At 35.2% G+C, this 72,089-nt stretch overlaps 5 protein-coding genes and 1 non-coding gene across 10 annotated transcripts; 3 read left to right on the top strand and 3 right to left on the bottom strand.

The window, feature by feature from the left end:
• The first annotated feature begins 21,619 nt into the window (after window positions 1-21,619).
• On the top strand, window positions 21,620-24,775 carry LOC130805508 (uncharacterized mitochondrial protein AtMg00810-like). The gene is made up of 2 exons (XM_057670282.1): window positions 21,620-22,613; window positions 24,660-24,775. The coding sequence occupies exons 1-2, from the start codon at window positions 21,620-21,622 to the stop codon at window positions 24,773-24,775; spliced, it is 1,110 nt and encodes a 369-aa protein (XP_057526265.1).
• A 1,506-nt stretch (window positions 24,776-26,281) lies between these two features.
• Window positions 26,282-26,397, bottom strand: LOC130807067 (U5 spliceosomal RNA). The gene has a single exon (XR_009040441.1). It is a non-coding gene; the product is annotated as a U5 spliceosomal RNA (small nuclear RNA).
• A 4,478-nt stretch (window positions 26,398-30,875) lies between these two features.
• Window positions 30,876-33,244, top strand: LOC130806806 (dormancy-associated protein 2-like). The gene is made up of 2 exons (XM_057672008.1): window positions 30,876-31,062; window positions 32,657-33,244. Exons 1-2 carry the CDS (start codon window positions 30,948-30,950, stop codon window positions 33,121-33,123), a joined length of 582 nt encoding a protein of 193 aa, XP_057527991.1. The 5' UTR covers window positions 30,876-30,947; the 3' UTR covers window positions 33,124-33,244.
• Window positions 33,245-49,715: 16,471 nt separating this feature from the next.
• Window positions 49,716-51,061, bottom strand: LOC130805295 (protein MAIN-LIKE 1-like). The gene is made up of 2 exons (XM_057669993.1): window positions 50,482-51,061; window positions 49,716-50,398 (listed from the first exon to the last, which is right to left on the bottom strand). Exons 1-2 carry the CDS (start codon window positions 50,713-50,715, stop codon window positions 50,255-50,257), a joined length of 378 nt encoding a protein of 125 aa, XP_057525976.1. The 5' UTR covers window positions 50,716-51,061; the 3' UTR covers window positions 49,716-50,254.
• A 4,062-nt stretch (window positions 51,062-55,123) lies between these two features.
• Window positions 55,124-56,102, top strand: LOC130805293 (uncharacterized). The gene has a single exon (XM_057669992.1). The coding sequence runs from the start codon at window positions 55,478-55,480 to the stop codon at window positions 55,889-55,891; it is 414 nt and encodes a 137-aa protein (XP_057525975.1). The 5' UTR covers window positions 55,124-55,477; the 3' UTR covers window positions 55,892-56,102.
• Window positions 56,103-56,733: 631 nt separating this feature from the next.
• Window positions 56,734-70,142, bottom strand: LOC130805292 (transcription initiation factor TFIID subunit 6). 5 transcript variants are annotated; one of them, XM_057669988.1, is made up of 13 exons: window positions 69,906-70,142; window positions 69,428-69,621; window positions 68,954-69,040; window positions 67,237-67,338; window positions 67,050-67,158; window positions 64,174-64,274; window positions 63,959-64,096; window positions 63,759-63,854; window positions 59,976-60,100; window positions 58,440-58,572; window positions 57,837-57,962; window positions 57,613-57,724; window positions 56,734-57,286 (listed from the first exon to the last, which is right to left on the bottom strand). In XM_057669988.1, the coding sequence occupies exons 2-13, from the start codon at window positions 69,551-69,553 to the stop codon at window positions 56,922-56,924; spliced, it is 1,620 nt and encodes a 539-aa protein (XP_057525971.1). In that variant the 5' UTR covers window positions 69,554-69,621; window positions 69,906-70,142; the 3' UTR covers window positions 56,734-56,921. The 5 variants fall into 5 exon arrangements, with proteins under 5 accessions (XP_057525971.1, XP_057525969.1, XP_057525972.1 ...); XM_057669986.1 differs by having other exon boundaries at window positions 69,966-70,142; XM_057669989.1 differs by having other exon boundaries at window positions 69,786-69,949.
• Window positions 70,143-72,089: the final 1,947 nt, after the last annotated feature.

Raw genomic sequence — 72,089 nt, 5'->3', positions numbered from 1 at the left:
ATAGTGATTTGTGGACATCTCCTATTTGTTGTCAATCGGGATACAAATATTATGTTCTTTTTCTTGACAATTAACTAATTATTTTGTGGACTTTTCCCTTAATTCGCAAATCCCAAGTATATGATGTGTTTGCGAATTTCAATACCTTTGTTCTTACCCAGTTTGAACTCAAAATCAAAACTTTTCAATGTGATAACGAGGGTGAATTTGACAATAAAATGTTTCATCAATTTTGTGCTCATCAGGGTCTTACTCTTCGCTTCTTTTGTCCTTACATTTCTTCTCAAAATGGCAAATCCGAACGAAAAATCCGCTCCATCAATAACATCGTCCGTACTCTTTTGTGTCATGCTTCTCTTCCTCCGTCGTTTTGGCCTCACGCCTTAACCACGGCCACTTATCTCCTTAATATTCTCCCTTCTAAACTCCTTAGCAATCTCACTCCCACTCACTTACTTTATCGTAAGTCTCCTTCCTATACTCATCTACGAGTTTTTGGGTGTTTATGTTTCCTTCTCTTTCCCTTTACTACTATCCATAAACTCCAACCTCATTTCGCTTCGTGTGTCTTTTTGGTTTACCCTTCTTCTCATAGGGGTTACAAGCTCCCGATCATGTTTGTCTTCTTCTCAAATCTTTGTATGGTCTCAAACAAGCCCCCCGAGCTTGATACCAGCGGTTTGCCAATTTTATGATTACTATTGGTGTAACACCCCTGAATTTCCAACCCCTTAAATGAAACCAGAATCGTGAAGGAAGGGAGGAAATTCGGGTGTTACATAAAAAAAGAAAAGGAAAAGAAATACTTAACATAAATGCTAAGGATTAATTAAAAGATGAGTGGGCGGAAATTTCGGCAGCATCTCTGCTGAAATTGAGGATGTGACTAAAATATATATAGTTATAATTGATTATCATGATTAAACTAATCTAAGGCCTAAAACGCCTTTCAAAAGAATACGTCACGACGGAATAAATCATCGTCGGCTTCTCAAACGTCAACTCTAACGAGGATCGTGGTTCCAGTGTTAACGCATCGATCTGACGGATACTAAAGGAGTATTCTCCCTACTGTACATCCAAAACTACGCAGCGGATTTATGGATCATACAAGGAGTCACATGGCTCCATACAAAAGAAATTTTACAACCCCAAAAGAAAACTTTACAAGTATCATAGAAGCTACAAGCATTAAGACAATTTATACACAATTGTTACGATCGTACTCCGCTCTTCCCCTAATGCAAGGCACAAGAAGCTCCTATACCTGTCATGCCAAGCTATGATCCTCCTGCTGCTCAACATAATGACCATAGTCATATGCGTCATAGCAGGAACATCATAGAGAGTCATGAGCAAACAACAACATGTACACGTCAGTAATAATGAACTTATAATAATTGAAGTCATTGAGCAAAACAATAGACAACGATATAGTATGGCAATAGCAAGTCTACTCATCTGTCTAAACACCTCTATTTATTCATAATTTCTCTTTTAACTGCTAATCTCTCAAGGTATAATCAAGGTAATGGATCCTTGCTCTATTCATGGCATAGTGACATGGCCAAGGGCGTTATCGGCCTCCCGGCGCCCATTGGAAAAATGATCTTTTCTCTACTTCCTGGCATAGTTACACTCCAAAGGGCGTTATCGGCCTCCCGGCGCCCAATGGCAAAGTATGAGCTCATACCCCCTCCAGCTGACCCTCTCGGATCCTACCTTCGGGAAAAACTAACACACTGGGGTACTAAACCAGTGAAGAGGCCACCATATTGGGGTTTGCAAGGCCCTCATGGTAACACCTCGGTCAAGGGGCGTTATCGGCCTCCCGGCGCCCAATGACCCAAGCATGCTCATACCCCCCTTACGGTGGTCCCGTCGAACCTCACCTAGGGGACTAATAAATCAACCGGGCATAATCCCGCTGAGTCACGCCAACTAATCATAAATCAAGGCTCAATAAGTAGGAAAAACACTTCGATACTACACACAACTATGGTGCGTTCTCTACTATTTCGAAATCTGTTCTCATAGTCTCCTAATGCTTCCACTTTACTTGCCTATATCACTATTTATGACTATCCTCTAGTATGACTTACTTTCTGACGTTCTATAATTCTAATACGATGCATATAATCATGAAATATGAATAGTACTTTGAAACAATGAATATGATAATTAATTACTGCGTGTACGTACCTGTAAGCGTCACTGCACGACAACAAGTTACAAAAATCACCCAACTAAGGGTCTACTTTCCTCTTATAAACTGGGAACCTATGCAAGTTGGGAATAGAACTTATAAGTTCTCTTAACTACTTTGGTATACCAGCAAGAAACCAAGTAACCACTATCATCCATTCACGAAAAGTTTTCAATTACTTCTAGCACGTACGCATCTCATTCAACATCAAGCATAATCGTCAATTCAACAATAACACAAGTTCTTTCCATCGGCAAAGAATAAAGGATCATGTCGACTGTTTCATTATGCCAACTAACTTTGAGTTATAACGATTCACACTTAAGTCTCACAGGGTTACATATAACTCTATTATGACATGAGGACAATTCTTAAAGTGGTCAGATCGCAACATTCTTCGCTACATCCTCCAAAGTTAGAGAGCCTACAATCGAGCATCACTACAAGCAACTTAACAACCTTTTACAATAAGTTGACATCATTCTTACGGCCTTACTAAGACTATGTATTATGACTTCAATAACAACTTAATAAGAATACTTGTAATTCACAACAATCAAACCATAACAACTAGCAGCTATTTATCCCAATTTAACAACTAAGATCACTTCCATAGTCACTACAATCACCATTCACAATATAATCACATATTCAAATCTCATACCAACTTATTAAAGCTATAAAACATCCTTTAACATAAAAGTAGTACAACTTTCATCTACATTCTTACTTTAAACCTTAATTCATAAATATATATTCAATTCATAAATCCAACTCTTACTCATAGCAAGATTCAATAACAATCATATAAAGTTCAACACTTTCCTCATAAACTTTATAATTTTTCAATTGGAACAAGGAGGAATCAAATAGGGGAAGAGGAGATGGCTCACCAAGCTAAGACTAGTAAGGAAAGTGAAGAGGAGAATGAAGCTTGTGGAGATGGTGGAAGAGCTCAGAACCGGCTGGAAGGAGGTCCAGAACCGACTGCTTGCTGGCGGGGAAGATTGCAGCCCCTGCTGCTGGTGGCTGTTGGTCACGTGGGCGGCAGCTGATGGTGGTGAGGGTGCCGGCTGCTCACAGCTGCTGTTTGGGGTGCACAAAGCAGCGGCTGCTGCTGCTAGGTGGTGGAGCAAAGTTGGTTGCTGCTGTTGGGGAAGAAGGGCGCAGCCCTGCTGCTGGTGTTGTTGGCGGCTGGTTGCTGTGCGGGGAGGGGGAGGCGACTGCTGGTGCAAGGAGGGAAGGAAAGGAGGAGAAGGGAGAATGACGGCTTGGTCTTGCGAGCGTTTAGGGTTTCATGGGTATTTATACTTCTTTTTCCTTTTTCTCTTTTTTTTTTTTTATTATTATTATTATTATTATTAGGCTTATTTTATTTATTTTTATCTCGATTTATTATCTTACGAGACCCAACTAAGAGACTCACCTTCGTGGGTTCACACATTTTAATAAAATAATCATTTTTATTTGAATCTCTTTATTTGAGAATCGTAACTATATTTCTAATATATATATAAGTCGACATTTAAATCCGTATGTGAAAGGAATTTATTAAAATTAATTCGGGAATAATTAAATAATAATTGTAAAATCTTTAAAAAGCATTAAATATTAAATAATTACGTCATTAAAATCTCGGGGTGTTACAGACTACCCCCCTTAAAAGGAGTTTCGTCCCCGAAACTAGCGCAACGAAGATACTAATTGTGAAAATTTATATTTCTAATAACTCAAGAAGGCGTCTTAACGATTTTAAGCCTAAAGAATTAACTCGAGAATCGTGACCTTATTGACACTATTATACTCACTCAATCCAAATATTCATACATATTTCGTTCCGAGCATTCATAATCATCTAAATTAACTCAACACCCAAACAAAGCATGTAAATATCACACAATTAACTTAACATAATCAATCAAAAACATGTAAAAATCATACAATTGACTCGACGCGATCAATCAAAAGCATGTAATTTGTAATAGGTCGATATCATAGAGGAGAAAATACGTGCAAAACGTGCGAAATTCTATCACATTCTACCCCCCTTAAAGACTTAGTTACGACCCCGTAACTTACTAACCTCAAGAAAAAAAGGTGCGGGTATTTCTCACGCATGGAATCTTCAGTTTCCCACGTTGCCTCCTGTGTGCGCTGGTTAGCCCATAGAACTTTCACCATCTTTATATCTTTTCTCCTCGTACTACGCACCTTAGAATCTAAGATCTGGATAGGCTTCTCTTCATAAGATAGATTCTCATCCAGATCTAAGGGTTCAGGATCTAGCACATGAGATTTATCGGGAACATATGTCTTCAACTGCGAAATGTGAAACACATCATGGACCTTACCCAACTCATTGGGTAATGCTAGTCTGTAAGCGACCTTTCCTACCTTCTCTGTGATCTCATAAGGTCCTATAAACTTTGGGCTCAACTTCCCCCTCTTGCCAAACCTCATGACTACCTTCATCGGTGAAACTCTCAATAACACAAAATCCCCCACGGCGAACTCATCAGGTCTCCTCTTAAGATCTGCGTAGGACTTTTGTCGATCCTGGGCCGCTTTAAGTCTTTCTCGAATCATTTTTACCTGATCAGTCATCTCCTCTAACATGGCCGGTCCTAGAGTAACAGATTCACTGAAGTCGTCCCAACATACAGGATTACGACAACGACGACCATACAAAGCCTCAAAAGGTGCCATCTGGATGCTTGCCTGGTAACTATTGTTGTATGAAAATTCCACCATGTCTAGGCACTCATCCCAAGATCCTTGCCTATCTAAGGCTACTGCTCGCAACATATCTTCAAGTGTTCTATTCGTGCGTTCAGTTTGTGCATCAGTAGCCGGGTGAAAAGATGTGCTCTTAAGAAGTTCTGTACCCAAAGCTTTCTGGAATGCTTCCCAAAATTTCGACACGTATCTAGTATCGCGATCAGACACTATAGATCTAGGGACACCATGGTATCGTACAACATTCTTAAGGTAAGCTCGAGCCAACTGATCCATATCCCACTGATTATTCATCGGAATGAACTTAGCACTCTTGGTGAGTCTATCCACGATCACCCATAATGTATCATTTCCTGACTTAGTCCTCGGTAAACCCAAAACAAAATCCATTGATATGTCATCCCATTTCCATACTGGAATATCCAAAGGTTGGAGCAAACCTGCAGGCCTTTTATGCTCGCTCTTTACCTTCTGGCAAGTCAAACACTTGGAAACAAACTCAGCAATATCTCTTTTCATTCCCGACCACCAAAATGTCTGCTTCAAGTCTTGGTACATTTTGTCTCCTCCCGGGTGGATAGAGTACCTTGAGCTATGCGCTTCTGTCAAGATCTTTTCCTTAAGCTCTGTGCAGGTAGAAGGTACACACCATCGACCCTTGTACCGAAGGCTACCATCCTCGAATATCATGAATCCTTCAGCTTTCCCTTCTCTAACCTGCTCTCTCGTCTTCTCTAATAAAGGGTCACTCACTTGATTTGTTAAAATTTCCTCAAAAATTGAGGGTCGGATGGATAAGGCTGCTAATCGGGACTCTAGCTCCCCACGCTGTACAATCTCGAGATTCAATCCTTCCAAGTCTCTCTGCAACTCTCTAGGAACAGTTAAGGAAGCTAAGGAATGACAAGTCTTTCTACTCAAAGCATCGGCTACCACATTGGCCTTACCCTCATGGTAATTAAACTCTACATCATAGTCGTTAATCAACTCTAGCCACCTTCGTTGCCTCATGTTCAAATTTTGTTGTGTATATAAGTATCGCAAGCTTTGATGGTCAGTATAAATTTTGCACTTCACTCCATACAAGTAATGTCTCCAAATCTTCAGGGCAAAGACAATAGCTGCTAGTTCTAGGTCATGAGTCGGATAATTGACTTCATGCGGTTTAAGTTGTCGTGATGCATAAGCAATAACCTTTCGATCTTGCATCAACACACACCCTAACCCATTTTTCGAGGCATCACTATACACAAGATATTCGGACGTGCTGTCTGGAAGGGTTAAAACCGGTGCAGTAGTCAATCTCTCCTTTAATGTTTGGAAGGCTCCCTCACACTCTTCAGTCCACTCAAATCTCTTGTCTTTCTTCATCAAATTAGTCATTGGTCGGGCAATCTTCGAGAAATCCTTCACAAATCTTCTATAGTAACCAGCCAAACCCAGAAAACTTCGAATCTCGGTCACATTTTTCGGTGTATGCCAATCCCTCACTGCCTCAATCTTAGCTGGATCCACGGTAACTCCCTCTTTGGATACGAAATGCCCCAGAAATGAAACTTTCTCAAGCCAAAACTCACACTTAGAAAAATTGGCATACAATTGATTCTCCCGAAGTATCTGCAACACTTGCCTCAAATGTCGCTCGTGCTCTTCCTCATCCTTTGAATACACCAAGATATCATCAATGAAGACTACGACGAACTTATCAAGGCATGCACTGAATACCCGATTCATCAAACACATGAATGCTGCTGGTGCATTTGTCAGCCCAAATGGCATTACTGTAAACTCAAAATGCCCATAGCGAGTCCTAAAGGCCGTCTTGGGTACATCTCTCTCTGCTATTCTCAATTGATGATAGCCAGACCTCAAGTCAATCTTCGAAAACATCCCGTCTCCCTTAAGCTGGTCAAACAGGTCATCAATTCTCGGTAGAGGGTATTTGTTCTTCACAGTAACCTTGTTCAACTCACGGTAATCTATGCAAAGTCTCATACTACCGTCCTTCTTGCGAACAAACAACACAGGTACCCCCCAGGGCGAAACACTCGGTCGTATGTACCCTTTCTCCAACAACTCTTCTACTTGTTTTCTCAATTCTTCCATCTCTGCTGGTGCCATCCTATAAGGCGCTTTAGATATGGGTCCTGCCCCAGGTACTAAGTCTATGGTAAATTCAAAGTCCCGAGTAGGTGGCATTCCAGGTATTTCGTCTGGGAAGACATCCATAAACTCGTTTACGACGGGAACGGTCTCAAGAGCCACAACCTTATCCTCTATTCTTCGAACGTAACACAAGTAACAAGTTAATCCCTGCCTCAGCAATCTCTTCATTCTCAAGGAAGATACTATGCTAGCCCGTAACCCCGAAGTGCCCTTGTTATACTTTACCCTTTTTCCTTTAGGTCCCACAAGCCTCACTTCTTGTTTGTCGCACTCAATCTCTGCCTTGAAATGACCTAACCAATCCATCCCAAGAATTATGTCTAAGTCATCCATGTCGAGCTCATAAAAGTTACTAGGGAAAGCAACTCCTCCTATGATTAAAGGAACTCCTCTATATAACCTAGTACACCGGAATAACTCCCCCGATGGAATCGCTACTACATTAGAGGTGGATTCAGGGTTCTTTAATCCTAACTTCTCGATCTTTGATGTGCATAAAAACGAATCAGATGCTCCAGTATCAAACAATACTTTAACAGGTACTGAATTTACAAGGAACGTACCTGTCACCACATCCCTTGCCGACTCTGCCTCCTTACTGCTAATAGCTGTCAACCTCCCAATAGTTGGATGAGTTACCGCCGTGTTGGCTCCTCCATTGCCATTCCGATTGTTGTTCCCATTAAGCCCTCCAGACTTGAAGTTACTTTGAGGCGTGCGATTTCCATTCCAATCCCTTTGGTGGTTCAGCTTCCTACCACTGTGGTCGTTCCCATTGTTGTTATTTCTGAAATTCCCCGGTCTGGAGCTTTGTTGCCCATTATATTGTTGAGCTGGATGTCCATACTTTGCAAAGCACTCATATTCTCGGTGTCCCAGCTTGCCACAATATTTGCATTCTACCAAATTCCCACTACAGTCTTTCCCCGGGTGATTGTTGGGACACTTAGAGCAAAAGAAGACCCTCTCCTTGCCAAGACGATTATTGACCACCTTTCGATCACTAGCACCTCCCGACCGAGGCTTACCATTCCTCCTATTTCCAAGGTGTTGGTCATTGAAGCTTCGATGCCTCTTGCTGTAATGAAAACTGTGTTGTTGATGGAAATTCTCTTTCCTCTTTTCCCCACTTGGGGCGGCCCCACTACTAGTCTCGGGCTCTTTTCCCTTATCCAACTTGAGCAAGCTCCCAACCTGAGCGGCTCTCTGATACATCGCATCCAATGTGGTGTACCTGTCGCTATCAATGAGAACTTGCACCTGGTTCACTAATCCCAATTCAAATCTTTGCATCTTCTTTTCTTCGGTAGGGACGTCGTCAGGGCAATATTTAACATATTCCATGAATTTCTTATAGTATTCATCCACGGACATCCCTCCCATCTCAAGTCTGGCAAATTCATTGGACTTTTGCTTCCTTATATGTGGTGGGTAGAACTTTTCTCGGATCATCGTCTTGAAATCCTTCCAACTGAGCGGATTATCAGGATCACTCATCACACTATCTCTTGCATTCGACCACCAATAATCTGCCTCTTCTTGAAGGTAAAATGCAGCCTGGTCTACCCTCAAGTGCTCTGGGCATTGTACCACGTTGAACAATTTGTCAAATTCCCGTAACCACCCTTCCAAGGCTGCAGGTTCTCCAGTCCCTGAGTACGTAGGAGGTTTATTCTGAGAGATTCTCTTACTCATGGAGGAAGCTGTCTCTGCGATCGGCTTGGAATTTGACCTCCTTTCCTCGGCCAGTTCCATAACCAGCTCACGTAGTGCCTTGTTAGAAGAGCGTTGTCTCCAACGTTTGCTAGATAGAGGAGGCATTTCCTGTCAGCATCATCCAACACGAATATAAGTTTATTTCTCATCTATTCCAAAAAGGTGAGAAAGTGTGGGGTCGAAGATTTAACTCACGATCGAACATATCTGCATGTGTACTCCTACCTCTATGATAATCAAGCTTAGACAATACTACACTTATCTTAAAGAATTTTGTAAATGAACAGTTAAAAGACGTAATTCGCACATAAGAAGTGAATATTGTCATATATAGATTCTCAAGCGTCCAAATCACGTAACGTATTAACCTTCTCATACCAATAAGGTTCAATTAACATCACATCTAAGCATTATTATACAAATTTAGTAGATTGTGCTAAAAGCTTCACTAACACAAAATAATACTCAATATTGCAAAGAATGTAATTAGCATCTGTTAAATAAAATCATGTTCACAAGGGAGTCATAAGTATGAGCAACTTGCACTTATGAGTCTAATATCAAATTAGTTGACTTATTCTACTTATGCACATGGAATAATCACCGCAACGCAAAACATAAGTTGTATATCTATCCTAAATCTACCCCAGCTCTCACACGTAACGTTAACTTCAAACAATTTCTTAAAGACTTTAGAATACGAGCGTCAAAGTAGGAACCACTGGCTCTGATACCACCTGTAACACCCCTGAATTTCCAACCCCTTAAACGAAACCAGAATCGTGAAGGAAGGGAGGAAATTCGGGTGTTACATAAAAAAAGAAAAGGAAAAGAAATACTTAACATAAATGCTAAGGATTAATTAAAAGATGAGTGGGCGGAAATTTCGGCAGCATCTCTGCTGAAATTGAGGATGTGACTAAAATATATATAGTTATAATTGATTATCATGATTAAACTAATCTAAGGCCTAAAACGCCTTTCAAAAGAATACGTCACGACGGAATAAATCATCGTCGGCTTCTCAAACGTCAACTCTAACGAGGATCGTGGTTCCAGTGTTAACGCATCGATCTGACGGATACTAAAGGAGTATTCTCCCTACTGTACATCCAAAACTACGCAGCGGATTTATGGATCATACGAGGAGTCACATGGCTCCATACAAAAGAAATTTTACAACCCCAAAAGAAAACTTTACAAGTATCATAGAAGCTACAAGCATTAAGACAATTTATACACAATTGTTACGATCGTACTCCGCTCTTCCCCCAATGCAAGGCACAAGAAGCTCCTATACCTGTCATGCCAAGCTATGATCCTCCTGCTGCTCAACATAATGACATAGTCATATGCGTCATAGCAGGAACATCATAGAGAGTCATGAGCAAACAACAACATGTACACGTCAGTAATAATGAACTTATAATAATTGAAGTCATTGAGCAAAACAATAGACAACGATATAGTATGGCAATAGCAAGTCTACTCATCTGTCTAAACACCTCTATTTATTCATAATTTCTCTTTTAACTGCTAATCTCTCAAGGTATAATCAAGGTAATGGATCCTTGCTCTATTCATGGCATAGTGACATGGCCAAGGGCGTTATCGGCCTCCCGGCGCCCATTGGAAAAATGATCTTTTCTCTACTTCCTGGCATAGTTACACTCCAAAGGGCGTTATCGGCCTCCCGGCGCCCAATGGCAAAGTATGAGCTCATACCCCCTCCAGCTGACCCTCTCGGATCCTACCTTCGGGAAAAACTAACACACTGGGGTACTAAACCAGTGAAGAGGCCACCATATTGGGGTTTGCAAGGCCCTCATGGTAACACCTCGGTCAAGGGGCGTTATTGGCCTCCCGGCGCCCAATGACCCAAGCATGCTCATACCCCCCTTACGGTGGTCCCGTCGAACCTCACCTAGGGGACTAATAAATCAACCGGGCATAATCCCGCTGAGTCACGCCAACTAATCATAAATCAAGGCTCAATAAGTAGGAAAAACACTTCGATACTACACACAACTATGGTGCGTTCTCTACTATTTCGAAATCTGTTCTCATAGTCTCCTAATGCTTCCACTTTACTTGCCTATATCACTATTTATGACTATCCTCTAGTATGACTTACTTTCTGACGTTCTATAATTCTAATACGATGCATATAATCATGAAATATGAATAGTACTTTGAAACAATGAATATGATAATTAATTACTGCGTGTACGTACCTGTAAGCGTCACTGCACGACAACAAGTTACAAAAATCACCCAACTAAGGGTCTACTTTCCTCTTATAAACTGGGAACCTATGCAAGTTGGGAATAGAACTTATAAGTTCTCTTAACTACTTTGGTATACCAGCAAGAAACCAAGTAACCACTATCATCCATTCACGACAAGTTTTCAATTACTTCTAGCACGTACGCATCTCATTCAACATCAAGCATAATCGTCAATTCAACAATAACACAAGTTCTTTCCATCGGCAAAGAATAAAGGATCATGTCGACTGTTTCATTATGCCAACTAACTTTGAGTTATAACGATTCACACTTAAGTCTCACAGGGTTACATATAACTCTATTATGACATGAGGACAATTCTTAAAGTGGTCAGATCGCAACATTCTTCGCTACATCCTCCAAAGTTAGAGAGCCTACAATCGAGCATCACTACAAGCAACTTAACAACCTTTTACAATAAGTTGACATCATTCTTACGGCCTTACTAAGACTATGTATTATGACTTCAATAACAACTTAATAAGAATACTTGTAATTCACAACAATCAAACCATAACAACTAGCAGCTATTTATCCCAATTTAACAACTAAGATCACTTCCATAGTCACTACAATCACCATTCACAATATAATCACATATTCAAATCTCATACCAACTTATTAAAGCTATAAAACATCCTTTAACACAAAAGTAGTACAACTTTCATCTACATTCTTACTTTAAACCTTAATTCATAAATATATATTCAATTCATAAATCCAACTCTTACTCATAGCAAGATTCAATAACAATCATATAAAGTTCAACACTTTCCTCATAAACTTTATAATTTTTCAATTGGAACAAGGAGGAATCAAATAGGGGAAGAGGAGATGGCTCACCAAGCTAAGACTAGTAAGGAAAGTGAAGAGGAGAATGAAGCTTGTGGAGATGGTGGAAGAGCTCAGAACCGGCTGGAAGGAGGTCCAGAACCGACTGCTTGCTGGCGGGGAAGATTGCAGCCCCTGCTGCTGGTGGCTGTTGGTCACGTGGGCGGCAGCTGATGGTGGTGAGGGTGCCGGCTGCTCACAGCTGCTGTTTGGGGTGCACAAAGCAGCGGCTGCTGCTGCTAGGTGGTGGAGCAAAGTTGGTTGCTGCTGTTGGGGAAGAAGGGCGCAGCCCTGCTGCTGGTGTTGTTGGCGGCTGGTTGCTGTGCGGGGAGGGGGAGGCGGCTGCTGGTGCAAGGAGGGAAGGAAAGGAGGAGAAGGGAGAATGACGGCTTGGTCTTGCGAGCGTTTAGGGTTTCATGGGTATTTATACTTCTTTTTCCTTTTTCTCTTTTTTTTTTTTTTTTATTATTATTATTATTATTATTAGGCTTATTTTATTTATTTTTATCTCGATTTATTATCTTACGAGACCCAACTAAGAGACTCACCTTCGTGGGTTCACACATTTTAATAAAATAATCATTTTTATTTGAATCTCTTTATTTGAGAATCGTAACTATATTTCTAATATATATATAAGTCGACATTTAAATCCGTATGTGAAAGGAATTTATTAAAATTAATTCGGGAATAATTAAATAATAATTGTAAAATCTTTAAAAAGCATTAAATATTAAATAATTACGTCATTAAAATCTCGGGGTGTTACAGACTACCCCCCTTAAAAGGAGTTTCGTCCCCGAAACTAGCGCAACGAAGATACTAATTGTGAAAATTTATATTTCTAATAACTCAAGAAGGCGTCTTAACGATTTTAAGCCTAAAGAATTAACTCGAGAATCGTGACCTTATTGACACTATTATACTCACTCAATCCAAATATTCATACATATTTCGTTCCGAGCATTCATAATCATCTAAATTAACTCAACACCCAAACAAAGCATGTAAATATCACACAATTAACTTAACATAATCAATCAAAAACATGTAAAAATCATACAATTGACTCGACGCGATCAATCAAAAGCATGTAATTTGTAATAGGTCGATATCATAGAGGAGAAAATACGTGCAAAACGTGCGAAATTCTATCACATTCTACCCCCCTTAAAGACTTAGTTACGACCCCGTAACTTACTAACCTCAAGAAAAAAAGGTGCGGGTATTTCTCACGCATGGAATCTTCAGTTTCCCACGTTGCCTCCTGTGTGCGCTGGTTAGCCCATAGAACTTTCACCATCTTTATATCTTTTCTCCTCGTACTACGCACCTTAGAATCTAAGATCTGGATAGGCTTCTCTTCATAAGATAGATTCTCATCCAGATCTAAGGGTTCAGGATCTAGCACATGAGATTTATCGGGAACATATGTCTTCAACTGCGAAATGTGAAACACATCATGGACCTTACCCAACTCATTGGGTAATGCTAGTCTGTAAGCGACCTTTCCTACCTTCTCTGTGATCTCATAAGGTCCTATAAACTTTGGGCTCAACTTCCCCCTCTTGCCAAACCTCATGACTACCTTCATCGGTGAAACTCTCAATAACACAAAATCCCCCACGGCGAACTCATCAGGTCTCCTCTTAAGATCTGCGTAGGACTTTTGTCGATCCTGGGCCGCTTTAAGTCTTTCTCGAATCATTTTTACCTGATCAGTCATCTCCTCTAACATGGCCGGTCCTAGAGTAACAGATTCACTGAAGTCGTCCCAACATACAGGATTACGACAACGACGACCATACAAAGCCTCAAAAGGTGCCATCTGGATGCTTGCCTGGTAACTATTGTTGTATGAAAATTCCACCATGTCTAGGCACTCATCCCAAGATCCTTGCCTATCTAAGGCTACTGCTCGCAACATATCTTCAAGTGTTCTATTCGTGCGTTCAGTTTGTGCATCAGTAGCCGGGTGAAAAGATGTGCTCTTAAGAAGTTCTGTACCCAAAGCTTTCTGGAATGCTTCCCAAAATTTCGACACGTATCTAGTATCGCGATCAGACACTATAGATCTAGGGACACCATGGTATCGTACAACATTCTTAAGGTAAGCTCGAGCCAACTGATCCATATCCCACTGATTATTCATCGGAATGAACTTAGCACTCTTGGTGAGTCTATCCACGATCACCCATAATGTATCATTTCCTGACTTAGTCCTCGGTAAACCCAAAACAAAATCCATTGATATGTCATCCCATTTCCATACTGGAATATCCAAAGGTTGGAGCAAACCTGCAGGCCTTTTATGCTCGCTCTTTACCTTCTGGCAAGTCAAACACTTGGAAACAAACTCAGCAATATCTCTTTTCATTCCCGACCACCAAAATGTCTGCTTCAAGTCTTGGTACATTTTGTCTCCTCCCGGGTGGATAGAGTACCTTGAGCTATGCGCTTCTGTCAAGATCTTTTCCTTAAGCTCTGTGCAGGTAGAAGGTACACACCATCGACCCTTGTACCGAAGGCTACCATCCTCGAATATCATGAATCCTTCAGCTTTCCCTTCTCTAACCTGCTCTCTCGTCTTCTCTAATAAAGGGTCACTCACTTGATTTGTTAAAATTTCCTCAAAAATTGAGGGTCGGATGGATAAGGCTGCTAATCGGGACTCTAGCTCCCCACGCTGTACAATCTCGAGATTCAATCCTTCCAAGTCTCTCTGCAACTCTCTAGGAACAGTTAAGGAAGCTAAGGAATGACAAGTCTTTCTACTCAAAGCATCGGCTACCACATTGGCCTTACCCTCATGGTAATTAAACTCTACATCATAGTCGTTAATCAACTCTAGCCACCTTCGTTGCCTCATGTTCAAATTTTGTTGTGTATATAAGTATCGCAAGCTTTGATGGTCAGTATAAATTTTGCACTTCACTCCATACAAGTAATGTCTCCAAATCTTCAGGGCAAAGACAATAGCTGCTAGTTCTAGGTCATGAGTCGGATAATTGACTTCATGCGGTTTAAGTTGTCGTGATGCATAAGCAATAACCTTTCGATCTTGCATCAACACACACCCTAACCCATTTTTCGAGGCATCACTATACACAAGATATTCGGACGTGCTGTCTGGAAGGGTTAAAACCGGTGCAGTAGTCAATCTCTCCTTTAATGTTTGGAAGGCTCCCTCACACTCTTCAGTCCACTCAAATCTCTTGTCTTTCTTCATCAAATTAGTCATTGGTCGGGCAATCTTCGAGAAATCCTTCACAAATCTTCTATAGTAACCAGCCAAACCCAGAAAACTTCGAATCTCGGTCACATTTTTCGGTGTATGCCAATCCCTCACTGCCTCAATCTTAGCTGGATCCACGGTAACTCCCTCTTTGGATACGAAATGCCCCAGAAATGAAACTTTCTCAAGCCAAAACTCACACTTAGAAAAATTGGCATACAATTGATTCTCCCGAAGTATCTGCAACACTTGCCTCAAATGTCGCTCGTGCTCTTCCTCATCCTTTGAATACACCAAGATATCATCAATGAAGACTACGACGAACTTATCAAGGCATGCACTGAATACCCGATTCATCAAACACATGAATGCTGCTGGTGCATTTGTCAGCCCAAATGGCATTACTGTAAACTCAAAATGCCCATAGCGAGTCCTAAAGGCCGTCTTGGGTACATCTCTCTCTGCTATTCTCAATTGATGATAGCCAGACCTCAAGTCAATCTTCGAAAACATCCCGTCTCCCTTAAGCTGGTCAAACAGGTCATCAATTCTCGGTAGAGGGTATTTGTTCTTCACAGTAACCTTGTTCAACTCACGGTAATCTATGCAAAGTCTCATACTACCGTCCTTCTTGCGAACAAACAACACAGGTACCCCCCAGGGCGAAACACTCGGTCGTATGTACCCTTTCTCCAACAACTCTTCTACTTGTTTTCTCAATTCTTCCATCTCTGCTGGTGCCATCCTATAAGGCGCTTTAGATATGGGTCCTGCCCCAGGTACTAAGTCTATGGTAAATTCAAAGTCCCGAGTAGGTGGCATTCCAGGTATTTCGTCTGGGAAGACATCCATAAACTCGTTTACGACGGGAACGGTCTCAAGAGCCACAACCTTATCCTCTATTCTTCGAACGTAACACAAGTAACAAGGTAATCCCTGCCTCAGCAATCTCTTCATTCTCAAGGAAGATACTATGCTAGCCCGTAACCCCGAAGTGCCCTTGTTATACTTTACCCTTTTTCCTTTAGGTCCCACAAGCCTCACTTCTTGTTTGTCGCACTCAATCTCTGCCTTGAAATGACCTAACCAATCCATCCCAAGAATTATGTCTAAGTCATCCATGTCGAGCTCATAAAAGTTACTAGGGAAAGCAACTCCTCCTATGATTAAAGGAACTCCTCTATATAACCTAGTACACCGGAATAACTCCCCCGATGGAATCGCTACTACATTAGAGGTGGATTCAGGGTTCTTTAATCCTAACTTCTCGATCTTTGATGTGCATAAAAACGAATCAGATGCTCCAGTATCAAACAATACTTTAACAGGTACTGAATTTACAAGGAACGTACCTGTCACCACATCCCTTGCCGACTCTGCCTCCTTACTGCTAATAGCTGTCAACCTCCCAATAGTTGGATGAGTTACCGCCGTGTTGGCTCCTCCATTGCCATTCCGATTGTTGTTCCCATTAAGCCCTCCAGACTTGAAGTTACTTTGAGGCGTGCGATTTCCATTCCAATCCCTTTGGTGGTTCAGCTTCCTACCACTGTGGTCGTTCCCATTGTTGTTATTTCTGAAATTCCCCGGTCTGGAGCTTTGTTGCCCATTATATTGTTGAGCTGGATGTCCATACTTTGCAAAGCACTCATATTCTCGGTGTCCCAGCTTGCCACAATATTTGCATTCTACCAAATTCCCACTACAGTCTTTCCCCGGGTGATTGTTGGGACACTTAGAGCAAAAGAAGACCCTCTCCTTGCCAAGACGATTATTGACCACCTTTCGATCACTAGCACCTCCCGACCGAGGCTTACCATTCCTCCTATTTCCAAGGTGTTGGTCATTGAAGCTTCGATGCCTCTTGCTGTAATGAAAACTGTGTTGTTGATGGAAATTCTCTTTCCTCTTTTCCCCACTTGGGGCGGCCCCACTACTAGTCTCGGGCTCTTTTCCCTTATCCAACTTGAGCAAGCTCCCAACCTGAGCGGCTCTCTGATACATCGCATCCAATGTGGTGTACCTGTCGCTATCAATGAGAACTTGCACCTGGTTCACTAATCCCAATTCAAATCTTTGCATCTTCTTTTCTTCGGTAGGGACGTCGTCAGGGCAATATTTAACATATTCCATGAATTTCTTATAGTATTCATCCACGGACATCCCTCCCATCTCAAGTCTGGCAAATTCATTGGACTTTTGCTTCCTTATATGTGGTGGGTAGAACTTTTCTCGGATCATCGTCTTGAAATCCTTCCAACTGAGCGGATTATCAGGATCACTCATCACACTATCTCTTGCATTCGACCACCAATAATCTGCCTCTTCTTGAAGGTAAAATGCAGCCTGGTCTACCCTCAAGTGCTCTGGGCATTGTACCACGTTGAACAATTTGTCAAATTCCCGTAACCACCCTTCCAAGGCTGCAGGTTCTCCAGTCCCTGAGTACGTAGGAGGTTTATTCTGAGAGATTCTCTTACTCATGGAGGAAGCTGTCTCTGCGATCGGCTTGGAATTTGACCTCCTTTCCTCGGCCAGTTCCATAACCAGCTCACGTAGTGCCTTGTTAGAAGAGCGTTGTCTCCAACGTTTGCTAGATAGAGGAGGCATTTCCTGTCAGCATCATCCAACACGAATATAAGTTTATTTCTCATCTATTCCAAAAAGGTGAGAAAGTGTGGGGTCGAAGATTTAACTCACGATCGAACATATCTGCATGTGTACTCCTACCTCTATGATAATCAAGCTTAGACAATACTACACTTATCTTAAAGAATTTTGTAAATGAACAGTTAAAAGACGTAATTCGCACATAAGAAGTGAATATTGTCATATATAGATTCTCAAGCGTCCAAATCACGTAACGTATTAACCTTCTCATACCAATAAGGTTCAATTAACATCACATCTAAGCATTATTATACAAATTTAGTAGATTGTGCTAAAAGCTTCACTAACACAAAATAATACTCAATATTGCAAAGAATGTAATTAGCATCTGTTAAATAAAATCATGTTCACAAGGGAGTCATAAGTATGAGCAACTTGCACTTATGAGTCTAATATCAAATTAGTTGACTTATTCTACTTATGCACATGGAATAATCACCGCAACGCAAAACATAAGTTGTATATCTATCCTAAATCTACCCCAGCTCTCACACGTAACGTTAACTTCAAACAATTTCTTAAAGACTTTAGAATACGAGCGTCAAAGTAGGAACCACTGGCTCTGATACCACCTGTAACACCCCTGAATTTCCAACCCCTTAAACGAAACCAGAATCGTGAAGGAAGGGAGGAAATTCGGGTGTTACATAAAAAAAGAAAAGGAAAAGAAATACTTAACATAAATGCTAAGGATTAATTAAAAGATGAGTGGGCGGAAATTTCGGCAGCATCTCTGCTGAAATTGAGGATGTGACTAAAATATATATAGTTATAATTGATTATCATGATTAAACTAATCTAAGGCCTAAAACGCCTTTCAAAAGAATACGTCACGACGGAATAAATCATCGTCGGCTTCTCAAACGTCAACTCTAACGAGGATCGTGGTTCCAGTGTTAACGCATCGATCTGACGGATACTAAAGGAGTATTCTCCCTACTGTACATCCAAAACTACGCAGCGGATTTATGGATCATACGAGGAGTCACATGGCTCCATACAAAAGAAATTTTACAACCCCAAAAGAAAACTTTACAAGTATCATAGAAGCTACAAGCATTAAGACAATTTATACACAATTGTTACGATCGTACTCCGCTCTTCCCCCAATGCAAGGCACAAGAAGCTCCTATACCTGTCATGCCAAGCTATGATCCTCCTGCTGCTCAACATAATGACATAGTCATATGCGTCATAGCAGGAACATCATAGAGAGTCATGAGCAAACAACAACATGTACACGTCAGTAATAATGAACTTATAATAATTGAAGTCATTGAGCAAAACAATAGACAACGATATAGTATGGCAATAGCAAGTCTACTCATCTGTCTAAACACCTCTATTTATTCATAATTTCTCTTTTAACTGCTAATCTCTCAAGGTATAATCAAGGTAATGGATCCTTGCTCTATTCATGGCATAGTGACATGGCCAAGGGCGTTATCGGCCTCCCGGCGCCCATTGGAAAAATGATCTTTTCTCTACTTCCTGGCATAGTTACACTCCAAAGGGCGTTATCGGCCTCCCGGCGCCCAATGGCAAAGTATGAGCTCATACCCCCTCCAGCTGACCCTCTCGGATCCTACCTTCGGGAAAAACTAACACACTGGGGTACTAAACCAGTGAAGAGGCCACCATATTGGGGTTTGCAAGGCCCTCATGGTAACACCTCGGTCAAGGGGCGTTATCGGCCTCCCGGCGCCCAATGACCCAAGCATGCTCATACCCCCCTTACGGTGGTCCCGTCGAACCTCACCTAGGGGACTAATAAATCAACCGGGCATAATCCCGCTGAGTCACGCCAACTAATCATAAATCAAGGCTCAATAAGTAGGAAAAACACTTCGATACTACACACAACTATGGTGCGTTCTCTACTATTTCGAAATCTGTTCTCATAGTCTCCTAATGCTTCCACTTTACTTGCCTATATCACTATTTATGACTATCCTCTAGTATGACTTACTTTCTGACGTTCTATAATTCTAATACGATGCATATAATCATGAAATATGAATAGTACTTTGAAACAATGAATATGATAATTAATTACTGCGTGTACGTACCTGTAAGCGTCACTGCACGACAACAAGTTACAAAAATCACCCAACTAAGGGTCTACTTTCCTCTTATAAACTGGGAACCTATGCAAGTTGGGAATAGAACTTATAAGTTCTCTTAACTACTTTGGTATACCAGCAAGAAACCAAGTAACCACTATCATCCATTCACGACAAGTTTTCAATTACTTCTAGCACGTACGCATCTCATTCAACATCAAGCATAATCGTCAATTCAACAATAACACAAGTTCTTTCCATCGGCAAAGAATAAAGGATCATGTCGACTGTTTCATTATGCCAACTAACTTTGAGTTATAACGATTCACACTTAAGTCTCACAGGGTTACATATAACTCTATTATGACATGAGGACAATTCTTAAAGTGGTCAGATCGCAACATTCTTCGCTACATCCTCCAAAGTTAGAGAGCCTACAATCGAGCATCACTACAAGCAACTTAACAACCTTTTACAATAAGTTGACATCATTCTTACGGCCTTACTAAGACTATGTATTATGACTTCAATAACAACTTAATAAGAATACTTGTAATTCACAACAATCAAACCATAACAACTAGCAGCTATTTATCCCAATTTAACAACTAAGATCACTTCCATAGTCACTACAATCACCATTCACAATATAATCACATATTCAAATCTCATACCAACTTATTAAAGCTATAAAACATCCTTTAACACAAAAGTAGTACAACTTTCATCTACATTCTTACTTTAAACCTTAATTCATAAATATATATTCAATTCATAAATCCAACTCTTACTCATAGCAAGATTCAATAACAATCATATAAAGTTCAACACTTTCCTCATAAACTTTATAATTTTTCAATTGGAACAAGGAGGAATCAAATAGGGGAAGAGGAGATGGCTCACCAAGCTAAGACTAGTAAGGAAAGTGAAGAGGAGAATGAAGCTTGTGGAGATGGTGGAAGAGCTCAGAACCGGCTGGAAGGAGGTCCAGAACCGACTGCTTGCTGGCGGGGAAGATTGCAGCCCCTGCTGCTGGTGGCTGTTGGTCACGTGGGCGGCAGCTGATGGTGGTGAGGGTGCCGGCTGCTCACAGCTGCTGTTTGGGGTGCACAAAGCAGCGGCTGCTGCTGCTAGGTGGTGGAGCAAAGTTGGTTGCTGCTGTTGGGGAAGAAGGGCGCAGCCCTGCTGCTGGTGTTGTTGGCGGCTGGTTGCTGTGCGGGGAGGGGGAGGCGGCTGCTGGTGCAAGGAGGGAAGGAAAGGAGGAGAAGGGAGAATGACGGCTTGGTCTTGCGAGCGTTTAGGGTTTCATGGGTATTTATACTTCTTTTTCCTTTTTCTCTTTTTATTATTATTATTATTATTATTATTATTATTAGGCTTATTTTATTTATTTTTATCTCGATTTATTATCTTACGAGACCCAACTAAGAGACTCACCTTCGTGGGTTCACACATTTTAATAAAATAATCATTTTTATTTGAATCTCTTTATTTGAGAATCGTAACTATATTTCTAATATATATATAAGTCGACATTTAAATCCGTATGTGAAAGGAATTTATTAAAATTTATTCGGGAATAATTAAATAATAATTGTAAAATCTTTAAAAACCATTAAATATTAAATAATTACGTCATTAAAATCTCGGGGTGTTACAATTGGTTTTTCTAACAGTATCTTTGATAATTCTCTTTTTGTTTACCGTCATGGTTCTCATATTGCTTATCTCTTGTTGTATGTGGACGATATTATTTCTTACGGCTTCTTCTGATAAGCTTCGTCAGTCTATTATGTCCAAACTTAGCTCTGATTTTGCTATGAAGGAATTGGATCCTCTACATTATTTTTTGGGTATTGTTGTTACTCGTACTTCTGCGGCACTCTTTCTCTCTCAACAGCGGTATGCATCTGAGATTCTTGAAAAAGCATGCATGCCTCACTGTAAGTCTGTTTCTACTGCTGTTGCTACGTCTGGGAAACTTTGTGTTGATACGGTTTCTCCTTGTGATGATCCTACGTTGTATCGTAGTCTGGCTGGTGCTTTACAGTATCTTACTTTTAATCGACCGGATATTTCCTATGTCGTTCAGCAAGTTTGTCTATATATGCATGATCCTCGAGTTGAGCATATGGCTGTTATTCACCGCATTCTTCACTATGTCCAGGGTACTCTACACCACGGTCTGCAATTGTATCGCTCTCCTAGTTCATCTCTTTTATCCTATACCGATGCAGACTGGGGTGGGTTTCCTGACACCCGTCGCTCTACTTTTGGCTATTGTGTTTTGCTGGCTGATAATTTAGTATCTTGGTCCGCTAAACGGCAGCCTACTGTGTCTAAATCCAGTACTGAGGCTGAATATCGTGGTGTTGCTAATGCTGTTTCTGAGACTTATTGGATTCGTAACTTACTCCTTGAGCTTCACTGTCCTATTACTACGGCTACTATCGTCTATTGTGACAATGTTAGTGCAGTTTATTTGGCCGGTAACCCAGTGCATCACCAGCGAACTAATCATATTGAGATCGACGTTCACTTTGTTCGTGAACAAGTTAAACGTGGTGATGTTCGGGTACTTCATGTTCCTTCTCCTTATCAGATTGCTGACATTTTCACTAAAGGACTTCCTCGGGTCCTATTTGATGATTTTCGATCCAGTCTCAACGTGTGTCAACCTCTCGATTCGACTGCGGACACGTGTTAGAATAATATCTTTTAATTAATAGGATATTTTGTATAATCAATATGATTATGTAGATTATTGTGCAACTATTTAGTTTCCTAAATTATAGATTGTATTCTTGTATATAACATTATTCCATTTAATGAGAATGGCAACCAATCTATTCTTTCATTAGGAACAAACAATAGTTGAGTTTATTTCAGCATTTGTACCAAATAAGTGGGTTTATTAAAAAATAAACAATGATTGTGTTTATTTTCAGCGGATTAAGAAAAAATTGCTTTATTTTAATAATTTCCACTATTTCTTGATCACGCATGTTAGCGGTGACCGATAAGAATTGAACCTAGTTATATGCATTAGCAAGCTACGTGAGGGATCGGGGAGGTCTAACCCTCTTGTTAAAAATGTGATCTTTTGTATTTTTAGTTTTAGTCCCCTTATTAATGTATGATATATAGTTAAAACTAAGGGTGTTCAAAACTGGATACTGAATCGACCCGGATTTGGATATCTAGGTATCCAATTTTTCGGATACCTAAAAAAGTGATTAGGATTGGATCCGAATACCCGGTTTTATTAGAATATTTTTTTTTTGTGTTTTTTTCGTTCAACCATGCATTTTTATCTATATTTTTATTTTGGAATATTTTTTTTATATAAAATTCAAATACTAACTCTGTAAAAATATTTAGCTTAATTAGTTAAAAGACAAATTAAAAAAAATTAAAGAATAACATTATTGCTCATTGGTTTAAATTAAGGACAATCATAAAAAAATCCGCGGGAGAACGATTATATTAAGATTCAACTCAAGATTAGCTTGAGAGATACTATTATCATTTTATTTACGAAAACAGTATAAATAAATAACTAAAACCGAATATCGGATACCAATTTCCAAAAATATGTGATACGAATTCAATCCAGATTCAGTTTTAAAATTGGGTGCCCGATCCTAGTGGTAGAGTTGTTTCACATGTGTGGCGTATTTTACAAAACAACCAACCGACAATCCGGATGTTTTCTTATACACTTGTTAAATTTGTGAAAGTCAAAGGGTAAAGCCCATACTTTCATACAATTTCAGCAGAGGTAAATACTTTTAAAGTTTTTATACTTGATATTTATATTTTGTAAATCAAGAATGTATTAAAAATTCATTTATTGTGTTTTGTGAATACGTGTTAGGTGGTGGATTACACTAGAAAAACTTTGCAACCACAATATAGAGTAATCCCTAGGGACACTCTTAAACGACGCACAAGAAAATTATATGAATCAAAAACTTAGTAGAAATGTTTAAATCTTTTGATGGTAAGGTTAGCATAGCAACTGATATTTGGTCTGCTCTCCCACATTTACAACCTTATATGTGTGTAACAACACATTGGATAGATCGTAATTGGTTTATTCAGAAAAGAATAATTGTTTTTGAGTTAATGCCCGAAAGACATACGGGTGATAACATAAAATATAGATTAATAGAGATATGTAAAGAATGAAACTTGTTAGATAAGATATTTTGTTGTCCTACCGATAATGCAACCGCCAACATTAAATGCATCGAACTTTTGTACAACGAACCTGCTTTTAGTTTTATACTTGGTGGTAGATTATTACACATACGTTGTTGTGCTCATATTGTTAACTTATCTTGCCTAGCAAGTACTAAACAACTAAGTGATTTATTAAATCCCATTAGATTATGACAGGTAAAGAGAAGATAAAAGGAATTATGTGACCATTATCAACTAAAAAAAGTATATTAGTCATTCGTTGGGGCTCAGCCCATGATTTTTAAAAAAGGCTATTGCTTATCGTCCGGTTATAACACAACTGTATATTGAGTATACGGATAGCCGTATAAGTGATGAAACATGAGAACTAACTTTAGGTGTACAGAAAATATTAGAAGCGTATGCCCACGCAACTAAGATTTTTTCATATGTTTACGAACCAAACGTTCACTTAGTAATAAGTGAATGTATTACTATTTTTTATCATCTTCTGAAACATTCGCATAATGATACTAATGTATTTTTAAAGCTGATTTTTGCAGATATGATGGACAAATGGAAGACGTATTTTACTGATTTTTCTTTCATTTATGGAATTGCGACAATTTTAGATCCATGTTTTAAGACGAAAAATCTTACTATATTAATTGGATTTTAGTACCAATCATTAGATCGTCTGCCTAATGATGTATATAATTATGTTGAAAATTATAAAAAGCTTTTAGCGGAACTTTATGATCACTATTCTAGTGTATATAACCCAAGTCGCGATACGTTTAGGCATGCTAGCGTCTCGACACGTCCCACTTATTATAATCTCATAATAGCTAACATAATAAGCCAAGATAATAGTTTTGTAGGACCATCTTTTTCCTCACCCTCGACTTCATATTTAAAACATAATTATCTTAAACATCACTTTGAACCAGGTAGTTATAATATTTTAGAATTGTGGAAAGAAAAATCAATAAAATTTCCCGTATTATCAAGAATTGCAAAGGATATCCTTTCAATTCCTACTTCTACTATTGCATAGAAGTCTACTTTTAGTGCAAATAGAGGAGTTCTAGATGAAAAGAAATCTCATCTTGCTCCACATACTATTCAAATATGCAAGGAGAGTTCCCTAACAAGAGTAAGTAGCCTGAGACTAACCTTCTAGTACTGGTACATGCCCCCCACTCAAAATTAGTATAAGTTTGAAGGGTAAGCTTATCACTTCCTTTTAGGATAATCCCTTGGCCACTTGTAGAATGTATATACACCAAACCAATCTAGGCAAGTAATTTGTAAAGTTGTACCCAACATCCTTTTATATTCCTCTCTCTTTTGCTCGCTTTCTTAGTTTCTTAGTATGGGATATATTTCTCTTCTAAAATAGTATGAGATAAGTTCCAACATTACAAACTAATTTCCATTACTAGAGTGTATATAGTGATTATTTGAGGTATTAGTGATCATATCTGAATTCTCCTACATTATTAAAAAACACATTTAATTAAGCATTGGCTTGCGCAACCAAATCAATCTCCTTTCGCTCCCCTATTGTTTCTCAGCCTCATGTCTTACACTGCCACAATAAATCACTCATAATTTGTTGCATGTTAGCGTATTTAGAATAATTGTGTAGCATATTGAAAAAATTATAAATAGTTTTTCTTTGATGTCTATTTGGTAGAAAGAAATGAAGAATGATCGTTGGTGCTATACGATATAGACTGAGTTCCTACAAATTGAAGGTTAGAAACTTTATCTCCTGATAAGCTCTTTCCCATAAGAAACTCATATCTGTATTTATTTAGTATTTAATGCACAAATGGAGTCCCTGTAGCCACAAAATGTGATAACAGTCTCATCCAATTTCGAAGATGGTAAGTGCAATGGAGCTCAAATACTTTAGCCATGATCCCTCTTAACGACTCATTGAACAAATCGATTAAGTATGTTTCTAATTCATATCTTCTATTTATACTCATTATCTTAATATAACATTGCATATATCCATGCCCATTCGCATTGAAAGAGTAGATGAATACTTTTTGTACAATATTGGGTATAAAAATGTGAATACTTGTACAAATATTGGTTTTGAAAATATGACACCATATAAATACATTAATAAAATTTCTTAACATTAAACTAACTTTTACTAGTCTTGTTTGGGATTTCCTTATTAGGAACTCCCTCCAAAAATAAACGTATGCCACTATATACAGCGAGTACACGGTATTCTTTAGTAAAAGGCGAAAGAATAGTTCGCTTTGTGCTCACTGCGTGGCTGCATGGTGATGACAAAAATCAAAATAGTTATTTATAATACTGTCAAGGCTTGCACCTATATTCCTGACTGATATGGGATAATCACATTTCCTTGGCACTTGATGGCTGTTACTGTTTTCACCAGTATGCAGCATAAGAATACCTTTACAACATGTTTCTTAATACCTGATATCTTCCGTTGAGAAAATCTGTACCTGATAATATTCGTGTAACAGAAAAAACGAAGAAAACAAAGGATATATCGCTTTCGAGATTAGTCACGTGCAGGCTTGACAAATTCCAACAAAAATATTCACTGGAAAAGAGTTTCGATTCAGGTCCTCAGGATAATAGTTTCCATTAATATAAAGCTAGAAGCGCTCTTAATGCTGAGTTGGGAGTAAATGTATTTTAAAGCTGAACTCGTCTTCTGTGTGAGAAGTCGGTATTTACTTTAGCTAACATCACAAGCTGCTGATTGATTGCTTACTGTAGTGTGGCTCTAAATGGACACCAACTGTACAAGTGTTGTTTACGATAAACAGTGAGCAGTGTCTCATTGAAATCCCAGGAAGCATAGAAATATTGATTCAAAAACATTTTGTATATCATCTTGAGCGCATATTTTTGGTTAACCTCCTACAAATTGCAACTTTCATTTGTGTTCATTCGAGTGGAGATCAAGTCCTTAACTTAAGCCATGATCCTTCTTGACAAGTCATTGAACATAATATTTCTGACAATCTTTTCTTTATATATAAGCATTGAAAAAACCTGAATGGGGTCCCATGGAGTCCCTGAGATAATCAATGAATTCTGAACTTCCTTTATAAAGCAAATTCTGACATAGCAAGCCGTTTTCTCCACTGATGCAGCCAATCCTTCTCCCTGATATATCTGGCCTCTAAACTATTTTAGGGACAATTAGCTCTTTAGAATCGTCTTGTTGAAAAAGACTAGTAGCACATGAGACAAATTCAGATTATTTCATCGTTCGTACAATACGTGTGCCGTAAAGTCTTTAACTAAATAATGTCACACGAACGCTGGCCCCCATCGCAGAAACTTTGGTACTTTGGGGAAACATTACAGGTGCATCTCCTGGAGGGCAATAGGAGGCAACCTACCGAGGCCATAGGCCTTCCTGATCGTGCACTGACGCTACCCAGTTAGTAAGTCACTGTCCTACTGATATGGTTTTCCTATTCCTCTCTCGTTGGCTCATTTTGCCTCCTCTTTGTTTTGGAACAAGATCCAACCTTCCATGACTGGATTGTACATTGTTCTTGAAGGTATACATGCTCCTATGGGATCACACTTGACACAATTGAAGAAGTTGAATTTTGATGATAATGAAGCTTACCAGTTACCATTCTTGTTGACAAAGGAAGATTTGACAGACATACATATTACTAACTATTATCCTCTGCTTTTGTGTACTAGACTGTAGCTTTATGCAGATAAGTTTTTGTTATATTTGTCAAAACACTATAAAAAAATTCTTAAATGAGACGAATTCATGGTTAGACCATCTCTATTGAACTGACTTATGTACATTTAATGTGTTAATGTGATCACTTATAATTTTTAAAGTGATCAATTTGAGAAATGAGCTAATTATGAGTTCGTTTCAGGGTGAGACGATCTCATATAAAACAAGCTGAAGACTATAACCTTAGATTAAATAGGGGTCATGCGCACGTAGGCCCTTCAACCACAGATTATGACCTGCCCCTCCTTGAAAAGCAATGGAGGTAAGTATATTTGTTAGATTTAGGCATCCTTTTACATTCATCACACTTTTGCTTGCTTTATTTAGTTTGGGCAGAATCCAACATTGCAAATTGTTTTCTAGCTTCTACTAGTCATGTTGCAAGCTCCTTATGACATTATAAGGTACATTGTACTAGTCTTGTTGGAAGCTTCCAATTAGGAACTCCCTTGAAAAACTCACGTATGCCACCATATGCAACGACCACAAGGTGTTCATTAGTAAAAGGCAACAAAATAGTTTTAAAAATATAAAAATTAATATCATGGGAAATGATATATACAACTCTAAAGGTTGTATATAAAAAGGAATATTATACCACTATATTACTATATTTACAACAATTCTTATTTGAGATCGTCTTTTGTAAAAACGGCTCTCAAAAGCCCAACCCAAATCTAATTTATGTTAATTTTAAAGAAAAATTGACGCGCGTGTGTAAGTGTAATGTGAAAACTTACATAATATATTTGGAGTTATAACAACATTTATTTGGGGTTATAACATAATATATTTGGTGTTATACCGGCATATATTTGAAGTTTATAACATAATTTATTTTGGATTATAACATAATATATTCTAAGTTATAACAATATATATTTGAGGTTATAACATAATATATATAGGGTTATAACAACATTTATTTGGGGTTATAACATAATATATTTGATGTTATATCAGCATATATTTGAAGTTTATAATATAATTTATTTTGGATTATAACATAATATATTTGAAGTTATAACAATATATATATTTGAGGTTATAACATAATATATATGGGGTTATAACAACATTTATTTGGGATTATAACATAATATATTTGGTGTTATACCAGCATATATTTGAGGTTTATAACATAATTTATTTTGAATTATAACATAATATATTTGAAGTTATAACAACATATATATTTGAGGTTATAACATAATATATATGAGGTTATAACAACGTATATTTGTGGTTATAACATAATATATTTTGGGTTATAACATAATATATTTAGAGTTGTAACAATGTATATCTGAAGTAATATATATATATATATATATATATATATATATATATATATATATATATATATATATATATATATATATATATATATATATATGGAGTTATAACATAATATATTTGGTGTTATAAAAATAATATACCCCTAAACACAGACCATTATATACCCAACTATACATTATGTTATAACTCCAAATATAATATGTTATAACCACAAATATATGTTATTATAACCTCATATATATTATGTTATAACCTCTATATTGTTATAACTTCAAATATATTATGTTATAACCCCAAATAAATTATGTTATAATCCTCAAATATATGCTGGTATAACCCTAAATAAATTATGTTAGAATCCTTAAATATATGCTGGTATAACACCAAATATATCATGTTATAACCCCAAATAAATGTTGTTATAACTCCAAATATATTATGTGAGTTTTTCACATTACACTTACATGCGCGCGTCAGTTTTTTTTTTAAATTAACATAATGGGTTAGGCTTTTGAGAACGGTCTTTAGAAAAGATGGTCTCTTAAGAGAGAGGCCGTTAAATTGATGAATTTTTCTATTTTGATTTAATTCTCTCGCAATTATTAGTGATAAGATTCTCTTGAAGCTTATTGACTTGAAGAAGATGAAAAGACAAGTTGAAAATGTCTTATACTGTATTACCCGTAATTACTCTCATCATCATCATCATCATCATCATCCTACCTAGTATATCCCACTCATAGAAGAACTATGGACAGGATCTGGGGAGGGAAGGACGGCGGTAACTCATACCCATAAAGGAGAGCACGACCAAAGGAGTCCCCCGGCTCGAGAAATATAGAAGACGTAGCTATACGGGAAAAATAAAAAAAGATAAAATATAAAATTCATATAAATAAAATAAAAAAGTAGAACCAACTATAAAAAAGAACAAAAACTAATAATAAAAGAAACGAGAGAAGCAAGATAACAAGAACACTACAAGGTAATCTAAGAGAACAGTCATATTCTCTTGAAAGCTTAGTACGTATATATGTTATTAAAGTAAATTTGTTCATTTTTATTTATAGGCCTGAAATTAATTGTTTAGAAAATGAATTTAAAATAAAAAAAATTAAAATAAAAAATAAATTAACAAATGCACATAATACTAATCAATTAAAATGTGAAGTAATACTGAAAAGCAATTAAATACGAAAAGTCACATATACAACCGCATGTAATGATGTGCAACCACAACTAACATACATGTTATTGAGGTGACCAACAAGTAAAAATCATTGGTTAAAACTTGTGTTTTAAGTTGAGTCGAATGAATGAATGAAATAGTTGAAGAAGTATGACCTATGAAACTTTGAGAGTCAACAGTCCAACCTCTTTAGAGCAATTGTTCCCACTGTATATTTTTACATATAAGACAAAATAAGCATTACTTTGAGCATGAAAATCAAGTTTGAATATGAACATGATTGTAGATCGACCATGAATGCAAGTTGAGATTATCAATTATTAAGAAGCGTTTATATTGAGCACATGAAAATGAGGCTGGATGCATTAAATCTAAAGATAGACTTATTCAAATTAATGCATTCACAATCACTTCAACACCTAACTGTATTTAATGGTCCATCATATCATTAATTCTTTTCAATTTATTCAATTTAATCCTTAATTAAGCCTTCACCAATGGCCTATATATATAAACTTTTGAAATCAAATCAATACACCCATTCATCAATTTTATACGCAAGTTTTGAGCTTTGCTGGTATACATTGCACAATGGCCTTGTCTAATACTTCTCTTCTTTTGGGTATTTTAGCTGTTGCTATTCTTCTTATAATGTCTTCGGACGTCGCAGCTAAGAAACAAATCACTTCTCAACTGTTTGTTAAAGGTAACTTTACTTACTTCTCTACTCGTATATATATTAATTTCTTAAAATGTTATCTTTTTGTTTCCAAAATAAAACTAATATTTACGGAAATTAACAAATATAAAAATTTGAATATATTATTTTATAGAATAATAAATTTGATAGAAAAGAGTAAAGACCATAAATATTGTTTAAAGAAACTTAATAAAAAAAATTTTAGAGATAACAATTATTTAAAAAATATTTTTATAAAATTAGTAGGAACTAGAGAAATATTTAGAGATGTTAAAATGAAGTTAGTTAAAGTTATATAAAGACTACAAGTATAATTAAAATTGTAATATAAATATAATGATTATTTATATGAATAACATATGAAACAACCCTAAAGTAACAGATGGAAACTGTAAAAAACAGAAGAGTACCTTTAAATAGAACAACAAAATCGTAATTCCTGTACAAGATACAACCGGCCAATAATGAACATATATAGTAACTTCCCATGTTTGTATATCGCTGAGTTTGTCTCCCCTTCTTTAATGTATAATAAAAGACAATTCAAATGTCAACTCGTTAACGAGTATAACTGTGCGATAATTTGTCACATATACTCATAGGCTAAGGCCAACAGGTCACAAACCCACAAGTAAAAACTAAAAAGTGTTGATTTGCATAGACCATATTTGATGGGGTTAACTCTTTCTCAAAATTATATGGAATTGTGATTATTAATGCTGAAAAAGTTTGATCTAAACCGCAAACCAAATCGGACCAAATTGTAATTTTAATAATTGGTTTTGTCTACGGTCTAAACGGTCTGGCTTTTTTAAAAAAATTATGGTATGGTCCCAATTTTTTATTTTACTTACTAGACCAAACAGCAAACCGCATTATAACAAAAAATCATAATTTTTTTTAAATAAGTTGCTATCTAGATATTTTAAGTTGTAGTTATTTTTAAATAATACTCCCTCCGTTTTCTAATGTTCTTTCTGTTTAAAATATTCTATTTTGGAAAGTGAAATTTGATTAAGATTTTAAAGACATATATAGATTATAAAATATATGCATGTGAGATATCGTTAGATTCGTCTTAACGTATGTTTTTTTATCATATATTTTTTATAATTTTTTATAATGCGTATTCAGAGATATTGAGGCTCGAAAATTGCTTTGAAAACTGTGCAAAAAGCAAATGGGAAAAAAAGGAACAGAGGGAGTAATATATACTTGAATAATGTTAATGCAACAACTAATTACAAATTATTATATTTATATAGGTGCGGAATATTTGTATAAACACATATATTAATTTGAAAAAAACTTAAAAAAAAAATCGTAAACCAGACCAGACTGTTGTAGAACGATTTGGTCCGGTCCGGTTTAATGATTCAAACAGTCCAATCCGGTCTGGAAAATTTCTAGACCGAAATTTTTGATTTGGTCCGATTTTAGTGTCAGACCAAACCAAACTGGACCGTATGTACAACTAGCAATTACCCACCAATGATTATATAGAAGTCTTTGACATGTTATTAGTAGAAGAAATGAGGACTTTGAATTACTATACATCTACATATGTATGCAAACTTACAGAAATCACCAATATTTACAGATACGAAGATTGTCCCCAAAGAAGAAGATTCCAAACAAGTAGGATTTATAGGAGGCATCTTTCCTGGAGGTGGAGGTGGAGGTGGAGGTGGAGGTGGGGGTTATTCTGGTGGAAGTGGAAGGTATCCCGATGGTGGTGGAGGAGGATATCTTGGAGGTGGAGGGTACCCTGGTAGAGGAGGAGGGTATCCTGAAAGAGGAGGAGGTTACCCTGGTAGAGTAGGAGGGTATCCTGGAGGTGGGGGATATCCTGGAAGAGGAGGAGGGTATCCTGTAGGTGGAGGGTACCCTGGAAGAGGAGGGTACCCAGGAAGAGGAGGGGGGTCTCAGGGAGGAGAAAACCCAAGAGGTGGAGGTATAAATTGCAGTTTAGGATGCTGCTATCGCACATACTTTAGTTGCACAGCGTGTTGTTCTTCTGCGGCTGAAGCAGCTCAAAAACATGCTGTAAATATCCCTATTAACTAGAACAAAGTTTGTTGTTACATTACATGTTTTGAGCACATGGAGTTTTTAATTGTTCAAGTATATGGTGTATAATAATTAATTGTATGAACATCAGATTGAAAGTTTATTTTTCTTGTATTAATTGAGGAATGATAATCATATTCATCTTGCATTTCAATGTTTAGGATCAAATGTGGTAAAGACTAGTGGCATTTAAACCTTGATACCGAATCAATTTAGATCCTAATATCTAAATATCAGGGTTTTTTGGATAGTAAAAATAACCATGATTCAGTTTCAATCTGGTTAAATCGGATATCTAGAATTCGGATATCCTATTTACTCCTGAATCGATTCAAATCCTACTATAAGGTATCAGGTTTTATTGGATGGTAAAACCATGAATCATTTTCAATTTGGTTATATTGGATATCTGGAATTTAGATATCTTGTTTACCCCGAATCAGATATCGAATATTTGATTTTAAAAAAATTCCTTCCTTTATGTTCTAAACTTTTGTACAAACAAACATTTAAGTTTATTTTCTTTCTTTCTTTTAATCAAATTATTTTTTATACTTTGAAAATGAAATTATTTTGGCAATGGCTCAATGTTCAAAAACCTAGATTAATTAGCAATTGATAACTTATGTAACTTAGTTACAATTAATAAATTTGGAACACTAGAATGAATTTCATTTCTAGTACCTTCAACCAAATATACTTCAAAATCTAGTCCAAAGCTTTTAGCTTTTCGTTGTCTCTTACTCCATTTAGGAATAGGATCAACATTTTGTTGTTCATCTAGTTGTTGATTTTCATCAAGTACATCTAAAAGTCAACCTTGTTGATTATCATCAACATTCACATTCATACTTATTTGTAGATTTCTTTGTCTACTCAATGAAGAATATCTATTTTCATCAAAAATTACATCTCTTGACTCAATAATCGAATAAATTGATATGTAGTCATTTTGGTCTATTACATAAAACATATTAGTTTTGCTATAATAACACAACCTATAAGAATGCATTATATCCCTCGTTCACCGAGTTTCTTTCTTTTGTTACCAGACAATCTTACAATGGCCTTACAACCCCAAACTTTAAGATAACTTAAATTTGGTTTTTTTTTATACCAAAGTTCATAAGGAGTCTCCTTTATTTGTTCTCGTTGGAACCCGGATAAGAATGTGACAAGCCGTCAACATTGCTTCATCTTTAAAATCCTTCACTCAAGCTTGAGTAAAATTACATGGATTTAACCACCTCTTATAGAGTACGATTTTTCTCCTTCGCCACACCATTTGACTATTCATTACTATTTATAAATAAATAGTGATTTTCCTTATTCATTGATGCATAGTGGTTTAGCTTAGTTGGCATCCCACATCATCAATTATTGCCACTTCATCACATGATACTAATTTATTTTTGACAATACAATTTGGGTTTTAACTAAATGGTAGAATTACCATAATGAGAAGAATACAATTATTAATTGACAAAAAAAATACTTTTTTACAATCGTTATTTTTCATAAAATCTAATATATGCAAACTATTAACGTCAAACTCAAAAGGGTAACTTGGGGGTATGCGTGCGTAGCATGCGGGCCCCTAACTAGTATACAAAAAAGGATAGTATGCTGTAAATAGTTACTTTTCTGTGTAACATAGCGACTTTTATAATTAAGTGTTTTTGACTCAATTATAACCTTATAACTTTTTTTTACATTATTAAAGTCATGGGTGTAGAATGCTTCTTATTCTTCTCAAATTTTAATCTATAATATATCATTTTTTATTATACTGCTTAATAAATTATTATAATATTTGACTTTTCATCAATTATTTATAAGGAATAATAACACATTAAATTCTAAAAAAAAATTTGCAAACTAAATTCAAAGCATAACTCCTTTAAAAACAACAACTGTAGTTGAAATGGTAATAAAACATTAGATTTATTCCCTACATATTATATTCATCCATTGGAACCTATTTCTATAATATCTTTTAAAAAACTAACTGTAGGTGCAATGAAAATACTAGAATCTTTTAAAAGTTTAACCAATTTTCATTAGAGATAATATTTATGTATTAAACGCATTTATTTGCATGTTTGTACACCAACTAAAATTCCAAGACTTTTTTTTTAATATGTTAAATAAGTATTTAACTTCACTAACAAAATTAGTTTACAGTTTTGATATTATGCCAAGTGAAATCTCTACAAGTACTATAAATTTTAAAAGTCACGTTTCACATAATACTCAAATCGTTTTTTGGACCCGACAAAAAAGATAACTAGTTGGAGCCGTAACTGAGATCGAACAAGCATGTTGGATGAATTATTATCCTCTATGTAACCATACACGACTATATACCCATCCAATTATACTTTTAATCAAGATTTAATTATAATTTCTTAAAGAATTAATTATATTGTTAATTAATTTGATTACATCATTATACATCTAGCATATCATTGATGTATATGATAGTAATCCTGGCTAATTACTATTAGTTAATCAGTTAGTTTGTTAGCCAATTATACCATTAGATATCTTTTCTGTCTTTCTGCTTTTTCCTTCTTCTTAGCTTTTCTTTTCTTCCTCTCTCTATTTGCCTATATCATTCTCTTCTGTAATTCAAGATTGGAATATTAATAATAAAGAAAAGATTGATCAATTGTTCTTTATGTATCTAGTTTGAAGGTTGTAACATGATATCAGATTCATTTTGATCCTTTCTGCTTCTGCTTCTTCACCCTTTTTTTCCTTCTTTCTCATTCTTTTGCATTCTAGTTTTGGCTATCATGGCTACTTCTAGTCAAACCACTCCCAATTCTTCCACTTCTACGCAATCTGTTCTTGATCCTGTTATGAATCCCACTAGTGAGTATTTTCTTCATCCATTTGACACCGGTTAGAAGCTTATACAAATGATACTCAATGGTGATGGCTATGCAGATTGGAAGAGATCCATGACTATTGCTTTAATAGGTAAAAATGAAATGGGTTTTGTGGATGGCACCATTCCACAACCTGATCCTACTTCTTCTTTGTTCACAACATGGCAAAGAGTTAACAACGTGGTCATGGGTTGGCTATTAGGTACTGTTGAGTTATCCATTTTAGAAGTCTTCATTGGCAGCAAACAGCAAGAGATATTTGGCTTGAATTAGATGAAAGATATGGCCAATCTTCTTCAACTCAATTATATTCAATAGAAGAAGATCTTAATAACATTCAACAAACAGATGGCATGAGTATGGAAGCATTCTTTACCAAGATTAAGGGTTATTGTGATGAATTAGATAGTATTGATTCTATACCCACTTGTTCTTGTTCAGCCTGCTCTTGTAATCTCAATCAAAAGGTTTACAAGAGGCAGCAAGATAGAAGACTTATTCAGTTTCTTATGAAAGATGATCTACCTGATCTACCTACGCCTACACAAGCATATAGAATGATGAAACAAGAACAAAAACATCAACAATTAAGTAGACTTCAAGATGATGAAAATGGGTCTATAGCTTTTCGTGCTGAGAAAAGAATGTTCTTTGATAGATCTAGTTCTTATCATCACAAAACTGACACTAATAAGACTGTTACTAGCACCAAGAAAATTCACTCTTACTTTTGCGACCATTGCAAAACTCATGGCCATAGTCTTGAACGTTGTTGGAAAGTTTATGGCTACCCTACCAATTGGAAAAGAAATGACAAAAATCCTCCTTATGCCAATATTGTTCGGTCAGAAAACATTTATGATAAATCTCTTGTTACTACAACATTTACTCAGCCCAATTTCAGCAAATTTTGCAATTGATTGGTGCCAAATCTGATGTTCATACTTCTGATCCTATTAGCACAGCTTGTCTAGCAGGTACATATTGCTTTCTCACTCAATCCCTGCATAATTGGATCATCGATACGAGAGCAACAGATCACATGTGTTGAGACTTATCCCTTTTCACTTCTTATACTGCCATCCCTGATAATGATCATTATATTACTATACCTGATGGCAGAAAATTTCATGTCAAATTGATGGACACTCTTTCTTTAAAAAATGGAATTCTGTTAAAAAGTGTTCTTTATGTTCTCGATTTTCATTTGAATTTGATTTCTGTGCGTAAGCTTTGTGTTGATACGGGTTGTCAAGTTTATTTCAATACTCACATGCGTTATATCCAACACCCTTTGAAAATGAAATCCTGGCTTCTTGGTAGAATCTCTCATGGGCTCTACCAATTTGATGAAAAGTGATACACAAAAATGACAATATTCAAGATTGTACTACTAATGACAAGATTGTTCTTTCAGCTACTAAGCATTCAGACAAGATTGTTCAAGAAGCAAAAGTCTAGCATCTTAGAATAGGGCATATACCTTTTCACAAGTTAAAATTTTTGTTTTCACAACTAGACGATAATATTGTTAAATCTCAATTCTTCTGTATTATCTGTCCTATAGCCAGACAAACAAGACTTGTATTCCTTACTAGTTTTGTTAAAACCAATATTCCTTTTCAACTTCTTCATGTTGATGTATGGGGTCCTCTAAGACACCAATCTAGAATAAAATGTAATATTTTCATATCTATTGTTGATGAATTCAGTAAATTTACATGGATTCATTTTGTTATACATAAGAGTGATTATGTTTCTGTTTTACGCAATTTTATCTCTTTTGTTGAAAAACAATTCAACCTCACAGTTAAGTGCATTAGATCTGATAATGCTCTTAAACTTATAGAAGGAGCTGCCAAATAATTTTTTTTGCAAAGCATCACCTATCAATCTTCTTATGTTGACACATCCCAACAAAATGGGGTGGTCGAACCAAAGCATAGGCATCTTTTAGAGACTGCCCGAGCCCTTTACCATCAGTCTAATGTTCCTATTTCCTTCTGGAATGATTGTATTCAATGTGCTTGCCACATAATCAATAGAATGCCTCTCATTGTTCGAAAGAATGTTTCTCCTTAAGAAAAATTATATCAAAAGAAGCCTTCATACGCACACTTAAGATCCTTTGACTATCTTTGTTTTGCTTCCACCTTAAAAAGAAACAGACACAAATTTCAAGCAAGAGCTGAAAAATGTATTTTTCTTGGTTACTCCATTAATAGAAAAGGATATAAATTATATAATCTTACTTCCAAAACTATCTTTGTTTCAAGGGATGTACAATTTGAAGAACATTTCTATCCTTTCCAATATTCGACATAACCTCATTCTCTAAAACAATGTTTTCTTCCTCTATCCTCTGATCTCAATAGCTCTTAAGATTTTCCTCCTATTCCTCTTGATTTGAGTCTTGTTTTTCCACACAGTCCTTTTCCTCATGAATCTAATTCTTCATCTACATCTCTTCCAATCTCTGTCTCTTCTAAATCCATCCAACAATCCTCTAGCCCTTCAACAAAAACTCCTAATCTTTCTCCTCTTCCTCGAAGATCTCAAAGACCACATCATCCTCCTGCTTGTTTGGCAGATTTTCATTGTAATCTTGCTGTTTCACATTGGTGTAATATTGTTACACATTCTGCTTTAGCTACCATTCATGCTCAAACAAATGACATTCATAACAAACACATTGAACCTTTCTCCTATAAAGATGTTGTTCGAAATCCTCTTTGGGTTTAGGCTATGAATAAAGAGATATAAGCCTTAACCCAGAACAACACATGGACTATTACTACTCTTCCTGTTGGCAAAAAAGCAATAGGTTACAAATGGGTATTTAAAGTAAACTTGAAAGCTGATGGCAGTCTTGAAAGGTATAAAGCATGGTTAGTTGCTAAAGGGTATAATAAAAAACATGGCGTTGATTTTGATTTTTCTCCAATTGTGAAACTCACCACAGTAAGATGTCTTATTTCAGCAGCAACTCATCACAAGTGGCCCATCTATCAACTAGATGTAAACAATTCTTTCTTACATGGAGCATTACATGAGGATGTCTATATGAAAGTTCCTGAAGGCTTGACATGTTCCAAAGGACAAGTTTGTAAGTTACAAAGGTCTTTATATGGCCTTAAACAAGCGTCAAGACAATGGTTCTCAAGGCTTGTAGAAGAACTCATCCGCAAAGGTTTCACTCAATCGAAACATGACTATTCCCTCTTCATCAAAAAGGATTCTATCCACATCATAATCATTGCCATTTATGTAGATGACATGTTAGTAACTGGCAACAATCCTTCTGAAATTACTAACATTAAATTACATCTTGACTCTACTTTTTGCATCAAAGATTTGGGGGTTCTCCATTACTTTTTGGGAATAGAAGTTATATACTCCTTTGCAGGCATCATTCTTACTCAGCATAAGTTCACCAAAGAGCTTCTTCCAAACAGTGGTATTAAAAGTTTTAAAACAGTGGTTACACCTCACCCTTTGAATCTCAAATTATTAGCTTTTGAAGGTGAATTACTTCCTGATGCTACTCTTTATCGAAGCTTAGTAGAAAAGCTTAATTATCTTACAAATACCAAGCCAGACTTGTCATATACCACTCAGCATCTCAGTTAATTCATGCAACACCCCAGAGACACTCACTGGGCTGCTCTAATTCATACTATGAACTATCTTTATTCTACTTGTGGCCAAGGAATATTAATTCAAGGCAATACTCAGCTTACTCTTCAAGCATACAGTGACTCAGATTGGGGTGCTTTCCAAGACTCTAGAAGATCAGTCACTAGATATATACTCATGTTAGGCCAATCTCCTATCAGTTGGAAATTAAAGAAACAAAGTGTTGTTTCCAGCTCAGTTCTGAGGCCGAATATCGTGCCATGGCCAATGTTGCATTCGAAGTCAGCTGGGTAGTCAACTTGTTACAAGAAATGTGAGTACATGATCTCAAGCCAGTCAAGCTCCATTGTGATAACCAATCTGCTCTCCATATAGCCAAGAATCCCATTCTTCATGATCGCACTAAACACATAAAGATTGACTGCCATTTTACTAGGGACAAAGTTCTCGAAGGGCTTCTCCACCTCATGTATCTACCTACTACTCATCAACTAGCAGATATACTTACTAAAATTCTTCCTTCACCAAGTTCAGAGAATTACTTGGCAAACTTAGAGTTTCTGCCATCACTCTTAGTTTGAGCGGGGATATTAATGTATATGATAGTAATCCTAGCTATTTAGTTAAACAGTTAGTTTGTTAGCCAATTGTACTATTAGATATCTTTTCTGTTTTTTCCTTCTTCTTAGCTTTTCTTTTCCTCTCTCTATTTGCCTATATCATTCTCTTCTGTAATTCATGATTGGAATATTAATAATAAAGAAAAGATTGATCAATTGTTCTTTGTGCATCTAGTTTGAAGGTTCTAACACACATAACAATTTTCCAACTGCAGGTGGGCACTTACATCGTTTTAGCAATAATGGTTGTTAGCTTTTATGAGGTAGATGATGGTGTCACAATGAATGTCAACAAAGATCTGAAAATATTCAAGAAATTCAGATTGACAATGTAAAAAAATATGTGAAAAATGCATTGAGTTTGTGACAAATATTTTACAAAAATTCAAAGTCTAACTTAGAGTCATTGATGAGACTCTAAGTGCAACTTTCATCATCTTTGAACGTTATATGTCTAAACTATTAGGCAAAACAGTTCTGCACACTTGACGTACGAAGATTAATAAATGATTAACTTAGATTTTAATTGTTCATTGCTATTAGCTTGCCTTATCTTAAGGAACAACCAATTGTTGTTGTGCTTCAGGCTTCTGCTCTTGCCCCTGCTTTCATCTAGTGCTAGGTTGAAGGCGAAGGTTAGGATGTTGTCCTTTGGATTTAGAACTTTATTTATGTTGTAAACCCTTGAGCAAGATGTGCACATTCACTCCCTTTAGAAGAACTGGCAAGAGAATGCACAAAAATATAGAGAACTAACTTTTATTATTTCTGAATGAATGAAATGTAAAGAGTACATGAGAGTTATTTATATAGGACTCAAACAGAAATAATAACTGACTATGAGTTGGTTATAACGAACTCTTAATATAAGATGAAAACAAACAAATTCAAAGATAAAAATAAAAATATTCAAAAAGATGAAAATCTAAAAAAATTAAAGTACATTTTAACAAACTAACACTTTTTGAGGATGATATAATTAAGTGGAGGATATAAATGAGTTGGAGAATAAGATAAAAAATAAGTAGATGATATAAATAGGTGGTTAAGATAAAGAGGTAGTATGTAGAAATTTAAGGACGAGATTAAAAAAATAAAAGTGACACTATTGCCCAAAAACAAAATAGTGCAAAATCAATGATATAAACAAGAGGAACAAAGACTATAAAAAACTATATCTCATGGGTTATTGTGTCAGAATATAATGGGTTTTATGTGTGTAGATAACTAGGGCAGTAGGGCTGAATAAAGTTTGGTCAAACTGCAAACCAAACCGTAATTTACATATTTGGTCTGGTCTACGGTCTAAAAGGTCTGATCTGATTTTTTATTTTAAACAATTATAGTTTCCGATTCGGTACCGTGTGCATGCTATTCGCTGACGACATAGTGCTGGTAGCAGAAAGTAGATAGATGGTTAGTAATAAATTGGATGAGTGGAGGGAAGCTTTAGAAGGTAAAGGGTTGCGCATTAGTCATACGAAGATCGAGTATTTGTGACTTTAGTGGGACATCACTTGTAGGTGAACCAGAAGAGTCCATTGATGAAGCAGTTGTTAAAAGTACGACCAAATATAAGTATTTGGGATCGATCATTCAAAGGGATGGGGAGATTGACAGAGATGTAAATTATCGTATAGATGCGGGTTGACTCAAGTGGCGAGCAACCATCGCAGTGCTATGTGATAGGAAATTTCCAAGCAAGTTAAAAGGAAAATTCTACCGGGCGGCAATCAGACCTGCTCTGCTATATGGGACCAAATGTTGGCCTATAAAGAAGATTTTTGAACATAAGATGAAAGTTACATAAATGCGTATGCTGAGGTGGATGTGTAAGCACACATTGAAGGATCGAATTAGGAACCAAGAGTTCAGGGACAAACTAGGGGTAGCCCTATTCTGGAAAAATGCAGGAAAATAGATTGAGGTGATTTGGACATGTGCAGAGAAAGACTTTCGACGCCCCTGTGAGGAGGGTAGAAAGCATTATAGTAGAGGGTAAGAGAAGTCGAGGAAGACCTAGGAGAACTTGGGATGAGCAAATAAGAGTTGACTTGCATGAATTAAACCTCTCTGAGGACTTGACTAGGGATAGGGGTAGTTGGAGGCTTCATATCCATATTTTAGACTACTGATGTCCTCTTAGATTACCTTTTGGTGTTCTTGCCCTCTTGCCTATCTCGTTTCTGTTATTATTAGTTTTTTTTTCTTTTATTTTGTAGTTGTATCTACTTATTTATTTTATTTATTGGCATTTAAGTTATCTTTCCCGTTACGTCTCTTTATCGTCTCGAGCGGAGGGACTCCTTTGGCCGCACTCTCTTTTATGGGTATGAGTTGCTGCCGTCCTTCCCTCCCTAAACCCTATCCAAAGTTTTTCTGTGAGCGGGATACACTGAGTAGGATGATGATGATGATGATGATGATGATAGTTTCCGATTCAGTCTAGATTTTGAAAATTATAGACTAGAACCATAAAACCGTAATAATTATGGACATATAGGATGATAGATTCACTTTAAAATAAACTTAAACCCCATGAAATTGTGAAAACGCAAGTTTTGTAAATGAAAATTTGAAGTAAATAAGTAAAATAATATAAAAAAATCTCAAAATAACCATTGGAGAAACTTATTTCCCAAAATAAACACTTTTAGCCCAATGCTGTGTTTTGGTATTTTTTCGCACATACAAATAGCGGTCCGTTACTAAATTAAGCCAAGCAATCGGCCACTGTTAGTAAGAGCGACCCATTGCCGAGCTGCCTTCCTTGTATTAACAGCGGCCCATTACTAAACCGAATCAAGGAAAGTCAGCTTAGCAATGGGCCGCTCTTATTAACAGCGGCCGATTGCTAAGCTGAATTCCTTTCACTCAACTTAGTAATGGATTGTTATTTGTAAGTGCGAACAAATACCAAACCTCAACATTGAACTAAAAATGCTTATTTTGGAAATAGGTTTCACCCCAATGGACATTTTGAGATTTTTTTGTATATATTTTACTTATTTACTTCAAATTTTCATTGTAAACCATGAGTTAGAATTCAATGACTTATCTGAAATAAGGAATCAAGTCAGTAACACATACCGCGCTCCTCCTCTATTTTTTTCTGCTCATCTCAATGTTCTGCTAATTTTCAAGACGAATTAAGTATAGAATTTTGTAATGTAAGTATGATACTTTCTCTTTAAGGATTTTCTCAGTTTATATTTGTCGATTTTTTGATTTTTCAGTCTGTACTAGTATAGTTCGTTAGGGTTTGCTACTCTTTTTTTCAGTCTGTAGTTCTTTATATTGGAATTTCATTTTTTTTTTGTCGATTTATCATCAGTAATTTTTTGTTGATTTTTTTTTATTTTCAATATATAGTTCTGTTAGGGTTTTCTAGTTGCTACTCTTTTTTTTCAGTACATAGTTCATTATTTTTGGAATTTTATTTTATTATTGCGGTGTATTGGTATTTAGTTTTTGCTGGGTGTTTATTATTCCAATTTATAACCTTAAAGAAAAAATTGCTTTAAAAAATATAGTTGAACGCATTATCCTATTAAAAAATTGTTTTAAAAAGAAAAAACTATAGATCAGACCACACCAGATAGTTGTGGAACGGTTTGGTCCGGTCCGATCTGGTGTTATATTTGGCCTGATCTGGTCTGAAAATTTTCAGATCGGAATTTGTGGTTTGGTCTGATTTTTGTGTCAAACCATATCAGACCAGACCGTGTGCACCCTATAGATAACGCTACCATCTCATTAGTTGCTCTCTACATTTCTTATTTCTTGAAGACCTGCGAACCAAAACCAAACTAAAACTTATTTTCTTTTTAAATTTGCATGTCATCACGTACCACCAGAGACCATCTGGATTCGCCTATGCTCTTGAACAGACCAAAACCAAATTAAAACTTATTTTCTTTTTAAATTTGCATGTCATCACGTGCCACCAGAGACCATCTGGATTCGCCTATGCTCTTGAACAGAAAATATTAGAGGTGCTCATTCGGGTGAGTGGGTCGTTTTCGGACGGGTGTCATTCGGTTCAGTTCTATTTCGGATCGGTTATCTTTCGGATGCATGTTATGGTGGGTCACACTCGGGTCAGGTCGGTTAGTCACGGTTCGGTTGAAGATTAATTATTTGAGCTATCGGGTTAGCATCGGTTCGGTGTCGGTTGAAGTTCGTGTCATGCAGTCAATCGGTCTCGGACTGTCATCGGTTAATAATTGGTTCGATTTTACCGGGTACAGATTGAGTTCGGGTATTATTTTCCAATATAATTCGGCTACGAATTACTGATTACTATAGATTGAGTCAATATTAGATTAAGTTGTTAAGACATTTTTTAATTGATGATAAGATTCCCCTTAGTTAAGGTAAAATAGTTAAAATGCAAATCAGTTAGTGATTATTACTTTGTTACTTTTACTTATTTGACTGTAAATTAAAATTAAAGTTTTATCATTTTTCATCTAATTTGATTAAAAATAGTTAAATAAAAATTAACCATTGATTATTAACTCTAAATATATGAAATCATGAATGTATAAAATTTAATTTATTAAAATTTCTATTACTTTATTAGATTAACTAATAAGATGATTGAATATGAGTCGATCATACCTCTATGTTGAAAATTGGTTCAGGTTTACAGCATTTCGATTAAAAATTCGTTCGGGTTAAGTCGGTTTTAGCCGGATCAAGTCCGGTTTTGAGCATGATTCGGGTCGGGTATGACTCGGGTCGGTCACTATTAGGTTCGGGTAATCTTGGTTAACGGTTATATGTCGGTTATAAAAATCGGTCGCAGTTCGGGTTCAATTTTAGGATTTTCGGTCGTAAATCGATTCGGGCACAACTTCGGTTCAGATAATGTCGATTCGATAAACCTAAAAAAGAAACATATTTTTGGGTCGGTTAACTTTCAGTTTCAGTTCAGGTCACATTTAAACAACTCTAGAAAATATAAATCTAAATTAGCTATCTTTCACAGGGGGCTACAAATAAAGTGAATGACCCCAACAGTAATAAAATTGGTGGATCCTTTTGGGTATTATTATTTATCGCCACCCCTTTTCATTTTATTGTCACCCCTATTTTAATGCAATAACGAAAATTCCTTTTCATTTTATTGCCACCCCTGCTTTAATGAAATAACGAAAATGCCCTTGGACTTTAAATTTGTTTAACACAATTAAATCTCACTTAATAACACTATTATCACTTTAAAAACATTAAATTAAAAGTTTAAACTTAATTCCGAACATTTTTATCGCGACCCTATATATATTGAATTTCCAGTAGTGCCCCTGCATAATTTACGAACTAAAACACGGTACTATCTCTCTAAAGCCATTCTCTGAGTTTAAACAAGCTAAAAGTTGGAATCGATTTACAATGGCTAACGAAAACGACTATGAATCCGATTGGGTACGTACTTTAATCGATTCAAATGTTTTTTTTTTCTTTGAAAAAAAAAATTGAAGTCGCAAAAAATATAGGACTCATCCGTGGTACAGTTGCACGCGACCCAATTTTTTTATATTTTTTTAATTTATTTTATTATTATTATTATTATTATTATTATTATTATTATTATTATTATTATTATGTAAATTATTTTATAAGTTATATTATTATTATTTAATATATGTTGTAGTAAATTATTTTATTTTTTAATTTATATTATTTAAATAAATTTTTTTAATTTATTTTCTTATTATTATTATTATTATTATTATTATTATTATTATTATTATTATTATTATTATTATTATTATTTTATCATTATTATTATTATTATTATTATTATTATTATTATTATTATTATTATTATTATTATTATTATTATTATTATTATTTATTTATTTATTTATTTTATTTTTTATTTATTTTATTATTATTAATATTATTAATTTTAAATAATTTATAACATTATTAGTTTTTTAGTTATTTATATTATTATTATGTAAATTATTTTATAATTTATATTATTATTATTTAATATATGTTGTAGTAAATTATTTTATTTTGTAATTTATATTATTTAAATAATTTTGTAATTATTTTGTAATTTATTATTATTATTATTATTGTTATTGTTATTGGTATTGTTATTGTTATTGTCATTGTTATTGTTATTGTTATTATTATTATTATTATTATTATTATTATTATTATTATTATTATTATTTAACATTAATTTGTATTTTATTATTATTACAATTATTTTATTTTATATATATTTTAATGTAATTGAAATTTTAATTATTAAAGTAAATTATTTTTTTATTTAATATTGAATATTTTTTATATTAATGTTTGTTTGTATAATGTTTTATTAACCTAATTTATCGTTTATTTCAAATTTTAAATTTGCAAGACTTTGAAAACTTAGGGGACAATGTAGATTACTCTAGTAGATTTATTACGGATAGGGAATTTGATTTCGTAGATGAATTACATAGTTGGGCCGATGAGATAGCAATGGCAATTGGTTTTCAATTTTTACGTGCTTCTTATAAACAAAAAGAAGGACGTTCTAGAGTTAGTTTGTATTCAAGATGTCACCGCTATGGTAATATTAGGGGTGATTTACATAACCTAGATAATACTGCCCGACCTGGTTCTAAAAGTAGAACATGTCAGTATAAATTTATGATTGTAGCAAGTAGTCGTAAATTAGGAGAAAGACCTTGGCCGGTGAGGGTGTGTCATGGAGAAAAAGGTAGACATAATCACCGATTTTTAGTGTACATAGATGGTCATGTAAGGGCAAATATGTTGAATGTAGATATTCGGCAGCACATACGAGAGCTTAGGGCAACCGACATGCAACCTGCCTTTATCATGACTTCAGTTAGAGAGAATTTCCTGGTTTTTTTGCTAGTATGAATCAGATATATAATGTTAGGCAATCAATAAGGAGAGAAGAGATGGAGGGTAGGACTCCCCTTCAACACTGTCTTTATATGGCCAAAGAGCATAATTACGTGGTTTGGACAGACTTTGATAGCGAAGGGGAATTGAGCAGATTATTAGTTGCAAATCCTACTTCCATCCAGATGATACGTACATGGCCGTATGTTGTATTGATAGATACAACGTACAAAACAAACAAACAAAAGTGGTCACTATGTGAAGTAATCGAAATGAAGCCAACTAATCACAACTTCTTGGTTGCGTTCTGTTTGATGCGAGATGAGGCGGCTGTGTCATATTCGTGGGTGTTGCAGGGATTGACAGATATTTTTTGCACAACTCAGACTCCTAGCGTCGTTGTAACTGATCGAGATGAGGGTTTATTTGCAGCTATTCGTAGCGTCTTTCCAGGTAAAAAGGTTTTGTTGATTAATTATTGTCGTTCTAGTTATTGAATATGTCTTAATTACGTTCAATGTTGTGTTTAATCTAGATGTGCGGCATTTGTTATGCGTATGACACATTGCCAACGACATTGAGAACATGGTGGACAAGTTGTGTGGCGGGAAAAGAAATCAACAGGGGCAGGTATTCAGAAAAAGTAGATGGAACCCCTTGGTTGAAAGTTCTACAGTCGCCGAGTTTGAAGAAAGATGGCAATCGATTGTGCTTACCTAGTCGGTTAGGAACAGAAAGGTCATTTGACGTTTGGCTGGAACATGGATTTCACTTAAAGAGCAATTTGTGCGTGCATGGACGAATAACTGTTTACACATGGGTAAATAGACTACCAGCAGAGTTGAAAGCCAACACTCTTCTTTGAAATATTATCTTTGAAATACAAATCAGCAAGCCAGGATCCGACAAGTACTACAGGAATCCATGAACTCTATTTCAAGGTCGTTGCGACATCATTTCTTTAGACCTTTATATCGCCATGTATCTATTTTTGCCTAGGAGCAGTTGCGGCTTGAGCATAACCGTATGTTAGATTTGGGTCATTATATATTTAACAAATGCGGTTGTGCACTTCAACGCACCCATGGATTGCTGTGTGCTTGTTATTTATATCTTTCGATCAGTTCACAAGGTTCTTTGTATTTGGATGACATTCATCCATTCTGGAGTACCTTGATATACACAGAGGTAGGAGATGACACCAACGAAGAAGTACGGCACGCAAACGCCGACGAAAAAGAGTACTTTCAATCGTTGGTCGATGAAGTCTTCAAAGCTGATCCCGTAGTTGTACGACGATTGTCTTAGGTACTTGAAGATAAATTACACCCTGATGAACCCGATATACCTGAGCCTTACGCAAGTCCACCTAGAAAGGGAAGACCAACCACAAGCAAAACCTTTAGAAGAAATAAAAGCGTATTTGAATATAGTAGATCATCTTCTCGTGGTCCAGGGTCTAGATCTTCATCCCTTGGGAGATCTAATGGTAGATCTAGTGGTCGGGAAACACAATCCTCAGTTGGAATTAAGTTTATTTTCAACTTATCCGGTAAATGAATTTCCTTTCCGTTATTTAAATTAGTTTGTTACAGCTTAATCTTACTAACCTTATTTTTTATAATTACAGATGATCTAGTAGGTCGTGATTTTTCACTGTTTCCATGGCCCAATCACATCCTGCACATTCTCCCTCCTTACTTGTTTGATTGGATTGATGTTATAGGTGATGGTAACTGTGGTTTTAGAGCTATTGCCGTCACAAAGTTAGGAGGCGAGGAGGCATGGCCTCTTTTAAGACGTGTAATGTGCATGGAAATGCAAATGAACAGAGAGCAATACCTACGTGTGTATTTATCGGAGCAGGCGTTAGACAATGCTATATTCAGAATTGGCTCACACAGCAATGGACCTGCTCCTTATATTCACTAGATGGAAGCGCCGATGGCATTGTACTCTGCAGAAACATTTCTTAACATTAGCATTACTTATTACGGTTCTACTGATGGTAATCCGATCTACAACTATTTGGTTCTTCCGTTAAAGAAAGCAGCGGGTGTGCATAGCGTAAATAAAGTTATACATATATGTTGGGTGAATAGAAATCATTTTTTTCAACTATTAGTGAACAATGATTCATCTCCACTGCCGCCAGTCCAGCAATCATGGAGAGAAGCAGTTGACAATTCTTCCAGACATATAGAAACACATTTTAGTAGCAGGATTTTGCTTTGGAATAGACTATACAGGCCACGACCACCACAACGCAATAACACCGCTGAAGATGCTGTAAATTTTGATAGTCCATAGTGTTACTATCATGTACATCATTATTTAGTTTAACTATACATGTAGATGAGATTCAATTTGTAGATATTCCATATTGTTACTATTGTGTACATCAATATTTAGTTTAACTATATATGTAGATGGGATTCAATACGTGGATAGAATTCAATATGTATAGAATTGATGTAAATTAATAAAAACATTGATGTAAATTAATTTAACTATAATGTAAAAAGCATTGAAGTAAATAAATAAAAGCATTGATGTAAATTAGTTTTCAATTACAAAACCATACAGTCTATGAAGGGCCATGCCCCTTAAAAGCTTGCCATTCGGCAAATAAATCTCTAACATCATCAACGTATAGATCAATAGCTTGTCTTTCCCGAGGGCTCATTTCCGCAACAGGAGGCAGTCTCAGCAATGGAGCGACTTGACTCGGCCATTCATTTAGAAACTATAAAATAAATAAATAAACCAGCATCTAAATAACAAAAACACATAATAGAAAAAAAATAAATTAAAAAAACTAACGTATTCCGCTCTGCTTTCAGCTAGACCAAAACCTGCACTCGGTCCTTCGCCGGGGAGGATGTGTGGGTAGGAGGACACTCTAAACCAGTCAACGTAACTAGGATCAACCTCTGATGGAACAGATGCCCGATGAAGTGCCTGATCACCAAGGCAGCCACAATAGGGGAACCTACTCCATGTCTCCGTGTAAATAGGCAGAGAAGCAAAGGTCACGAAATAGGTACCATGTGCCGGTCGTAGAGCCTGGGTTGGTCTAATAGGAGCGGGGGGAATAGCCTACACAAAGCCCAACTGTCGCACTGTCCTCTCCAAAAAATACACCTCGACGATATCAAAGCAAGTGATACCCCCGATGTAGGCAGTGCGTGGGTGCTCATTTAGCAATGCCTTTGGAAAAGTCATGTACAAAGTCCATTCCACCTGCATACAAGCAAAATTAACATACAAAAATAAACTAAAATTAAAATAATATGAATAACAAAGTGTGATGTGATGTACAATACCTGAGTTTCCGTCATGGAGTCCAATATACTCCTGCAGTCCCTTAGCATGTTGATCTCACGACCTGGCTTGGGCGTGGACCACATCTCCGCCCTAGTCTTATTAGCCACATTTTCTTGACGAGGATGAGAGCGGAAAGTCGAAAAGTACTCGTAAATCCATGTCTGAAGCAATGTGAGGCAACCAGCAATGGTCTTGCAACCAACCCTAGATGCCATTCCCAGTTGCCGATACATGTACTTCAGCGTCACCGCACCCTAAGTGATCTCATCCTGATCGGCGTTGACGGTTAGTATCGGGTGAGGTCGCATGCTGGTTCTAGTCTTATCCGCCAGCAATGTAGAGCCGACAACAACTATTTAATAGGCTGTCGAGTAGGTCTCCATAGCCTGGGACCGATGGCACAAGTGCATAACTTCACCAACGTTGATCCAACCGCTGGTGAATATCCCTTTCTGTTGTAGCTCGGACATGGGCTCCTCAAACAGACCAGCAATAGCGAGCTTCCACTCCCCTCAGCAGGTTCAGCCGATAGTGAACCTTCAATACCTATGCCCAATATGCGTTGCACGTCGTGCAACATAATCGTCATCTCCCCCCCCCCCCCCCCCCCCAAGGGCATGTGGAAGGTATTCGTATCCGGCTGCCACCTCTCCACGAAGGCCGATATCAAAGCACAGTCAATGTGCTGGTGTATAATGTACGGTAGCCGGCCGAAGGGAGTGGCAGGTAGAACATCGTAAAACGCATCAGTCATATCCCGTAGTCCGATGATCGCCTCCAACGGCACTCTAGAACCGGAGGCGTACGCTCAGAGCCGTCAAAAATAACTTTAACTATGTGCCTGCCATAGCTGGTATCAGCTATGTATCAGTGGGCCCCCCGGGTTGGGGGATGTGATCAACCAGTCCGTTCCAGCGGACTGTAAGCGCATGCTCCCCCGTGGCGGCTCATTATCAACGTGACTATGTCTGGCATGCTTAGATGCGCCTGCAGAACTAGGGCCGGCACGTGTTAATTTACCGTTGAGCCCGCGGACAATAGTCCAATCCACTGGGCGACCAACAGCGCCTTGGTACTCATCATCATCATCACTATAAACCTCCCAACAACTCTGGACGCTAGCTTGGTCATCAAACCGAGTGCGCACTTGGTGCAGCGTACTTGACTGTTGGGCCTCACTGTGTCTGGCAGCCTCTTCCTGCCTAGCCCTATTAGCAGAACCCGTAAACCCCCTCTCATAAGGGTCCCCTTTGAGTAGGGTAGGCCTAGATCTATTACCGCTCAAGAAGTGTCTAAAAAAAACCCTTTCCTTTCCCTTGATTACCAGCCATTTACTACAATTTTGATAATTTAATTAACTATTATTAAAACATAAAAATAATCAAACGTTACGTTAAATTAACCACATAAACAAAAGACAATAAGCAATTAACATATTAAACTACTAATTATCAACAAATATAATTTAACGACAACAATATTTAACTAATCATTATCAACAAATATAATTTAACAAAATATTTATTATTATTATTATTATTATTATTATTATTATTATTATTATTATTATTATTATTATTATTATTGTAATTAACTTTCTAAATTATTAATAATAATAATAATAATAATAATAATAACAATAATAATAATAATAATAATAATAATAATAATAATAATAATAATAATAATAATAATAATAATAATAATAATAATAACAATAACAATAATAATAATAATAATAATAATAATAATAATAATAATAATAATAATAATAATAATAACAATAATAATAAAAATAAAAAAAATAATAATAATATTAAGTATATTATTTCAAAAAAAATAAAAAAAAATTGGGTGAATCGCACGCGACTCGGCCGCGGGTCAGTAGCACAAAACCCACGACTCGGCCGCGGCTCAGTCGCACAATGTCGCTGCAACTCACTTTTTTTTTTCTTAAAAATTAAATTTAATTAAATTCGAATGAAAATTACCTCGATTATTTGTTTGCGGTTTGAATTTCTTAGCTTTTGATCCACGAATTTTATGTTGTAATTTAATATTTTAAGAGTGATAAGAGTGTTATTTAGTGAGGTTGGAGTATATATAAGAAATTTTAAGCCTATGGGAAAATTCATAAGTTCATTAAGACATGAATGGAAATAAAGTGAAAAGGATGACGATGTTTATGTTTAAAGATCGTAATCTTTTTGGCCATTTACCACCGACTACCGAGTAGTGTACCGACCTTGAATATGTGTTAAATATATATTATGCCAATTCTCTTATTTTAAAATTCTTGTTATCCATAGTCCATAGAAACCAACATCAGATCACGTCCCATGTTTTTCCTCTTTGTTACAATATTTAAAATATCAATTTGTTTGTTACAATATTTAAAATATCAATTTGTTTTGTATGTGACTATTTTATAATGAGACAGATTCATATAATAGTTCTTTCTTCAATTGATTACTTTAAAATCATAAATAATTGTTTTAAGGTTATTAATAATCACTCTAAAACTATAAAAAAAAACAATTATATTAAAATTATAAGTGATCACTTTAGCGTTATAAGTGATTACTTTAAGACAAAAAATATATATAGGCCAGCTCAATAAAAATAATCTCATTGTGAGACCGTCTCATTTAAAAATTAGTGTAAAAATATTAAGTAAACAATAATATAATGGGACTACAAATGTACAATATATGTTTTTTTTTAGATTTATTGTCCACAAAATTGCTTTCACATCTACAAAAGTAATAATGATAGCGAATCCAGGATCCAAAATTTTGGTTAGCACTGTGTTGAAGAAAAACAGTTGTAAAAATTTTGGTTTAGCTTTGTTTGCAAAATGAACCATTATTTCAAATTGACTTGCACAAACAGAATAACACAATAATAATCCTAAGTTAATGCCACAATAATGGAAATGCTCAAAATATTCCAACGGAATTAAAGTCTAACACAATAAAATACAAAGGATCAACGATAGCAAGTCTTGCATGATGAAAATATGAAATAAAAGGCAACAAAATATAGAATTATTTCACTTGTTTCTCATCAAATTCTCATATTTTATTACTTTTTACGATTACGTCAAGACTAATATTTAAAAATAAATCATACACTGAATCAATATTTACAAAATCGGATATTCGAATATCCGATTTACTGATTTTTAATAAACTTTACATTTTTATTATCTATGTGTATATTTGTAATTAGAACACCTATTTACGTTTTGAACATACTAATATTTATAATTCACAACTACAACTAAATTGTATAACTGATTAATTATTAATTAATTTTGACTTTGAAAATCCAACCATATTTCCAAAATGATTTATTTTTTCAAAGTATAAAAATAATTTTAGTTTAAATAAAGAAAGAGAATTGAGATTAAATATTTATTTGCACAAAAGCACATTTTTTTTTCCAAAAAGAAAAAAAAATTCGATATTCGATATCCAATCCAAATTAAATCAGTTTATTCGAATCAGACTTGGATTATGATTTTTACTTTTCAAAAAACCAAATATTCAAATATCCACATGCGAATCGATTCGATATCCAATGTCAAACACCCTACCAGTGGAAGCCCTTCATTTCAAGTCATTTAACTTGAATTCAATACATTACATTTTATTAATCTCTCAGTTACTGTGGATTATAAATCCTAAATGATTAAATTTGATCGGTTTCGCAACAACATTTTCATCACTTGAGGTTCTCCCACTTTAATATTTTATGAAGAACTAATGTACTGACTAAAAATACAAAAATTAACTAGTAATATAGCAGATCTCAACTTTAAATGATAATATGAAATCCAAAAAGTTGACAAAATTAAGAAAACAAGTCTAAATGGTCAAGTTCAAGTCACGATCTAGATTTTTCCAATACTTTTGAATTGGGTTGAATTGGGTCATTTCGATTTAAAATTCAAAATTTAGATTTAAGAACTCAATAATTTCCGATCGAGTGTCAGGTCAATTTTTAGTTAAATCAAACTTTAACAACTCTATTCATGATACTCTCATGGATGAAAAAATCATAGAAATTGATAGAAGTCTCAACTGTCATCCCTATTTTGCATTTTTTTCTAAGAAGATCTAATACAAAATAGGTTATATTATTTATTTTTCCTTTTGAAAAACTAGGTCATGTGCCCTATGAATAGGAGTACATAAACTTCGTCCTAAACAATCACATTTAAATTTACCAATTATTATTATTTTTAATTGATGAGAAACGCAAAAATAACATAAAATTTTGGGAAATTTATGGTGAGCTGGAGTTTTTCGCTTTTTCACGTGGTGAAAAACACTTTTATTAATCCACGAGGTGACCCTACTCTAACTTTTCCACTTGATTTGCAAAAAGTTAAAAATTTACGTTATTTTTATCTATCATACCGACTTTTTTCATAATAATCACCTCATCAATTTTATTTTTCTAATAATCAATATTGCATGTTCTAGACTGTTCACTAAAGGTGGAGAATAAAGAAAATCTAAAATAGTGTTGGTGCTAAATAAGTCGGTAATACGATGGAATATGCGGATATGCCCATTAAAAGGGTGGAACCAAACGCGGTATTCTCTCACTCCACCCAATTCCAGGATGCCGCAAACAAGAATCCTATGCTCGTTTCTAATTTAGTGGCGTAGTATTTTGTTGGGCACATTTCTTACTCGCCCATTGAATGGAATAACGAGTCAACCAAGCCCCCCATTCTCTCTTCTTCATCTTCTGATTTTGAATAACGGAACCCTCTTTTCTTTAACGTCTTTTCAACTCTAAAGAACCTTCTTGAAAATTCGTTAATAAACGGTCAAAAACTAATTGCAAAGAATAACTATACACAAATGGTAGCTCTAAAGGTATAAATACACACGCCTGCCTGCTGCATCTTAACCAACACAACATAGCCAAACTACAAACACTAAAGTTTAACCCATCCATCTTTTTTCCTAAACTTGAAGAATGAGTGTAGAACTCTTGGATAGTGCCACAATCACAAGCTTTGTGGAAGACGATATGGCCTTCAACAGCTGTGTCGAACACCGTTTCACCACACTTGATACCAACCATGACGGAGTCCTTTCATATCCGGAGATGCTCAAGGAACTTCAGAGTCTTCGTGTTTTTGAAACTCACTTTGGTGTTGATGTCAAGGTTGGAGTGGAGGAAATCAACAACACTTACGGTGAATTGTTTCATCAGTTCGACCATGATCTTAACGGTGCAGTTGATATACAAGAGTTTAAGGCTGAGACAAAGAGAATGATGATAGCCGTGGCTAATGGTCTTGGGTTCTTACCAGTCCATATGGTATTGGAACAAGATAGCCTCCTTAAGAAAGCTGTTGACAGGGAATTGGCCAACATTGCACCATAGAGTTTTATATTCAACAATATTAACAAAAGGTTTCATTTCGGATTTCTATTTTGCCAAAATATGTAGCCAACAGAGAGTACCATTACAGCGGAAAGCTTTTTTTTTTTTTTTTTTTTACCGGTTTAGTGTCAATATGTAACGGAAAAGTACCACTATAGCCCAGAAGGGGAAAAAGATTAATAAAATATCAGTTTCTTGCTATTTATTGAAATCTGCTTGTCCCACATATTGTAATATAAATATTTAAGAAAGAAATTAGTCAAATTATGAACATATAGGTAAAGTAGAAATAAATTTGGAAGGGGAGATTAAGAAAGATGTACAATAGTACGAAGAGAATAAAGAAAAAGAAAGATAGCCATCTTAGTTTGAGAGAGTAGGGAAATATTTCCACTCCGTTCCACTAGTACAAATATTTACTGAAAGATGAGGACTAATTCCTCAATCCTCCTCCATCATTATACAACCATTTCTTACTCTTGATAATAATTATATTCTCTTAATTTTATCCTCTATCTGTCTTGTTTCTTAGTTTGACTTTTATTTCTTCTATAGACATTTGCTTCCTATACAAGTATGGCCTAAAACTTTGCTTTTCAACAAAATATTCTCTCTATATCTTTGACTTTGCTACTAAAGTGAAAAAAATACATAGAAGAAATATGTGAAGCATGAGCTGAAGAGTGAAAATGTATTGTGGGTGAAATTAGAAAAGAGCATATAATGTAGGGCTGGGCAGGACGGGTTGAATGGGTGCGGCCTATTTGAGATTTTTTGTAAGGTTTGACTCGTCCCGTATCCAGCCGACACGATCCAATCCCAATGCATAAAATAGACTCTCATTTGATTGAAAATAAATATAAATATTCCTCCCATAAAACACATTAGTTTTATCAGACCAGAAAGCCCACAATAATACAGGAACATAGTCCAGCTCTAATAGAAGCTCCTGAGATAAGTTAGAATGTCTACTCGTTTCAGCAACTAAATATCATGACTATGTACATGGGAACATAAGGTTCTACAAATGTCATAAAAATAATGATAACTCAGGAGTAGGAATGAAGGGGAACATACTCTCACCGAATAGCTCAAGCATCAATACAAGAACTTTCCCAGAGTTCAAGTCGTCCTTCCAAACCTGATTCAGGATAGCTTCCGACTTTCGATACTGTTTGTCAATCTGATCTATGTCATTTTTGCTCTCTTGTTTCTGGGATGCTGTCATCCTCTCGGAAGTTGCGGCTAAATCAGGGTCACTGCTATTAGCTGCGGGTATTTCTACCTCATTTTCTCTGACAGAAGGTGTAGAATTGTCCAACAAAGGGCCATCAGTGGCTACTCTTTTGAGAGGTGGTTGCTCCTCTCTGTGTTCCACACTTACCTTACGTTTACCTATCAAAGATAACATAAAAGTATAGAGATATCAAACCTCCCTTCCTCCTGTGAATCTCTCGTACACAAATATTTCTAAAATAACTCAATTATTCAAAGAAGTTAAGATGGGCACATCTTCAAAGATGAAAGAAACCGGTGAAGCGACTGAATGACTTGATGTGCACCATCTTTCCATTGAGTTTCATATTTTATTTAAATAACCAAATAAATCAGGAAAAGAGCCATCAGCCGACATAAGGCTCCTTTTGTGTATGCGGGGGAACAAAAAGGGAGGAAGCTGAATAATGCACCACTAGAAAAATATTAAGTTCTGAGCTACTCACCTAGTGCCAATGTCATCACTCTTTTATTTCTACCCCAAATTTCATGAGACTCTGGTGATGGCATGGTAGGGAAGCACTTAAGTGTAATATAAATGCATTTCCCAGCTGCATGCTGAAAACAAAAGTACAGACATCACATCATAAGTTTGTGTTACGTCATAAACTACTCTGTATACAAACCAAACCTCAGTACTCTGCTGAGGCACTGAGAAGACAGCACTAACCAACAATGCTCCATAAACTCTCCAGGCCTCATGCCTCTTCATTTCATTGTTTTGACTCTCAAGACGCATTTCAGGTTCAAGAAGCTCCATATATGGCACAAGATTTGGAAAAATAAAATGGCGCACCTATTAAGCAGTGTAAAATGCTCAAATCTTTAATATGATGTACATAAATGATTCCAAAATATAAGACAAACCAGACGCTTTTAAATCACAATGTTGATCTCCACAAATGCAAAGAAATATGGATATGATTGAAATAACATTCTGCAGCTTTGTGCTGAATAACACCAACATAAACAACAACGAAAGAAGAGATGTTAAAACAAAAGCACTGTTTCACACACACAAGACATCCAGACCTTCCTCATCATCAGTAGGTTATTGTAGATGAGTGATGGTAAATATTCCCACCGTAGTATTTCGATCTGTTTATAAACAGGAATATGCTTTACCCTTTTCTTCCTTTTGGGTTTTCAATAGACAGGAGAAATCTTAAAGCTATTCGATAAAATATCGCTCATGGACAATGTCAATCGTATATCAGATAACTGGTTTAGAATCATAAAATATACACTGCAAAAGCACGATATAAGAATTTACCACACTGGGTCCAAGGGCAGCCAATCCTTGAATTGCACCATAGTGTTGAGTGATGGCTCGTTTGGGATCCAGAAACGCATTTACTAGAGTTCTTGTTATACGTGGCTGGAGATTGCTGTATGCGTGCCCGAATCTGTAAGGAATTCAAAACGATACATATTGATAAATCAGAATATAACTAGAACTTTATTTAAAAAAAACTTCTTAGCACATTGACAAGTACGAGCCGTTCGGCAAGACATAGAGCATCTACTTACATAACTAAAGTAGCTTGCATTGATTTACTTAGCCCACTACCGTCACCACAAAAAACAGCGTGAAAATTTAAATTTATTAATGGTTATCCACAAAGAATTCTTCCCCTATTAACTGTATCTAGTGTGAGCTGATCGATTCTCTTTAAATTATGATTAACTCCCTCCATCCTCCTCGATTTCTTTCAATTTACTTATCAATGTATCTTGTGGTCAACACTCAACAGGGTACATGCCTAAACTAACAAATGTGGATCTTTCTTATCTCATCCTCAAAATCTGTGAGTTCAACCTTCTGCCTGATTTCATTATCCACAATTTCTTTCAAGGAAGTTCATGTTTTCAACACATCAATCTCAACGTATACATCATTATTACACACACCTTCTGTTCTTCTTAATACGATCCCTCTGCTGAGAATGAAACCACGCCACCAGATCGATTCTCTTAAATAAGACATGGGAAAAGATGCAACTAGGCAACACAACTGAAAGACTGTTAAAACTTTAATGGAAAGAGCTTCTGGAAAACAAGTCCGAATCCAGAAACGAATCATCAAAAAACCAAATAGAGGGAGGGGAGGAGGAACTGTCCAGAAATTGAGTCTACACTTCACAGCATTTGGCTAGACTGGCCTTTCCAATGTGAAATTATATCCCAACAATACATGGTTGTCCCCCCAGTTGCTTCCCTATATCTGGTAACTGTTCTCGCATTCTTTAAAGCCGTTACATTCATTCAGAACAGTAAAATAAAGCTAGAGGAACACAAATGACCACCATATATAACTCCTTTTTTTAAATGGCTATATAACTCTCTTTTTAACCCTTGAGGTATGCAACAATTACACAAGATGCTTGCCCTCCTATTGAGCACCCATCCTTGACTGCCATCGTCAATAACTTGCACCATACCTCTTCTCGGTGAATCCTTCGTTTTCATGTTCTCACTTTCTTTCGTATCTAGGGTTTCTTAGCCAGGTGATGGCATTTTGCCTAATTAGTAGACACATAGAAGAAAGAGCAGCATAGTAAAGATTCAACCCACAGAATTTCTCAATCCTCTAATGTCGTTAGTTCTTTTACAAACAAAAATAATCTAGGCACACAACCTGGAGCTGAAGGCTGAAGCACATCTCAATTCATATCTATACACAGCTTTAGACATTGTAATTAGTAAGCAAATCCACTGTTTAGAAGCAGGTTTAATGTTGATAAAAGAAAATGTCATCATAAGATGGTATATTAATCTCTAAGATGCAAGGAAGTTCAGAAACACTTGCCTTTTGCAAATTGAAGCAACTAGATTTGCTGTGAAATCCCTCAGCTGCCAATGGTCGTCAGCCAATCTGTTGCCCACTCTTCTTGTGACTAAACAGCTCACAACAGAAGGCATCAGCTGGTGCAGCTGTTCCCATAGAAAAAGGATAGTAAATTTACAAAACCCATTTCATGAATTCATTGAAAACTCCAAATTTACAGCACATGATAACCAATGAAGCAGAAAAAATGCATCACAGAAAATTTCCAATGGTGGCTCGATATGTCCAAATACCATAAAACTTAAAAGGATAATTAGAAAACATCCCCATTTAACAGTTTATGCAGTTAAAGTTCCAAATTTTTTATAAAGAAAATAGGGTCTCCTAAACTAAATGCTTTGGTAGGTACGTTTATTTTAGCATCTATCTTCCGTATAAAATAACAAGGTCAAAGCCTTAATCACATATGTATTAAATATGATCATTTACATGTGAAGATCACATACTGCTTAAAAGCGCTCACATGTAGCTAAATATCCGTCACATATAGTTTAAAACTGAACACATACAGTTTAGAAATTCATCGCAGCTAAAATTTAAATGTGTAAAACTAACAGATAAAAATCCATCACATACATCATAAAACGAATCATAGTTTAAAACGGATAACATAGAGGTTTCTAGTAATCACACACAGCTTAAAAATTTATCACGTTAAAACAAATTACATACACCTTAAAAACAATTATATATAGCTTGAAATCAATCACATAAAGTTTAAAATTGACCACAAAGTGCTTACTATTGACCTCTTTCAAATGCTTCTTTAATTAAATGAGAACAAAAATCTATTAGTGGAAATATTATATAGTAATAATGATCACTTACACTTTAATAATGATCACATATGCCTTAAGAATGTACACATAATTGACAAAATGAAACATATTGTGTAAAATTACATCTACAAAACCAATCGCATTTTGCTTAAAACCAATCATATATATATATATATATATATATATATATATATATATATATATATATATATATATATATATATATATATATATATATATATATATATATATATATATATATATATATTTATATATATTTATATATATATATATATATATATATATATATATGTATATGTATTTATATATATATATATGTATATGTATGTATATATGTATGTATATATATATATCTATATATATATATATATATATATATATATATATATATATATGTATATGTATGTATATATGTATGTATATGTATGTATATATGTATGTATATGTATATATATATATATATATATATATATATATATATATATATATATATATATATATATATATAGCTAAAAATGCTTTAGGCTCTCTTGTTGGACTCGTCCTATTAATGGGACGGTCCTAAACAAGAATTTGTGAAAGAATATAGACAAATTGTATACTATACTCAAGCCCGATCCTGGAAGGCAATCAATGTAGTTGTCTCGAGCCCAACATTCGAAGGAACCAAAATGAAATGGGTTTTGGTAAAATAAACAAAAAAATAAGCCAAAAATTAATAACAAGAAAAAATATAGAACGAGGGAGATTAAGAGAGGAAAATGGGGCCTTTAATTTATCGTATGCTTTCTCCTTGTTGGCCTTTCAACTCTCTTTTCTACTTTTTTCTCCTAAACTCATTCAATTCTTTTTCACTCTTGCAAAATTCTTTAATGATTTGAATGGAAATACTCCATCCATCCCCATGAGTACACAATTTCTATTGTGATTTTGAACTATTGCTATTTTTTTGTTACGGTGCTACATCTCTCTTTTAGTCTCATCCATAAACGCATTCTCTATTTTCATTTAAATAACATATTCCTTCCATCATCCTATTTTTTGTCTTATTCTCCGATGCTATCAACTCTCTGAAAGGTTTCACCATAATTTTGGTCACATTCCCATTTCCTTATTAATGGGAAATCTCATCACTACACAAGTCTAATTTAGAATGTCAAAAGAGGAAGAGCATTAATCAACAATCTTAAAGCAATTTTCGATTATAACCCTTTAACATATTTTTTGCAATAAAAAATAAGTAATATGTTATTGGCCAGGTTAGACAATTGATAATGCAACGAAAGAAAAATATCGTGTTTGTGTGGTCTTTGAGTTCGAAACTAAGCGTGCAACACATATTTGTGTGTTTCTTGTTCATACACCTCTTGTTTTCTTTTAAAAGGTGAAGTATTTTTTTCTTACAGATTCGTAAATATTTTGCCTGCTTTATAAAAATTTACTACTTCCTTCGTTTCTCTATACTTACAACACTTGTTTTTTTTATACAATTCACAAATTTTGCTTAGACTTTTTAGTGAATGATATTTAACAAAAAGGAAGTCATGTAAAATTCAATACACTGAATCAATGAATTGAAGTTCGGTAATTTTCAGTTATGTATAAATAGAGAAAACAACAATTTACATGTTATTGGCATATTTTGAAAAGTGTTATAAGTATTAAAAACAGCATAAGGATGGAAGTATATGTGATTGAGGTGTGCCCTTAAAGTTAAAGGGTAAGTATTATGGAACATCCACTAAGCTGATGCTAGTATATGGATCAGAATGTTAGGCTTTTAAAAAGTATCATAGCAGAAAGATAAAAGTAGCGAAAATGCGAATGCTTCGATGGATGGGTGGGCATATCTTGAGGATAGAATTCGAAATGAAGATATAAGAAATGGTTTCGGAGTTGCAAATATTGAGGAAAAGATGAAAGAGAATCGTTTAAGATGGTTTAGGAATGTGCAGATACGAGGTATAAGCAAACAAGAAGATAGAAAGTTGGAGGTCATGAGACTTAAAAAGAGGGAGAGGAAGATCAAAGATGACTTGGAAGGCATAAGTGGAAAAGGATAGGAATAGACTTAAAAATTGAGTTGGTAGAAAATCATAATGAATGGAGAAAAAGAATCCACGTGGAGTCTTCCAAAAAAAAAAGAATCCATGTGTACGAACATTAGAAGAGCTGGTATGTTGGTCCATATACTTGTTAGAAATTGCTGAAATTCACGTCAGAAAAACTATTGTTGATTCTCTTTTTACTGAATGAAATTGCAATTTATTAAACAATATGTTGTAGCATTTAATTTACTTAGATTGTGTGAACCTAAAACAATGATAAAAGCAATCAAGGTACAGGAATTGACGACCTTAAGATTGTTTTCCCTCATCTTTTCCTTCTCTATTTGTTTTATATAAGCACTCCTGTTACGATCTTGAGATTCTTTCTCCCTCATCTTCCTTTTCTCTATTTGTTTTATATAAGCACTCCTCCAGTTAGTTGCTAAGCCCAAATGAGTTTTCTTGGACAAAAATTGCGAATCATGCATCACTTTTTGTGGGTCACTGAGTAATTCTTGGATGTTGCAATTTTTAATCACAATACTATTGTTTGGACTTGAATTGTGTTTTTGTTAAGATTTTCGTTTAGATTACTTATGTCTTAATAAATTATGTCTGTTTTGAGTTTGTGCTTTGGTTCGATTGTTTTTCTTAAGGTTTACACAAGTACTTTTAACTTGACGATAGAGATTTATGTATTACTGTTTGTCAAGTATTTCTATAGTATAGTTTTATTTTTCTAGAGTGTGTTTTTACCCTTCTTGTTTTTACGTTTAATAGAATGTATATTGTTTATGGATTACTGGATATTATTTGTATGTGGGACAATCTAACTTTTAACACGAGCTACAAATTATAGATAACAGTAGGACTCAAATAAGGAAAAGTAAACTTACATAAGGCTCAATTTGTATGTGGGGATTTTTCAGCAGACTTTGCACAAGGCGCATCAAAGCAAATAACAGACAAAAATCCCCTAGACCACGAGGAACCTGCATGATTATGGCAATCATGTGAACAAAATCAGCTACCATTATAGGAAAGAATCATTCTCGACACAATTATGTCTCAGAACAAGATAAAAGTCAAATGGTACCTCACTAGCTATGAAACATGTGAAATATGGAACTAATTGATGAAGCCCTGCATCGGTTGCTAAACTGACCAATGCCTCTTTGAAAAGAACAGTTTCAGAACCTCTGATAGCAAGCTCTGTGATCTTGTCAAAGTATAGCTACACAATATATAATTAAATAAATTAGTAAAAGGCATTGAAGAGAAGAACATTAAAAAATCATTTCATTAGGTCACCTGAAGCTCTCTAGATAGTACATGTTTGACTGGTACTTTGATGTCAATGGGTAGACCATCACCCTTACTTTCGGACCTTTTTCCATTGGGAACAGAAAGTACTATGTAATAAAAAGTAGGAACAATCAGAATCAGTATAGTTTTCAACCTTTATGAGAATCTGTAACAATACATAATAGCCAACAGGATGCAAGACTTACAGAACCAAGCACATGCAAAATTAAAATTCAGCAACAATATTGTATGCAGGAAACCATTAACATTGGAGTTATATTTTATAATAGTAAATACAAATTCAAAAAAATATTCCAGCTTGAATACTTAGCATTTATTCTGCGCGGAAACATAAACGGGCAATACAAAAGCAGAAAAAAGAAATACATCCAGGAACTGTGGAGACAAGAAAAATTCAAATCGAAAATTTTTTTCTGAGATATTTAAGAATTGTTTTGTATAATCTGAGCATTCCAATCTGAATCAAAAAAATTATATACTTTCCAAATTTATGAGTTGTTTCAACTTTTGTTAACATGATATGTATTCTGAGAGTTCTATATTTAAAATGAAAGTTCTAGAAAAAACTTATATCTCATGACTATAAATATCCCAAAGGTGGAAAAACATAGTTGTAAAAGAAAATGTTTCCCCTTAATACTGTATAAATAGCAATTCAAAGAGAATGAGGGTGGGGGAATAGGAAGGAAGGGGAGGGAAGGGGAACAAAAAAATACTTCTATAGGATAGTAAATACAGCATGGAAGGGAAATAAAAAATTTAATCCTTCGTTTAGATAGAAATTGAGTTAAGAAGGAAAAGAAACAAGGAGATTGGAAAGAATTTGTGTCCTTTAAATAAAAAAAATCTTTTCAAATTTGGAAGAAAAATCATAACCCGTCTAAACCTCTTTGTTACTTGAACATGAGCATCGTATAAATTCTTGTATGTGATGTATTACATAATTTTGTGAGTACTGAAAAGGAATATGGATGTAACTTGTAAGGGACAAAGCTTTATTAAGTTACCCAAGTCAATAATATTGAGTTTTTTCAACCTCTATTCCAAAATGTACGATCATGATAATCCATTAATATCCCTCAAATCCATCCCTCTCCCCATTTGTAATCCAAACAGAAGATTTTTCATCACTTAAATCCATCCCCTTCCTTTCCCTCCATCTAAACAAAGTGTTAGTATTCAACTTCCCTAGTTTAAGAAATGAAAATGTGACCATGAGTTTTTCCAAGCGCCAATTTTTGGATTAGCAAGAGGACTTTGAGATTGTTTGATTTCACCTCAAGAAAAAGGAAATTAATTGATAGTGTAAATAAAGGAAAGTAGGAAACCACTTCAATTCTCAGATGTATATGGTACTTTGTCAGCAAAAAAGGAAGTAGAACCCTCCACCAAAAAACTCCTGTAAATTGTGCAATTGTGCTTGGTACGGAGTTAAACAGTTACCATCAATGTGACTATCCCAACTAGCACTACCACTACAGCCATCAGCACACCCTCTAAAACCACCTTCAAACCTTTTAATCATTAAATCCAGGTAACTCACTCAATCGCTCAATGATCACTCCACCGTGCCATCTACACATGTTTTGGGCAAAAGTTTTGAAACCTTCACAATGACTCTTGGTGGAAGAATTAAGAAGAATTATTGAATTCTAGGGGGCTGTAACTTAGTGAAGACTATAGAGGTAACAAGAGGAACTCCAAAAGGGGAAAGTGGGAAAATAGATATTCAATAATAATTGTGAACAAGGGAGTTGTTACATATGCCTTTCCAGACACCACCCCCCCCGCCCCCCCCCCCCCCCCCCCCCCCCCAAACTTTTAATACTAGTTTGGTGGCAATACTAATGAGACATAGTTCCGTGCAAGGGAGGCCTTTACAGTGGGTTAGTGAAATGGTGTTAACGGTGGCAGGAAGGGGTTGTGACAATGCCATAGAACTGTAATGGTGGGGGGTTTAGGGTGGAGCAATGGAAGTCAAAGTTGATCAAGGTGACCAATATTGTTGGGGACATAAAAAGGGAAAGTACGGAAAAAATATTATTAAAATACAGCAAATCACACAGCTACGGGAGATTAGGGAGTTGAATTCATATGCGTTTCCAAATTTTCAACCTCTTCCCGATTACATGACCCCTTTAAGTCCTATATTTTTCTTTCTAAGTGCATCATTTTCATTTTTTGGAAACTTTATGAATAAGTGCAACATTTCTTTATATGGATTCTTTTTATGTTCACACTACACCTACCCACATGAGGACCATACTCTATTAACATTTCTTATTTTGCATGCTCAAACCACATGGTGCAACAAGAAAACACAAAGGAAGCATATTTTAAAATATCGACAGGTTCAAGAAATAGGGAAGAACATGAAATTGAAAACAATGCCCAAACTAGGACTCTCTATTCAAGACATGCTTGAAAACCCTGAAATTGAGAAAACACACCACATATACATCATTTCCAATTTAACTTCGGTATGGTATTCATTTTAGAGTCACGAATGGTAGTAATTAGTAAAGCATCTAAATCACGCCAACAGCTACAAGCATATTGTGACCAAGGATGTAAATATGGTGTGGCCATTCAATATCATATCATATGAAAATAGAATAGACTCCTTTACAATAGAAAATGTGTGCACATCTCAAGAAATTGTTGAATCAGAACAAGATTCCATCAACTAAAAGAGAGAAGATTAAGATTTTCCTACCATCCAAACTTAGGAATTCTTCTAAATATCAAGTTTTCGCAATGTTTGATTGTAAATGTGTATAGTTAAACTTCCAGAGATACTGACACACAGTGAGGATGAGTACAGAATATTACATCAAACAAAAGGAGCCTCTAAAACATACCTTCAACAGGAGCATTTTCTGGAATTGCAGGTTGCACCCCTTCTATTGCTAGCCAATGGCACATTATTGATGTATCAAGTGGTGCTTTTGGTAAAGGAGCTTCAATTATCTAAATGTTGATTAAAAATTATATATTTTTGGATGAACAATTTCATTCACCACGAAATATTAGGTTCAGTTATCTTACATCTTTGAAGTCCACATCCTTATCCTCAGCGTAAAATAAATCCATGTGTCCTACAGCTCTTTTAAACCTTAAAGGATCTCCAGACGCAAAGCCATAAACTGGCTGGGACAAAAAGAGATAGCTGAATCATTACAAAGAAGAAATTCAAAAGCAGACCAACAATAAGTAGCTAAATATCATAGGCGAAGATGAACAGAAAAGGATGATGAAAACAATTAACTTAAAAAGGCAGCACCATATCATATTGTCTGAGTTAAAGAACAATAACCAAAGAAAGACAATCAGAATGAATGTTCATTCACTTAAATGGCACAGTTTTCGAGCAACTGCAGGCTCCTACACAATGCCTATCTCAATTCATTCACACCCTCACAAAATACAGATGCCCTCTATTTATATCTAAACTAAAACCTAGATTATAGGATGACTTCATAACAGAAAATAATAAAATTCGTTACTTATCAACAGACCCAATGCCAGCTGTCACTTCAATATCATGCAATATTATTCCACTCCACATTTTTTGTTAATTTGTTTCGCCTTTTAAATGTCAATCATTTTTCCTTCTCAGGTATGAAATCTACCCGCAATGTAAAGGTGGAGAGAAACCACATTTTAGCCTAGTTCAAAGGGATGTGACCATTGTATTAACCGCATTACTGTATTACGGAAATTGCGACCAAAACCCAAATTATCTCACGAAAAAGCCTAGAAACTATTTTTGGTTTCAAATAAGAATATGTTTCACCCACAATATCTATTCCACTAGACTCGTCCACAGCAAATTCTAATCAGCACATAGAGAAAAATAAATAAACTAAAATCTTTAAAATGTTTTGATTAGAAAGCTACCACTATGAGCAATTTCTATTTTTTCTAAGTTTAGTCATTAATTGAGGCAGAACACTTGACATATGAGCTTTCATGAACATACAAAAATATTTGAATGCAGATAACTAAGGACCTAGATGATGTCAGTTTTAAGTAAATGTGTCTCAACAAAGTATCCAAATTCAAATCTGACATAACTAAATAATATCGGTACACAAAACTTGTAATTACTAGTGTAATCATGAGCTCTAACCCTTACATTCCAAGAAACCTTGTACCTTGTTGAAACTATACACTTTATGTGCCTAAGTGGTGAAACAAAATTTTAAGTCTCACAAAACTCATAGAGAGATATCGTCTCCTTAAATGAAGGATTTAAACTGTGAAATATATCTCTCAATAACTACAAGTCTACACTAAAAATCTAGCACTAGATCTCAATGATGGTATGGAACAATGAATCATTTACATTTATCAAAGAATCAAAGATGTGAAATTACATCCGCCCCCAAAAAAAGTACATATTGAAATATTTCCATGACTTATACAATAATCACTTGCATCCGTTGCATGACTTGTGAGCCCAACTACAAGCTTTTGTATACAACATTCCAACCTGATAAATAGTTGTGCAATCATTCCTAAAAGTCACACTTCAAGAACGCTTAATCAAGTTGTCAAAAACTCAAAAAGGCTCTTCATTATCAATGTAGTTCTATGTTTATACTAATCATGAAGAACTTAAATTCCAAGAGAGAAAAAAAAAATGAACTTAAACAAGACAAATTGTAATATGTCATTTAATAGCACTTAAATAGTGACATTGTGAACAATAAAAAATGGATACAAACTGCAGGTCACTCAATCCAAACATTTAGAAACACACCTCAACATTTCTAATGCTTAATGCAGTTTCCACATCATCTGTTGTCAAAACAGTTCTCCTTGAATGACGCATACATTTGATAGCTTCCTGTCCAAAATGAAAACCAAGAAAAGAAAATTGAAAATAACAAACAACAATATAGGAAAAGGACGGCCCGTTTGGCAAGTGATAATAAACGGTGGTAATGGAAATGAAAACTATTAAAAAATCTCTTGGCTACCTTGATGGTCATGATTGTCTAATGTCAATCATTTTATTTCCTTCATAAAAACTCATTTTAGAGCATTAACATTCGGTGGTATTAGTGGTAATGGAAATTTGTGTAAATAAATAAAAAAAAAACTAAAATTCATCACCATGGGGAAACATGGAACTTTCAATGAAACTTTATATAATAAATCATTTCAATACCACCATTTTGTACCAATAACTAAATGGCCGTAAAAGTAAAAAAAGACAAGAAAAGATGATAACCTGCATAAGTTCACGCATTCGGTATTCCACATCAGGAGCAAGAGTAAGTGTAGCATCTACAGAGAGGTTATTGATCCCTACACTTTGGGCTATGACCTCAATCGTTTCCTTCGGCACAATGCTCATCTTGTTCCTCTTTTTTCCTTATGCCTTACAAGATGGAATCATGGAAATGAAATTTCAAAAATTCAACTCTGCATCAAAGGAAGAAAAGTGTTAGTAATATCGGTCATAAATCACATTTTCTCTGACAGAGGTTCGTCACATACTAATACCAGTGTATTACAGAAATTCACTTCTTTCTAAAGTAAAAACAGTATTCCAATGACAAAATCTAATAAATTAACTCGAAAATTACTTCTTCAACATACAGTACAACCATCAGGAATAAATAAAATCAAAACTCAGAAATTAAAATGTTAAAAAATTGATTGTTCTCATGATTTGAGATGAGAAGAAAATTGTACAAAACCAAAACCTAGCCAAAGAAAAGGGAAAGATTCGAAACAATCAATATGAATTGAAGAACTTGGATGACCTGATCGAAGAATAAAAAAATATTGTTAGAAGGCAGGTTGATGTAGAGGAGATTCAGTTGCTCCGGAAACAAGTCCAGCTTCTCTGAGCCAAGAATGAAACTAATATGGTTAGAAACTGAAAAGAGACGGTCCGCTTCGCTTAAAACATAACTTCCTAAAGTGTGGAGGTGCGGTTTTAGGTCTTACTCATTATTAGTGAACTAAAACAAAGTCATCCTACTATTTTATACTTTTTCTTTTTCCTAAAAACTTATTTTTCAACCTAATTTTATTAACAATAACTTTTTTAAAAGATTATTATGTTATCTCTCTTTCTTTTTAATTTTATCTTTCTCACCATACTTTCTCTCTATTATTGTATCCACCTCTTTTATTTATTTTCTTAATAACTATATTTTCATGAACTAGATTAATTTATTTTTAAGAAAATTAAATTCATTTGTTTGAAAAAATTTATATTATTTGAATTTTTTTTTAATATTTGAAGGATTTTTTTGAGATTTTATATCAATAGAAAGAGGTAGAAAATTAGCAAAAAAATTATGATTTTTGAAAATATTTCAAAAAAATATCAAAATTGATCTCATTTTAAAGATCTTGAAAAAATAAAACTGTTGATATATTTTTTTTAATTTTTAAAATTTATTTTTGATCAGAAATTAGCTATTAAGAAAAATTTATTTTTCTACACCACCCAATTATATGGCAATACATGACACATGGTTTGGAAAAAGAAGAGATGACCGATTGCTTGAAGAGGTCATCATATCTTGATCCAATTGCCCAACCTTTTCCATGAATTACCTAATTTTGGGTCACTATTAATAAGAGTTTTGCCATAATTTGGTCATATGACCTCTAAAAAGGTCATCAATATGGATGCTCAAACCATTTTCCATATGAAGTGAAGTATTTGATAATTGTGAGGGCATTTTCACCCTTACTATTTATCTATGATATATTTATTTTCCCTATTTTTTTAAGAAAAATTTATTGTAATAATACAACCTTTTACTAATTCTTTATAATATTAGGAATTTTCATTGATTTTTTTACGATAATATAAAACCAAAAGTTTCACCAAGGTAAATGATACAAAGAGCAAACTCATATTTTACCTCAACGTCTTATGTTATAATTCCTTTCAACTTAAAAAGGTACAATTTATTTGGATTTGTAGAAATAATTTTACACCTTCCACCAGGATACTCTAACTCTACAACTTATTTTCAAATATCTCACTATACCAAAACTTCAATATAATTGAATGACTAAAGTTACCCTAGAAACAAACAAAAATTGAAATTAAAACAATTATGGGTAAAAAAAAAAAGGATTCACCATTAAAGTAAACAAGTAAGTTTAATTTAAACTTTTAAACCCTAATTTTTATTTGTAAAGGAATTGGAGGAAAAAATAAAGCGAAAGAGAATGAATAAACCAAGCATTACATTACCGTTGTTGAAAGTGATTAAGCTCGGTCATCTTCGTTGCTCCTTCATTGTCCTCTTTGTTGGTTGTTCAATGATGAAATAACAGTGATTTGAATGAGGCACTAAAAGAGGGTGAACGAGAGTAGGGCTGAACAGAATTTGATTTAAACTGCAAACTAAATCAGATCAAACCGTAATTTTTATATTTGGTCTGGTCCACCGTCTAAACGGTCTTGTCTGATTTTTTTCAAAACAAATTACAGTTTATGGTCTGGTCTCTTTTTTTATTTTTCGAACTAGACTAGACCACAAACCCTAATATGACCAAAAGCATAATTTTTTAAAAAAAAATATATGTCACTACCTAGATATATTTCAAGATATAATTATTTTTATATAGGTAATATATACTTGAATAATGTTAATGCAATCAACTAATTACAAATGATTATATTTAGTGATTGTAGGTGTGAAATATTGTATAAACACATATACTCCATTAATTTGGGAAAAATATAAAAATAAAAAACCGTAGACCAGACTAGACCAGACCATTGTAGAACGGTTTGGTTCAATCCGATCTGGTGATTTAAACGGTCGATCCGATCTGATGATTTAAATGGTTAGGTCCGGTCTGGAAATTTTCCAAACCAAAATATTTGGTTTGGTCTGATTATAGTGTCAGATCAG

Source organism: Amaranthus tricolor, chromosome 2, assembly GCF_026212465.1.
Source record: "Amaranthus tricolor cultivar Red isolate AtriRed21 chromosome 2, ASM2621246v1, whole genome shotgun sequence".
Taxonomy (NCBI): Eukaryota; Viridiplantae; Streptophyta; class Magnoliopsida; order Caryophyllales; family Amaranthaceae; genus Amaranthus; species Amaranthus tricolor.
This window is presented reverse-complemented; position numbering and strand designations above follow the sequence as displayed.

Bases quoted from the DNA above. Each gene is read 5' to 3' on its own strand.
- LOC130805295 (XM_057669993.1), bottom strand. From the start codon at position 50,715: ATGTATCGGCAACTGGGAATGGCATCTAGGGTTGGTTGCAAGACCATT. The intron at 50,399-50,481 runs GTATTGTACATC...GCTTGTATGCAG, and splicing joins ACTCCATGACGGAAACTCAG to GTGGAATGGACTTTGTACAT.
- LOC130805292 (XM_057669988.1), bottom strand. From the start codon at position 69,553: ATGAGCATTGTGCCGAAGGAAACGATTGAGGTCATAGCCCAAAGTGTA. The intron at 64,097-64,173 runs GTGACCTAATGA...TATATTGTGTAG, and splicing joins TACTATCTAGAGAGCTTCAG to CTATACTTTGACAAGATCAC. The intron at 57,725-57,836 runs GTTAGTGCTGTC...TTTTGTTTTCAG, and splicing joins GAGTTTATGGAGCATTGTTG to CATGCAGCTGGGAAATGCAT.
- LOC130805293 (XM_057669992.1), top strand. From the start codon at position 55,478: ATGAGTGTAGAACTCTTGGATAGTGCCACAATCACAAGCTTTGTGGAA.
- LOC130805508 (XM_057670282.1), top strand. From the start codon at position 21,620: ATGGTTCTCATATTGCTTATCTCTTGTTGTATGTGGACGATATTATTT. The intron at 22,614-24,659 runs GTTAGAATAATA...TGATTTTTGCAG, and splicing joins CGATTCGACTGCGGACACGT to ATATGATGGACAAATGGAAG.
- LOC130806806 (XM_057672008.1), top strand. From the start codon at position 30,948: ATGGCCTTGTCTAATACTTCTCTTCTTTTGGGTATTTTAGCTGTTGCT. The intron at 31,063-32,656 runs GTAACTTTACTT...CAATATTTACAG, and splicing joins TTCTCAACTGTTTGTTAAAG to ATACGAAGATTGTCCCCAAA.